Source organism: Hemitrygon akajei, chromosome 8 (genome assembly GCF_048418815.1).
Source record: "Hemitrygon akajei chromosome 8, sHemAka1.3, whole genome shotgun sequence".
NCBI lineage: Eukaryota > Metazoa > Chordata > Chondrichthyes > Myliobatiformes > Dasyatidae > Hemitrygon > Hemitrygon akajei.
This window is the reverse complement of record NC_133131.1, coordinates 37,459,337-37,531,425: the sequence shown is the minus strand read 5'-3', so window position 1 is coordinate 37,531,425 and position 72,089 is coordinate 37,459,337. Positions and strand designations below refer to the sequence as shown.

The 72,089-nt window shown below is 40.6% G+C and overlaps 1 long non-coding RNA gene across 1 annotated transcript; it reads left to right on the top strand.

The window, feature by feature from the left end:
* The first annotated feature begins 67,263 nt into the window (after positions 1 to 67,263).
* Positions 67,264 to 71,187, top strand: LOC140731410 (uncharacterized). The gene is made up of 2 exons (XR_012099809.1): positions 67,264 to 67,337; positions 70,984 to 71,187. It is a non-coding gene; the product is annotated as an uncharacterized lncRNA (long non-coding RNA).
* The last annotated feature ends 902 nt before the right edge of the window (positions 71,188 to 72,089 follow it).

The window sequence follows — 72,089 nt, the reverse complement described above, 5'->3', positions numbered from 1 at the left end:
AACATTGCATTTGCTTTCCTCGCCACTGATTCAACCTACAAGTTTACATTTGGGGAATTCTGCACAAGGACTCCCAAATCGCTTCACAACTCGGATTTTTAAATTTGCTTTTGTTCCTTCTACCAAAGTGCATAACCATACACTTCCCGACTCTGTATTCCACTTGCCACATCTTTTCCATCCTCTTAATTTGTATATGTCCTTCTGCAGCCTCTCTGCTTCCTCAATTCTACATGACCCTCCACCTATCTTTGTATTGTCTGCAAAATTAGCCACTAAGCCATCAACTTTTTCATCCAAGTTGTTGACATACAACATAAAAAGAAGCAGTCCCAACCCAGACAACTAGTCACCAGCAGCCAGTCTGAAAAGGATCCTTTTATTCCCACTCTTTACCTCCAGCCAATCAGCCAATACTCTATCTATGATAATATCTTTTTTGTAATACCTTGGCCTCTTACCTTGTTTAGCAGTCTCGTATATGGCACCTGTCAAAGGCCTTCAGAAGATCCAAGTACACAACACACACCAATTCATCTTTGTCTATCCTACCTGTTGCTTCTTCAAAGATTCCGACAGATTTGTCAGGCAAGATTTTCCCTTAAAGAAAGCATGCTGACTTTGGCCTATTTTGTGATGTGCCTCCAAGTACACTGAAACCACATCCTGAACAATCAACTCCAACATCTTCCCAACCATTGCGGTCAGTCTTATTGGCCTATAATTTCCCTTCTTGAAGAGTGGAGTGACATTTGAAATTTTCCAGTCCCCTGGAACCACGCCAGAGTCTATTGATTCTTGAAAAGTCATAACTAATGCCTCCTCAATCTCTTCAGCTACCTCTTTCAGAACCCTGGGGTGTAGTCCATCTGGTCCAGGTGCCGTATCTAACTTTAGACCTTTCAGTTTCCCAAGCACCATCTCCCTTGTAATAGCAAGTGAACTCACTTTTGCCCCCTGACACTTTCAAACTTCTGACATACTATTAAGATCTTCCACAGAATGCCATTTCCTTGCTCCCCTTTAAAATATCTCCTCATCATTTTCCAACAGTCCTATATATACTTTTGCCTCTCTTTTACTATTTATATTTCTGAAAAACTTCTGTTACCATTTTTGATATGAATGGCTGGCTTACTTTCATATTTCATCTTTTCCCCCTAATAGTTATTTTAGTTGCCTTCTGTTGGTTTTTAAAAAATGCCCAATCCCTTAATTTCCCACTAATTTTGGCTCTATTATAGACTCTCTCTTTTGCTTTACTGTTAAGTTTGACTTTCCTTGTCAGCAACAGTTACTTCATCCTGCCTTTAGAATAATTCCTCTTCTTTGGAAGGTATCTATCCTGTGCCTTCCGAATTGCTTCCAGAAGCTCCAGCCACTGCTGCTCTGCCATCATCGCTACTAGTGTCCCCTTCCAACCAGCTTTGGCCAGCTCCTCTCTCATGCCACTGTAACTTCCTTTACTCCACTGTAATACTGATATTGATGACTTTAGCTTCTCCCTCTCAAACAACAGGGTGAATTCTATGATATTATGATCACTGTTACCTGAAGGTTCCTTTGCCTTAAGCTCCATAATCATATCTAGTCCATTACACAACACCCAATCAAGAATTGTTGATCCCCTAGTGGGCTCAACCGTAAGCTGCTCCAAAAATCCATTTTGGAGGCATTCCACAAATTCTCTCTCTTGGGATTCAGCATATTGAAATACCCCATGACCAATGTAATATCGCCTTTTTGTCATGCTTCTTATATGTACTGCTGTAATTTGTAGACCAGTTCCTTGCTACCATTTGGAGGCATGTAAATAACTTCCATCAGAGTTAAAGTACCCTTTAAGTGGCCAAGAACTCACAATAGCTCCAATAATGACGCCTAAGTAGCAAGACATTGAAGAAGACATAAAGGCAAGAGATTCAGCAGGTGCTGGAAATCCATAGCGACATATTCAGAATACATCTCATCATTTTACCTGAAAAGAATGCTTAGATAGATGCCAGAGAGATTGCAGAGAATGTCAGATTTAGAGAAGGTCCAGGTCTAATATTATGCAAGGTAAAGAGGCATGAATGCATCTTTTATATCATGCAATGCCTGAAGTCTCAATTTCCTTTTAAACACAGCACAAAGGTGTTCTGTCAGCCAACAACTATGTAGCACTTGAGAAGAGACTAGCAAAGATTCACCACCCTCTTGTGAAGAAATTCCTCCTTATCTCAATTTTGAATGGTCAACCCCCTTATTTTCGATATTCTTTTCCTTAGTTCTAGACAACACTGACAAGGGAAACATTAAATCTGTATCCATCTGTCAAGTCCATTAAGAATTTGTGTGTTTCAATGAGATCATCTCTCATTCATCTAAACTCCAGCAGATTTTGGCCCCGTTTACTAATCCCTCCTCAAACAACAAGCTCGTCATCTCAGACATTAGGCCAAGAATTTATCCATCTACCAATTAAGTGTTTTGCATGTTTCTTCCTCAATCAACAATTTAGGCTCCAACCAATTGGTGAAAAAAATCTTTCCACAACATGCTTCAAATCATTTGGTCACTAAAACACTTGTCAAACATTTCCTCTAGTTTCCTCGCCAACTTGAGATCCAACTTGCCAACAACCCTTGAATCCCCAGGGCCTTCATTTATCTGCTCAACATTCCTTTCTTTCATAATGCTTGCACCAAGGGAACCTACAAAGTTTAATTTGACAAGTAGTTTAAGTTGTTCAATATGCAATTCAGATTCCCAATCAAAATTCAAAGGAAATTAACACCCATATCTGAAAAATTATTCCATTTTCTGAGCTGTCGTGCATCAATTATTCTGAACTTTGTTGTAGCAGTGCAGGAACTAGAAGATAGGGAAACGTCAACAGAAGAGGAATGCAAAGATGAAATGAGACGGGACTTGAGATTGCACTTATGAGCTGACAAAGTTTGCTCTGTTTTTGACACCTCATTGTAGAGGACACTGCATTGTAAGCAGTAGACAGAGAACGCTCAAATGCAAGAAGCACTGACAGAAGGCTTGTCCCTTTGAAAAGAGTTTGGAATTATGAATACTGGGAAGGTTGAGGTGTGTTGCAGCTTTTACATTTGTGTAGGAAATTGTCTGGGGAAGGAGACGAGTGGTGATTGAGGAGTGGACGAGGTTGCCACTGTGGAAACCAATTCGATGAAATGCTGAAAGGGCAGGGAACAAGAATCTGTGATTGTTGGAGGCATCACTTTGTAAGTGCTGTAAAAGACATGGTATTAGTGTATATATTATATTGGTTCAATGGAACAATTGTTACTTGAAGGCTATCATTATTTTAAGATCTGTGTCTCATGACTGCCTTCTGGGCTGCAACAATGTTTATGAGAAAATTCCCAAAACAATCTCTGATGAACACTTGAATAAACAACACATGCTTTCTTTGAATTCCTGATGTCTCATGTGTGTAGTTCTGAATATTCTACAATGGACATACTTTGAGATTAAGAACCCATTAGCCACAAATACTTTACACGGATAATCATTTGTGGAGGCTAAAGGGTTAGAAGGTGACACGAATAGAACCATGACATGCTTCTGGGAAGAACGAAAGGTGTGAAAAATAAAACAATATGCTCTCAGGCACTTTTGACTATAACCACTACTGGAGAAAAAACATTAGCATGGAAGGTGGCAAGCAGGCCAACTTTAAGTAGTGCTCACCATTTAAAATGTTGGGCCTGCATCAAGGCATGAAGCCACACACCAGCGCAGTTGGATGTCTTGCGCACTGTGCAAATGTTGCCTGCTCCAGCCCTTATACTTCTGAAAGATAATACGGACACACTCTTAACCATGAAGTAACAACAAATGATTTTCTTTCGGATATCTGGGATTGTTCCACTTGCTTGATGGATATCATTTAGTGATTTTCAGATTTGAAGATGTTAGCTATTATATCAAATGGGATCATTCAAGTTTGTCTGCAAATTCAAGGTTATCCATTTCACATTCACTGACAATGGATGTTTTGTGTACTTTGAAGAATGACAAGTTTCATGTGATGTTTTGCAAACCATATGATTTTGTGATCATGGATCCTATTCAAGTGGCTACATTCCATGTGGAGTTGCTTAGATGCCTATGTGGTTATCAAGTTTCACAAGATCTATGTCCCCAGGCTATAAAGGCATAGATCTGAATTTCATGTGTTTCTCTGCATAGCTTTCACGCTGTTTTTCTTGGCTTTGTCATACTTGCATAGTTGTTGATCAACTATCATGTGGGTATCTTTGGAAGATATGTATACATAGGCTGTGCAAATATTAGTATATCTGGCAGAATTCCCATGGTGAATGCAGTATTGTTTTGCTGTTTTATAAAAAGCCATGATTTGCCAGCAATGATCTTTTTTTCTGTTGGGACTGACACAAATCTCCGTATTTTACTATTGCTGCAAGGCCAGCAAGCAGCGATTTTTCAATTTGTATAAGTTGGCTGCGCGGTTCTGCAACCTTTACTTCCTGGCGACTGGGGTTGGGATAGACATATTTGGATGCAGGCATTGCATATGTGATCTTAACGAAGTGAGGAGCTAACAATGTGTCAATATCAGAAGGATATCGTTGGCGAATACATCAAAGTGCTACACCAATGCCAAGAACTTCAAATTGTTCTTCAGTTCTATAAAAGAAATCTACGGACCACATATACCAAGTACCATGCCTCTCCTGTCATCAGACGAAACAACACCAGGTGGAGGGAACACTTCGGCAGGCTGCTCAATGGGCCCTCAGATGTATACCAGGCTGCATTTGACCAGATCCCACAGTAAACCTTTTGTTGACACCCTCGAACTTCCTCCTATGTCAGATGAGGTCAGGAAATCCATTGATTGAACAGGCTATGGAAAATCCCCATGGTAGGATTGAATCCCCACCAGGATCTTCAAGTTGGCAGGTCCAGTTGTAACCAAAACCTTCCGCAGCATTCTTACGTGCAGTTGGAAAGAAGACATGCCTAAAGACTCGAAGGATACCATGATCACGCTGCCTTTCACAAAGAAGGAGAGCAAAGCTGACTGTGGTAATTACTGAGGCATGTCCCTCTTGTCTATTGCTGGGAAGGTTCTGGCCCATATAATTCTCATCTACCTAATCACCAGTATATCAAAAGAGAACCTCTCTGAGATATAGTGTCATTTTCCCTCCAGCCATAGTGCAGGGTAACATAATTGGGAGAAATGTACATAACTTACAACCACTGACTTTGAGATGGGGTTTCACTTTAAGAGGCTGCTCTGACGTGATGACATTATTACATAAAGAGTTATAGCACTCTTGTGTTTAGGTTTTGAAGTTCAATAAAATGTGTTACAAGTTTTTTAAGCATAAAATCCCTCACTTCTTTTTATTTGCAAAAACCTACATTGGTGATCCCAAAGCTCTAGGTTTGATTCCAGAGTTATTGATCATGTCACCAATGCAGTTGTTTTGAAACTGCAGGAGTTTTGGGAGCAAAATGCCATCACTTGGTTTGTACAAGCAGTGACACCAAATTCTCAGCAACTCCACAGCTGCAAGAGTGGTGAGTTTGCTTGAATATGATAAATACCAATCACTGAAAACTCACCTTTTGCAGACTTTTGGACCATTGGATTCTGTGTGGTCAAAATGTTGTTCTCCTTACACAGCCTCAACGATGCTAGGCCTTTGGAGCTAATGAACCACATGTTGTCTCTCCTTTTTTTATTTTTAAAGAATTCTTCATGCAGCAAATGTCTGATCAAGTTCACATAGCCCTCGCTAATGTATCCATGAAGGACTATAGGGAGCTTGCTAAAATGGCTGTTAGTCTACACTCATCTAGGCAGTGGTGCACCATTCTTCCTCCAACCTCTACCTCAATAAGCTCGGTCAGCAAGGACCCCAACATAAGGATGCCTACATCCAAGAAACAGACAACATCAGGTCTGTGCTTTTACCAGATTCACTTTGGTACGAACACTAGGAAGTGCTGACCACCATGCAGCTTCGACAATGTCAGGGCATCAGGTCATCAAGTGTCTGTGAACACCAAGGGTTCCAGCTGCTAAGGTTGTCTACTGTTCATTACAGACACCCTTTCAGGACATGCTTCCTGTGTGACACGGGTGCTCAAGTGAGGCCTATTGATGAGAAGGCAAAGAGCGATGAAACCTTGCTGGAGGCCGCCAACAACAGCAGGATCCAGACACGAGACACAATGAGTGTCTCTCTGCTTCGGTGGGTGATATTGCACATGGGACTTCCTGTGCAGATTTCCTGTCTACCCAAGGACTGTTAGTCGATCTTAAGAACTGCCAGCTTGTGGATGTCAAATACTTTGGGTCGTTACCCTGCTCCCCCAGTAAGTTCCTCACAACGACTCTGTCAAGTGCATGCAGAACTGCATGCAAGTTTACTTGACTGCTAGGAGAATTCCCAAACTTCACCAAGCCCACATTTTACACTACAGGCTCAAAACATGGGATCAAGCATCACATTCTCACAACTGGCCAATCAGTCCATGCCCGCGCGCATAGACTGGACCCAGAAAAGCAGGCAACCGCGAAGGCTGAGTTTGCCAACATGAAAGACTCGGAATTGTGCGCTGGTTGAATAGCCCCTGGGCTTCACCCCTCCATCTGGTCCCTAGATCTGATGGTGGTTGCCGCCATGTGGTGATTACCAGTGCCTTAATGAGACCTCCACTGCCGATTGTTACCTGGTCCCATACATTCAAGATTTTTTGTCACACTTAGCCAGAAAGTTAATTTTGATCTAGTTAGGGGCTACCATCAGGTATCTGTGTGCTCAGAGGACATTCCCAAAACAGCTGTGATAACCCCATTTGGCCTCTTTGAGTTTCTGGGCATGCCTTTTGGACTGAAAAATGCAGCACAGACTTTCCAACGGCTGATAGACTCTGTGCTAAAAGACTGAGATTTTCTCTTTATTTACCTAGATGATGTACTTGTTGCCAGTGTGTTCAAATCTGAACACATATCTCATCTGTGTGCTTAAGCCGTTAAAGGTTGATTATTAACCCTGCTAAATGCCATTGACTTCCTTGGCCGACGTATCTCCGCAGAAGGTGCTATACCCCTCCTATCAAAAGTAATTGTTATTATGGATTTCCCACCACCCCTCACTACAAAATAACTACAGGAGTTTTTAGGTATGATAAATTTCTATCACCTCTTCATTCCACAAGCTTATGTGGACATGACCAGGGCATTGTACGATACCAAACAGGCTCTTTCTAACGTGGCCCTACTGGCACACCCGCTCAACAACGCACCCATAGCCATTACTACTGATGCTTCAGACTTTGCTATGCGGGCTGTGCATGAAGAGTTGGTCGGAGGCGTGTGGCAGCCGCTTGCTTTCTTCAGTCGGCAGCTCCTTCTCCCCGAAAAGAAGTACAGCATGTTTGACTGTGAGCTTCTCAGTCTTTATCTGGCTGTCTGCCATTTTCATTTTCTTCTTGAGGGTCGCCATTTCACCGTGCTTGATGACCACAAACCCCTCGTGCACGCGTTGGCCGAAATATTAGACCCTTGGTCTGCTTGACAGCAATGCCACCTGGCCTACATATCCGAGTTCACAACTGATATATAACATATCAGGGAGAAAAATATCAGGGAGAGGCTCATTGCCTCTCACAGCCAGCCTTTAAGGCCGTACACATTAGAGTTGACTATGCCAGCATGACAGCCGACTAAATTACTCACCCAGAAGTGCAGGCTTACCGAATAAGCAGTCTCGGGCCTGCGATTAACATTAGGTTCTGAGAAGCTGGGGTTTTCTCCTGTGCAATGTACCAACCGGTTGCCCTAGCCCATCGTGCCCGCAAACTGGAGACATACTATTTTTGACTCCGTACATGGCCTCTCACATCTGGTCTGGAAGGCCTCACAGAAACTGGTTGCAGTAAAGTTTGTTTGGCACGTCCTTAGAAAGGATGTGCGTGATTGGACTGCAGCCTCTGTGGAGTGCCAGTGGGCAAAAATTAACCATCAGATTCAGGTGCCTTTGGCAGCTTTTGAGGTATCTGAGTGACAGCTTGACCATGTCAATGTGGACTTTGTCAGTCCTCTTCCACCCCCCGCCCCCCACAGTTTCATGCACCTTCTTACCACAGTGAGCTTTACCAGCAGGTGGCCAATGTCATCGCTCTAGCATCAACAATGGCCGCAGAAATGGCTCGGGCCTTCATCAGCAACTGGTTTACTCAGTTTGGCACCCTATCTGATATTTCCTCTGACCATGGTCCCGAATTCATTTCAGACCTCTGGGTTGTGAGGGCCCAGAACCTTGACGTTAGGCTACCTCACACCACAGCACATCACCTGCAGTCCAATGGCCTTTGCAAGTGGTTTCATTGCTCCTTAACAGCTCTGAGGGCTTCCCTGATGGACGAGTGTTGGTATGATCATCTCCTATAGGTCCTGCTGGGGCTCAGAACTGCTTCAAAAGAGGACCTGCAGTTGATCACGGCAGAGTTGGTATACAGGCAGCCATTACAAGTGCCAGGAGATTTCATTCCTGACGCCACAACCACCTGCTCAGCATCTCAACAGTGTTCCACCCTCCTCAGTGAATTCAATTCCTTTTCATCTATTCCTACCTCGCATCATGGCATTCTTCGGTTCCTGTTGACCAACCTTTCGTCTCTTTGTTTTTGTCCACCATGATGAACAGCAACATCCCCTCAGGCCCCCTTATGATGGTCCATTCTGCTTTTTGGAATGAAGAGAAAAGAATTTTGTCATAGGTAAGAGGGTAAACCTGAACATTTTCAGTAGATCGCCTTAACCAGGCCCACCATGATCTAGAGTATTCCGCTGCCCTGCCCCTGGCATCACACCCTGACCATGAGCGTGTCAATGCACCTCTGGACAAGTCAGAGACACCTGCTGTTCCTCCACCCATGGAACATAGGACCTGAGCCAGGCAGCTCATCTGAACCCCAGACAGGCTCAAAATGCCAGTTTTAGTGAATTCTGGGAGACCTCTGTAGGGTAACATAATTGGGAAAAAGGTACATAATTCACAATCACCAACAGTGAGTTGAGGTTTCACTTTAAGAGGCTAGTCTGATGTGATGACGTTATTATGCGAAGATTTTTAGCACTTTTTTGTTTACATTTTGGAGTTCAATAGAACGTGTTTCATTAAACATAAAACGCCTCACTTCGTTTTATTTGCGAAAACCTGCTGCAGCACTATCGACACAGATTTCACTGCTCGTTAGGATCAAGAAAAGTGCATAGTACAAAGGTTACAAGGAGAAGGCAGCAAAATGGAGTTGAGCGGGATCATAAATCATAAATCTTTCACTTTACCAGAAGAAGAAATCTCAGAATACCTGAGCGATGCAAAGATTTTAAGGTGGTCTTCCTTTAATCTTACAATTTACCACTGCACAAGGGGAAGCCAGAATCCATTGCTATTATAGACGGAGAGGTATAACTCTTTCAACACCTGGTGACAGAGTTCAATCTCGAATCTCATCCCCCCCCCCCCACCAATGCAACAATACTTACTCCAGAGAACCAGGTCACCAGTAAAGGAAAGTGTTACGTCTGTGTCCTCCTTGGTACATACTAAAATAAAATGGAAGTCTGTAAGACAAAATGGCGTTAGCTTGGAGTGGGATTGTTTTGGGAAAGTACAAGATAACCAGTCCACAGCAATGTTTTGACAAAGTTAAGGGAGTATAAGGCTACAGTCAAAATTGTGGATGACGGTTAAAAACATGTTTGCCTGGGAAGGTGAGATCATTGTGCAGGTGCAGGTACCAAATGCATGGGAATTTCCTGGGAAAATACTGGTGTCAGTGGTTTTGAAAGGTATAAAATGGGGCAATTCCTTTGTTCGAGAAGAGAGAAGGAGGCTGAGAGAGAATCCTCTCTTAGGATTAGTGTTCGTGCAAAGGGTTGGAGAAGATCGGGACAAGTCTGTTGAAAGAGACAGAGAGAGAAAGGGGAGATAGGTATTAGTTTGTTTTCTATACCGCTACTTTGTTAACCATTTGTTTCCCTTTTTGTATTGAATGTCTTATATTAATCTAATAAAGTGATTTCTTGTGGTTTAACATGTGTACAGTACCTCCTTTGCAAATGCCCATTGCTGAATCAGAAAAAAACACAGAATAAATTTTCAGAATAATTTTCATTACTGCCAGTGAGAAAATGATCGTAGTGAAATTCAGCTTTTATTCTTTTCAATATTAACATTTCTCCATTTCATTTCATCTGAAAACTTTGACATTATATTTTGATCTGTTTGCATAAAGTGAGATATACAGTACACTATATATTCAAATGAGCTTTCAGAACCCATGGAATGTCACTATATTTCCCCATAGTCTGTTAAACAGCTACTCACTACTTCTTTCTGCATATTATGACATTTTCTTCTTTGTTTTCACCCTTTGCTGTGAACTCCTCTGTGGTCTTGGACTGTCACTTTGACTCCTAAATAAGAAAGAAAATTTACCAAATTGTTCTTTCATGTAGATTGTTTTCACTTTTAACAGCTCCAGCAGTTATAATTCATTGATGAAAGCTCATCAATTAGAGGAATCTAAATGCGCCTCTGAAGAGTGTCTTTTGTAATTAAGCTCCCTATGCTTGTTGCCAGATTTTGGAGGTGCACTGTGAGGACTGATTTCCACTTACTGCCAGATGTTTGTTCAGATCCTGCTGCAAATCTTAATGGAGAAAGTGTTGGAATACTTGGAATCTTTGCAATCCCTTGTTGCAATAGATCAGTGAACCAGAAATGTAAAATCTGTTCTTGACATTAAAGCTAACAAAAGGTACAGAGTTAAGTACACTCCATTGAGAGGCTAAGTTTAATATTCTATCTTTATTGTACCAGTAGGGAGATACATCTTCATATTACACAGGCCAGCAAATGGAAGGAGCATGATCTCAAAAAATAACCCTCCCTCTAAAGTAGTATTAAAAGCAAACATTTTTAATTTATTGAATTTAGTATCCTTAGACACAAATACTGTTCCTTTGACTTCCAACAACATTGCAAATCAACAGAGATAATCTTACTTGTCGTGCAATGTACAGCAATTCAATCATTTCCGAAAGAGGATCCAATAAACGTTGTGATAAAACAAGCAAGGAGCAAGAAACTTGCTAAGTAACTTAAAAGTGAATTTATGAGCTGAAAGATTGAGCTGCTCTTTCCCAACATTAATTGGCCCCAATCAAATGGCTATAGAGGGCCTCAAGGAAATATTCCCACAGTCGGTATGTGCTCCAGAAATGTTGAAAGGATGGAATCTAATGCATTTATATTAATTTAATGGTATTGATACCGTACAAAGGCAGCATCTGTTTCCCATGTGTCATCAGTCAACAGACAGCACAAAAGAATGATATGCTGCATGACAGCCTCGGTGACTCAGGCACTTAATCAAAGATGCATTGTTCAAAAGATATAGTTCGCAAAATAATTTCATGTTTTGTTAAGTGCGGCAACTGACATTGTAGCATAGAGCATGGAATATTATACGTTATTATGTGACATTGGCTGCATTAAACAATTAGAAATATAAATTGATAATCTATTTTAATGTTGGATCATGTATGGTTGAGTGGTTACACTGTGTGCTAAATGCTACATCTTCTTCATTCTCTTCCTAGATTGTCCCTTGGAAATGGTACTCCTTTTCCAGTTCCTTGAGTTATAAGGTAGTTGATGAGCCAAGTTGATGAATGAACTTTGATTTCTTGATCTTCAACCTCCTTCTTATCCTTCAATTGCAACCTCCTTCTTATCCTTCACCATTCCTCATTCCTATTTCCCTCTCTCACCTTCTCCGTACTTTCCCATCAGCTCCCTATAGTTCTCCAGCCCTTTATCTCTTTCACCAATCATCTTCCCAGCTCTTTACTTCACCCCTCTGCCTCTCCCAGTTTCACCTGTCACCTACCATTTTGTACTTCTTCCTCCTCTCCCCTCACCTTCTTGCTCTGACTTCTCATCTCTCTTTTCCAGCCCTGATGAAGGGTCTGAGTTCAAAACATTGACTGCTGACTCTTTTCTATAGATGCTGCCTGCCCTGGTGAGTTCTTCAAGTATTTTGTATGTATTACTTTGATTTCCAGCACCTGCAAATTTTGTCTTGTTTGTAGTTGATGAGCCAATATGGGATCTTCACACTCTGCTGTGAGTGGAGCAAGAGATGTTTGACATGATGGGTGGGGTGAATGGCTTGGAAAGTTTGTCCTTTGCGATTTAGAATCAGGTTTAATATCACTGAGATACGTTGTGAAATTTGAGGCAACAGTTTCCAATGATATAGGAAAAAAACTGAATTACAGAAAGTATATAAATGTATCTTAAATAGTTAAAATAAGATAAGTAGTGGAAAAACAGAAATTTTTTAAAAAGTAGTGAGGAACTGTTCATGTGTTCAATGCCCATTCAGAAATCTGATGGCAGAGAGGAAGATGCTGTTTCTGAATTGCTGAGTGTATGCCGTCTGGCTTCTCTACCTCCTTCCAGATGGTAACAGTGAGAAGAGGGCATGTCCTGGGTTTGGGGTCCTTGATGGTGGAAGCTGCTTTTCTGAGGCACCTCTCCTTGAAGATGTCTTGGATACTATAGAGGCTAGAACCCATGATGGAACTGACTAATTTTACAACTTCTATTTTAATTTAAGCTGAGCTGTTGAGGAATTGGCTTGACATTCTCGATTACCATACTGAATTCTCGTGTCTCAGCAGTCACAGAGTCATAGAGTAAAATAGGATCTCCAGCCCAGCATGTCCATGCTGAACTTCTTGTCCATCTGCACTAATTCCTTTTCTCTGCTTTAGGATCACATCCTTTTATGCCTTGCCTACTTAAATACCTGTCCAAATGCCTCTTAAATGTCATAAATGGTATCTGATTCCAGCATCTTCTCCAACAACACTTCTCAGATATTTATCAGTCTCCCTGTAAAATACTTCCCCCTCACTCCCCCTTTAAAACTCCCACCTCTCACATTAAAACAACGCTACAGTGTCATACAGCTGTACAGAACAGAAACCACCTTTTGGCTCAAATTGTCTGTGCTGACTGTGACACATCGTATTTGTCTGCATTAGGCCCTTATCCCTCTAGTCTTTCCTCTCCAAGTACCTATCCAAATGCTTGTCAAATATTATAATCGTATTTGCCTCTGCCACCTCCTTTGGCAGCTTGTTCCATAAAATCACCATGCTCTCTACAAAGCATGAACCTTGCATCTCCCTCAAATTTATCTTTTCTCACCTCAAACCCATGTGCTCTAGTTTTAGATTGCCTGACACTGAGGAAAAGTCTCTGACTATTTACTCTATTACAGTCCCTCATAACCTCGTAAATCTCTTGTGTTAATCCTTTTTATGTATCCTTCCCTTTACAGATATGGGAGTCGATGCTGCAAATTTGTGCTTGAATTTCCTTTCAGCCAAGTTTTAGAACTTTGATAGGGATATCACTTGCTCACTTGATTCTGAGGATTTGTTTTTCTTCAGTAGACATATGTCCTCATCAACTTCTTGTTGGTCTGGGGTGACAGCTAGTCTTGATATATTATTGTGAGATGGTATGAAGGATAATCATGCTGAGGGCAGTGTCGAAGTTGTGGAGTTCTTCAAATGCGTGTTCCGGTGGACAGCAACTGCTTCTCTTTCCCTGATAAACTCTCCTTTGTTTTTAGTCTCAGTAAAGATACCTTGATGTGATTGGACATAGTGGTCTTGTCAGCAATAGAGAATCTAAAATAAAAACAGAAAAAAATGCTGGAAATATTCAGCAAGTTAGGTTGCATGTGTAGGAAAAGAAATAGTTAATGTTCAATCTGGAGGATTAACAATAGCCTACACTAACTAGAGAGTGTAGTCAGCGCAAATTATTGCACACTTTTTTCATTTGCTATTTCATGTTTATTAATAATAGTCTCATGCTCCCAAACACCCAGTGTCGAGACCACAGAACAAAATCATCTCTGCTGACCAGCTATTAGAAAGTGATTTGTTCCAAAAGCATATATAAATTATGGTGGGTGATCTATATACATAAACAACTTATCCCGGTTACCACCTAAATGAAATTGTCATATGCAGAATGTATTGTGAATATGCAAAGTGTTTGAACGTAATGCTTAGTAGGTGGAATTTCCTTGGTTAATTTACATTTATCACTCACATCTTTTTTTTTCATCACTATTTTTTATCGCAACAGCAACAAGTTACGTTGAATACAACCAGTGGCTGATTACATTTTGGCTGTTTAACCCAGCCACCCCCCAACCCTCATCCCCACCTCCCTCCCCACCCCACCCCTCTTATCACTCATATCTTCAAAACTGTAAAATGTAAAAAAACACACAGGATAATATTTGGAAACCTAAAAACACATGAGGTACATGAATTATTTTTATTTTATTTATTTTTATTTAGAGATACAGCATGGTAAAAAGTAATACTTCTTATTTCAACCCCCCTTCCCCCACCCACCTAGCTTCACCTTTGACCTTCTAGCTGGTACTCCTTCCCCTCCCCCCGCCTTCTTATTCTAGCAACTTCCCCTTCCTTTCCTGTCCTGATGAAGGTTCTCAGCCTGAAGCGTCGACTGTTTATTCATTTCCATATATTCTGCTCAATCTGCTGAGCTCCTTCAGCAGTCTGCGTTTCTTCTCTGGATTCCAGCATCCACAGAACCTCCTGTGGTCATGTTTGCTTTAAATAATGAAGCTGGCAATGCCTCATGAATGCTGTCGCCATAATAACATGTTTTTGGCCAAATGTGTCTAGATCTGAGGATCATATTTTAGGAAGAATGTGAGTACTTTAGATAACATATTGGGGTGATTTATCAGAATGGCATCACATGAAACAATAGAAAAGCTGGTGTTGATTTTGCTAAAGCAAAGATGATGGGGAATTATGGAGATGTTCATAATCATAACAGGTTTGGACAGAGTAAAGGAGAAACTCATTCCAGTAGAAGGAGAGTTGGCAGCCTAGGAGGACTATTTTAAGGTAATTGACTAAAGAGCCAGAGGCTAATGGAAGAAATTAAAGTAGTGAGTTGTTATGGCCTAAAATGTTTTGGTTGAAAGCAGCAAGACAAAGAAGTGGTATTGGGAAGGGCCAGGGGAATGGAGTGGTGGTATTGTCTGATTGGAAGTCGATTCAGGTGAAACTTTCAAAGTAATAAAGTGAATGAATACTTAATGGGGAAATCAGTTCTTAAAATTAACTATTAAATGGATTGATAGATGACTTTCTGTGTTCTCCCAGTCAGTGATTCTATTTTCTTCATAGAAAAGATAGAAACATAGAAAACCTACAGCACAATACAGGCCCTTCGGCCCACAAAGTTGTGCCGAACACGTCCCTACCTTAGAAATTACTAGGCTTACCTATAGCCCTCTATTTTACTAAGCTCCATGTACCTGTCTAAAAGCCTATTAGAAGACCCTATTGTATCCGCCTCCATCACCGTAGCCGGCAGCCCATTCCATGCACTCACCACTCTCTGAGTAAAAAACTTACCCCTGATATCTCTTCTGTACCTACTCCCCAGCACCTTAAACCAGTGTCCTCTTGTGGCAACCATTTCAGCCCTGGGAGAAAGCCTCTGACTATCCACAAGATCCACAACAACAATTTTGACCCACTTCCCTGATGGTTCAGTGGATAAATTTATAGGTGCTATTTAATTATATAAATCCAGACTTCACATTTGAATTCCTAGTTTCTGCTGAGTTATTTGATCTCAGCTGTGACAACAGCAAGGCATTGTGTAAATCCTCACTTTACATTTGGCTTCATTGTCTGTAGGTTATGAGCAGGAACATCTGCTCCTGCTCACCACGTTCATGTTCAAATACGCCTTCACTGTAGGAAATAACTTCTGTATGTTTTCAGGGCATTGACAATGGGGAATGAGGAAATGATGATGTTGTTGAATATCAAAAGGGAATAGTCAAATTCCTTCTTGTTGGATATTGTCATTTTCTAATAGGAGAGTTAATTGCCACTCATCAGCCCATGTTTCAATATTGCTCAGTTCTTGTCTCATTCACTCATTTGTGATAAAGTCTTTACTGGAAGTGATTAAATGATTAGTGATTAATCATTACCCAATAATGTCAAGTGAGGTCAAGTTTATTGTCATTTAACATAGGAGTGCATTATCCTTTATAGATTTTTTGACAAGATTATAAGACAAGAATTCTTTTTAAAACCAACAGAAGACAACTAAAAAAGTTATTAAGCAGGTAAAGATGGAACGTGAAAGTAAGCTAGCCAATAATATTAAAGAAGATACCAAAAGTTTCTTCAGATACAGAAAGTGTAAAAGAGAAGTGAGACTGGATATTGGACCACTGGAAAATTATGCTAGAGAGCTAGTGATGCGGGAACAATGAAATGCAATTTGAACTGAATAAGATTTTGCATTAGTTGTTACAGTGGAAGACACCAGCAGTATGGTGGAAGTTCTAGGTGTCAGAGGTCATGAAGAATATGAAGTTTCTTGGGAAACTGAAAGGTCTGAAGATAGATAAGTCACCTGGACCAGATAGAGTGCACCCCAGAGTTCTGAAAGAGGTGGCTGAAGGGATCGTGGAGGCATTGGTAATGATCTTTCAAGAATCACTAGATTTTGGAATGGTTTCAGAAGACTGGAAATTTGCAAATGTCACTCCACTCTTCAAGAAGAGAGAGAGGCAGAAGAAAGGAAACTATAAGCCAGTTAGTCTGACCTCAGGAATTGGGAAGATTTTGGAGTTGATTATTAAGGATGCGGTCTCAAGGTACTTGGAAGTACATGATAAAGTAGGCCATTGTCAATATGGTTTTCTCAAGGGAAAATCTTGTCTGACGAATCTGTTGGAATTCTTTGAAGAAATAACAAGCAGGATAGAAAAGGAAAATCGGTTGATGTTGTGTACTTGGATTTTCAGAACGGCTTTTGACAAGTTGCCACACATGAAGCTGCTTAACAAGCTATGAGCCCATGTATTATAGGAAAGATTCTGGCATGGATAAAACAGTGACTGATTGGCAGGAGACAAAGGGTGGGAATAAAGGGAGCCTTTTCTGATTGGATGCTGGTGACTAGTAGTGTTCCACAGGGTTCTGGGCTGGGACCGATTCTTTTACATTATATGTCAATGATTTGGATGATGGAATTGAGGGCTTTGTTGCAAAGTTTGCAGATGATATGAAGAAAGCTGGAGGGGTTGGTACTTTGAGAAGATAGAGAGGGACAGAAGGACTTAGACAGAATAGGAGAATGGACAAAAAAATGGCTGATAGAATATAGCATTGGCAAATGTATGGTCATGCACTTGGTAGAAGAAATGAAAGGGTTGAACTATTTTCTAAATGGAAAGGAAAAACAAAAATCTGAAGCACAAAGGGACTTGGGAGTTCTTGCGCAGGATTCTCTAAATAAGTTGAGTCTGTGATGAGAAAGTCAAATACAATGTTAGCATTCATTTCAAGAGGAATAGAATATAAAAGCAAAGAAGTTTTGTTGAGATTCTATAAAGCACTGGTGAGGCTTCACTTGGAGTATTGAGAGCAGTTTTGAGCCTCTCATCTTAGAAAGGATGTGCTGAAACTGGAGAGGGTTCAAAGGAGATTCATGGTTCCAGAATTGAATGGCGTGCCATATTGTGATGGCTCTGGGCCTGTATTTGCTGAATTCAGAAGAATGAGTGGTGACCTCCTTGAAAACTATTGAATGGTGGTAAGCCTTGATTGAGTAGATGTGGAGAGGATGTTTCTTATGGTGGGAGAGTCTAAGACCAGAGGACACAGCCTCAGAATAGAAGGTCTTTTAGAATGGAAATGACGAGGAATTTCTTTAGCCAGAGAATAGTGAATCAGTTGAATTCTTTGCCACAGGCAGCTGTGGAGACCAAGTCTTTATGTATATTTAAGGCAGAGGTTGAAAGATTCTTGATAATTTGAAAGTGACTCCCAAAGTTCCAATTCCCAAGCATGTTCAACCTTATCATTAGACATCATTCATAAATCCATGAGCCGTTTATATATAATCACTATCAATGCTTTTTGAAATGGTTTAAGCTGAAAAATAACATCTATCGTATTTGGTAAATGAGCAAATGGATAATTCGGCAACAAATCTCGTAGAAAATTCCTAACTTGTAAATATCTAAAAAATTGTGCATTAGATATATCATATTTATCCACTAGCTGTGAAAAAGACATAAACAATTCTCTAAAAACAAATTTAAAAGAGTTTTTATTCCCTTAGTTTTCCATGTTAAAAAGGCCTTATCCAGAATTGATGGTTTAAAAAAAAGTTAAAATGGATATTACTAGAGAGAACAAAGTTATTTAAGTCAAAAAATCTACGAAACTGAAACCAAATTTTTAATGTATGTCTAACAATGGGACTAATATCTTGTCTACCAATCCTAGAAAACAAAAAAGGAAGAGGAGCTCCCAGTAAAGAAGCCAAAGAAACCCCCCTTACCGAGCTCTCCTCCAAGCCCAACCGTGAAGGACAGTCCTGATTATCTATACTGTCACGTACCCCATGACCGGGTTAAAGAACCAGCAGAAATGGAAAACACATTGGAGTCTGGTATTGCTATAAACTAATAGTGTTTATTAGTAAACTATGCAATACAGTACTATAAATGCAAAAATATCAAACAGGTTAGCAATGATATATATATACATAAGTGTGGAATTAGGAAAAAAACTAGGCCCTTTCAAACCTAGGGGTGAATGAATAGAGTCTTACGATGATGAAGAGAGTTCATTTCAGTTCGAGGTAGTTCATTGATTAACGTTGGAGAGAGAGAGAGAGGTGAGAGGTGAGCTGATGCCGTCGATCTTCCCGTTGTCTTCCGAAATCCTGTTGTAGTCACCGACTATGACCATAACATGTACGACCGTTCTTCAGTGGTGGAATTATCACCCAGGCAAGGATGGACACACAAATTATCCCCCACCGGTAGCACCTTTTCACACTGTGAGCCACTGATCGATTTCCCTGTATCGATCCTCCAAAGCCCCACCTTCTTGTGGGTGCAACAAAGCTTGTTCAGTGCCCGAAACTGCATGTGTCTGGCTGTGTCCCAGCTTTTATCTCCGCATGTTGAACACCAACTGTCCATCAACCTGCTCCGCCCTCCTCTCTCTGCAGGAACTTTAGCAAGCAGGCAAGTGTCCTTGCAGAAAGGTAAACAACTTTCAGAGAGACCATAACGTCAATCTTTCGAACTCTCTCTCATTGCACTGGACTCTCTCTCTCTCTCTCTTAATAGCAGCACAAACAGTATCCAAAAGTCAGTCTCATTCTCCCGACATTTTAAAGTGATAGTGCACAGAAAATATGAATCCTAGGGGTACATAACAATACCGTAAATCCAAAAAGTAATATAACAATTATTTATTGCCCAATAATAAAATCTAAAATTTGGTAACGCCAATCCTCCATCTATTTTTAATTTTTGTAATAAAGGTTTACTCAGTCTAGAACTCTTATTATTCCAGATATATGACAGGATCATAGAATCTATTCTATCAAAGCACGTTTTCAAGACAAAGGATGGAACAGCTTGAAACATGTATAGAAATTTTGGTAAAATTACCATTTTTATAGCGTTTATTTGACCAATTAACAGCATCGTCATAAGCGACCATTTGGAAAGCGTTTGTTTTGTATATTCAATTAGAGGAAGAAAATTATACTTATGCAAATCTTTAAATTTTTTAGTAATTTTAATACCAAGATAGGTAAAATAATTTTTAGCAATATTAAAAGGTTCAGATTCAGTTCAAGGTAGTGCACTATATGTCAAAAGATAAACTAGCGCATATTTTTTCTAATATAAGTCCCTCCTGTGATAGATGTAATGCTGAGATGACTACGTTAACTCATATGTTTTGGTCTTGTATAAAGTTAAATAATTTTTGGAGAGATATTTTTAGGACATTATCAGAAGTCATAGGTTTGGACCTACAACCTAATTCACTTACAGCAATCTTTGGGGTCACTCCGAAGGAAACAGGAAATGTTCCTGCTTTCCGCTCAACGCATTATAGCTTTTTCAACTTTACTGGCTAGGAGAGCTATTTTGTTGTATTGGAAAGATTCTAATCCACCTACTGTTTTTTTTGGCTCTCCTCCATTATGTCATGTTTAAGCTTGGAGGAAATTAGAAGTCGGACATTTGATAAATCTTTTAAATTTGAGCAAACCTGGCAACCTTACATTCAATATTTTCATATGATTTAAATTTTCTTTTTTTTTTAACTTTTTTAGGTAATCTCTTTTCTTCTTCTGATGTTTCAGATTTGACCAGAAGGACTTTTCTCCTTTTTTTTTGTAATTATATCCTCAAATGGACTGCCCAGTCTTCCTTTTTTTTTGTTTTAGGTTAGTTTAGTGTTTTTTTTCTTCTCAAGAATAGAAATTTTGAGTCTTTTTTTATGAATTGCTAAGAGGAGTTGTGGTTCTTTTTTATATATTAGCTCAATATTGTACTATACATGATTTTGACAGTTTATATTCCTTTCTTTGTACTTTTATTGAAATATGTATTTGATATAACTTCTCCTCTGATTTGTATTTATTCTTATTTTTTAACTCAATAAAAAAAAGATTGAAAATGAAAGATTCTTGATTGGTCAGGGCATGTTGGGATATGGGGAGAAGACAGGAGATTGTGGCTGATTGGAAAATTGGATCAGCCATGATGAAATGGTGGAGCAGACTCGATGGACCAAATGGCCTAATTCTGCTCCTATGTCTTATGGGCTTATGGTCTAATTCAGGACTTAAGCTTCTATCCCAAGTAGCCACTCTCAAGATGGAATGACGATGGCTCAGTGAAATGACTTAGAATGAATAAACTGTGAACTCCATTGGTAAACAGTATTCACAACCCCATCATCTGATCATGTTAGAATATCAAGAGAGTGAAAGTATGGGTTAGGGCTTTGAAATGGAGCCCATAATGCAATGTCTTGTGAGCAATTCTCACAGCAGCATTGGAAATGCTAGATGCTTGCACACTCCGCATGAGGAGGAGATGAATTCTCTTCTCCTTGAGTGGATAGGCCCTGTCACCTTGCAGATGTAGAAGTTGGCTGCTAATTGAAAGAACTGGCTAATATGCAGGGGCACTCTTAAGGACTGCAGGCAAAGCTATCTACATCTTGTAGTTAAAACTCAGTTTACAGTAGGTGTCAGATTTTTGAAGAACATTGGATTCAGGGTACTTTGCTCCACTTGGGTGCCTATATGGTTGGTTCCCCCTGAAAACTTTGATAGACAGACAGACAGAGACAGACATACTTTATTGATCCCGAGGGAAATTGGGTAAATTGATAGTGTAAGCCCAGCTTATTCGCCTTGGCCATCTTGTCTTCCTCTTTGCTGCTTCTACTCAAGCATCCTTGATTTTCACCTTCTCTTCTCTCCTTGGCGTCTAGGTGATCAACAGCACAACATCAAAGAGTCCATTGTCTACATAGAAAGGGCTCTCTTGCACACCTTATTCTATAAAAACTCTCACTCTGCACAGATCTTATGAACAACATCACAACAAGCCTGCAAGTTGCTGTAGATCCCTTTTAAGTGGCAACTATTTGGTATTGTGGACAGTGAGATGGGGACAGCATCAAGTCAGTTTTCTACAAAGATTGATATCACTAACTGTCCAATCTCCATGCTTCCAATGTGTATGTATGTTACTGTCATCCCAAACACTGAGATATGTGAATGAAATTCTGAGCAAATTGACAGGTGGCATAATAAAAACCAAACTATGTAGCCCAACTTTGCAGCCATTGAACAACTGTAGAAGAATCAGAAACAAGAGAAATCTGCAGATGTTGGAAATGCAAGCCAAAGCACACAAAATGCTGGAGGAACTTAACAGGCCAGGCAGCATCTATGGAGAAGAGTAAATATTTGATGTTTTGGGCCGAGACCCGTCATCTGTCTTGGGATGAAGGATCTCAGCCTGAAATTTCGACTGTTGACAGAAAGACCCAGCTAACATAAAGTTGGGGTTGTTGTGGATAGTCTAGAGGGTTGTCGAAGGTTACAGTGTGACATCAATAGGATGCAGAACTGATGCACCATCAATAACTCTCGGAGACAGAAGTGAATGACAGGCTTTTATTAGCAGCAAAAAGGGACCGCGACATCTCGGAGACTGAGGGAGGAGCAGTGTCTCCAATGGCCTTTATACAGGGGTCTGTGGGAGGAGCCACAGGAGCAGTCAGCAGAGGGGCGTGTACAGACAGGTATACATAGTATACCACAAGAACTAGGCTGAGAAGTGGCAGATGGAGTTCAACCCAAATAAGTGTGAAGTGGTTCTTTTCAGTAGGTCAAATTTGAAAACAGAATGTAATATTAATGGTAAGACTCTTGGCGGTGTGGAGAATCAATGAGATCTTGGGGTCCATGTCCTTAGGACACACAAAGCTGCTGTGCAGGTTGACAGTGTTGTTAAGAAGGCATATGGTGTTTTTATTACAGGACTAGCATGGAACCAGTCACTAACAAATAAAAGGTTGTGAAAAATATAAGTTGGGTCTTTAAAAAAATGAAGGACATTTATTTATAATTGTTAAATTGAAATCTATCTATTCAGAGGTATGTGCAGTATTTTTAAAGGATATGAATTAAAAAGGCACAAAGTGTACCATTGACAAATTGAGTAACGCACTGTTGAGTAATGCGGTCTTGTTTGACAGAATTCATGTGTGGTTGAAAGACAATTAAGCTTGAATTGAATTCAATTGAAGTGAAATAGTTCTAATTGTCCAGTCATAATATCCAGTGACTCAGAACTGACACAATCCAGACTTTACTCAGGCTATTTGCGTACACCCACACTCAAATAGCACTGTGGAATATTGCTGTCTGCAGAAAGTGGAATAAACACAACGCAGCTAGTTTACACACCTGCAATCTATTCTAAATCATCTGCAAAGTGATGGATGTCATTAGTTGCACTATTCAACAACATTTACCATGAATCCACACGCTTTACTTTGCTCCAGGTCTCACTTTAGCTGTCGTCCAAAAGAGGGTAAAGAAGTTGACTTTCAGAAAAGATGCCCAAGAGGCAGTGCTCTGTCTAGGAGGTGTGATCTGAATGTAATGTACATGCATAGTGTGGCTAAATTTAAACTTCACAAAGCAGAAAGTAATTCAAACAGACGCTGGGAGAACAGATTGCAAGCATTCATCTGTATGTAGGCTTCAGGATGACTTAGCAGAGATGCATTCATTGTTTGGCACATGGGCTGTTGAAATGCTGTGATTAATGATTAAATATTACCTGAGGCAAAAACAGTTGTTTGGAGTGTGGTTGGGAATAATTTAAAGTAATAGTCGGATAATTATAGCACTAAATGATCTGCAGTTATTAACTTGTGTTAAACACTAGAGAGACAAGAAACTGCAGTTGACAGAATATAAACACAAAGCAAACTGCAGGAGGAACTGATAGGGTCAAACAGCAATCTTTGGAGATGCAGGAACATCTGAAACCTTGTATCAGGACTGAGAGTGTGGAGGGAAAATACCCTGTATAAAGAGGTGAGGGAAATGGGTGAGGCAGCAACTGGCAGGTTATAGAATATAGATAGAAGCAGGTGAAAGGTTTGGGTGGGGGTAGAGTTGGGGTGGGTGGATGATGGACAGATGCAGCCAGATGGACTGACTAGAGAGGAAGCTAGAGATCAGAGGTGGGAGGGATAGAGAGGCATGGACCTCCACCAACTTCTATAGTATCTGGTGCTTCCAATGTGGCCTCTATTACATCACCCAGAAAAAAATTTAGACTATGTGACCATTTTGTGGTGCACCTGCACTCTCCACAACATCCCTCTTAAGCTTCTAGATGCATGTCATTTAAACTCCCTTTCCCATTCCTCCACCTGTCTTTCTTGGCCCTCTAGATCAGCATAATGACACCAAACACAAACTACAAGAATGCCATCTCATATTACACTTAGCTAGCCAATAGACCAATGCAGAAACATTGAGTTTTCCAGCTTCAGGTAACCGACACTCACTGTGTTCCTTTCCTACTCTTCGCAGTCTCACCCTTTCTTCTCTCATCATTGTACTGGGCTAAAAGAAATAACGAGGTCTTGGACTTCCAATACCAACGACCTTGCTGGCAAACATCAGTCTCTGAAAATAAAATTGAACATCTCAGAGCATCAGAAGAACATTTTATTCACTAGAGGCTGTACGCTTGGATCTGTTGTTTCATGGAATCTTGGTTAACCCCTTTCATTTCGGACGGAGAGATTTGAATCAATGGGTTCACTATACACCACCAAGATAGGACTGCTGAGTCCTTTAAAGCCAAATGTGGTGGAGTATGCTTCATGATCAATTTCTCATGATTTACAAACGTGGTGGAGATGTCCTGGTCCAGTCCACCAGACCTGGAACACCATGCAATCAAGTGATGCTCGTCTTGCCTGCCACAGGAGATTTCAATGATCATTTTGGCAGCAATGTACATCTCACTTAATGCCAATATCAATAGGCTCTGGATGAACCGTGTGACATGATCTACAAGGATGAAACAGTACATCCTGGTGCCTTCACCATCATTATGGGGGATTTTAACCAGGCCAGCTTGGAAAAGTTTCTAAATAATTATTACCGACAAATTGGACCACTGTTACACCACCATCAAGAGTGCTTCCTGTGCTTGCCCATATCCATACTTTGTAAAGTCTGATCACCTGGTTGTACTTCTACTCCCTGAGCATAGGCAGAGACTGAAGACTGGAACACCTGTAGTGAGGACCAGGAAGGTTTGGACAAGGGACTGTATAAGCACTTACAGGTCTGCTTTGAATCAGTGGACTGGACTGTATTCAGGGATTCATCTGGAAGTCTGAATGAGTACACCATAGCTGCCACCGATTTCATTAAAACCTGTGTGGAGGAGTATGTGCCTACGTGAACTTACTGCTCATTCCCAAATCAAAAGCCATGGATGAACTAAGCAGTTCATAGTCTCCTGATGGCTAGATCTGCGACATTTTAGTCTGGTGACCCAGGTCTGTACAGGAAAAGCCAGGTATGATTTGTGGATGGCTATTTCAAGGCTACGAAACAATTCCAAGTGAGGTTGGAAGCAACACTGGACACACGCCAACTCTGACAAGGTTTGCAGACCATTAATTCCCTCAAAGCAAAACCTAACATCATGAATGGCAGTGATGCTTCACTCCCAGACGAGTTCAGCACCTTTTATGCTTGCTGTGAAAGGGATAATACAACTACAGCTATGAGGATCCCTGCAGCACTTGATGGCCCTGAGATCCCTGTCTCAGAGGCCGATGTCAGGTTGTCTTTCAGGAGGGTGAACCCTTGCAAGGTGGCAGGCCCCAGTGGCGTACCTGGTAAAGCTCTGAAAACTTGTGCCAACCAAATGGTGGGGGTGTTCAAAGACATTTTTAATCTCTCCCTGCTACAGTCGGAACTTCCCACTTGCTTCAAAAGGGCAACAATTGTACCAGTGCCCAAGAAAAACGATGTGAGCTGCCTTAATGACTATCATCCAGTAGCATTCACATCTATGGTGATGAAGGGCTTTGAGAGTTTGGTCAAGACTAGAATCAACTCCAGCCTCAGCAAGGACCTGGACCTGCTGCAATTTCCCTACCTCCACAACAGGTCGACAGTGGACATGATCTCAATGGCTCACCACATGGACTTGGACCACCTAGACAATACCTATGTCAGGATGCTGTTTATTGTCTATAGCTCAACATTTAACATCATCAATCCTAAACTCCTGATTGAAATGCCACAGAATCTTGGCCTCTGTACCTCCATCTGCAACTGGATCCTCAACATCCTAACCAGAAGGCCACAATCTGTACGGATTAGTAATAACATCTCCATCTCTCTGACAATCAACACTGGCTCACCTCAGGGGTGTGTGGTTAGCCCACTGCTCTATTCTCTCTACACCCATGACTGTGTGGCAAGGCACAGCTCAAATGCCATCTATAAATTTGTTGAAGATACGACCGTTGTTGGTAGAATCTTAGATGGAGAAAAGATATGCCAGTTAGCTGAGTGATGTCCCAGCAACAGCTTTGCACTCAACGTCAGTAAGACCAAAGAGCTGATTGTGGACTTCAGGAAGGGTATGACAAGGAAACACACAGCAATCCTCATAGAGGGATCAAGGGTGGAAAGAGTGAGCAATTTCAAGTACCTGGCTGCCAATATCTCTGATGACCTAACCTGGACCCAACATATCGATGCAGCTATAAAGAAGACAAGACAGTGGCTATATTTCACTAGGAGTTTGAGGAGATTTGGTATGTCACCTAAAGCACTTGAAAATTTCTACAGATTTCTGGAGAGCATTCTGACTGGCTGCATTACTGTCTGGTTTGCGGGGTGGGGGGCTACCACACCGGATCAAAGTAAGCTGCAGAGAGTTGTAAAATTAGTCAGTGCCATTTTGGGTACCAGCCTCCACAGTATCTAAGACATCTTTTGAGTGCCTCAAAAGGGCAGAGTCCATCATTAAGGATCCCCACGGCTAAGGACACGCCCTCTTCTCATTGTTACAGAAGCCTGAAGGCACACACTCGGTGATTCAGATTCCCCTCTGCCATCCAATTTCTGAATGGACAATGAACCCATGGATACCGCCTCACTACTTTTTTATTTCCGGTTTTGCACTATTTATTTAATTTAACTATTTAAAATATAAATATATATATTACTACACTTACTGCAATTCACAGTTTTTGTCTATATTTATCATGTATTGCATTGTACTCCTGCTGCGAAGTTAGCAAACTAACAAATTTTATGGCACGTGCTGGTGATATTAAACCCGATTCTGATTCTTCCTTCTTGGCCTACACTCCCTGTACTGGCTCCATCTGCCCATCATACCCTGTCTCACCTGATTTCACCAATCATGTACTTGTTCTTTTCTCACCTCTCCTTCTCATCTCTTTATAATGGATATACTCCACCTTTTGCCTCCACAGATGCCGCTTGACCTGTTGAGTTCCTTCAGCAATTTAATTTAAACACTGATTGATACAAACACAAATATATTCCAAAAAATGTCAGGGAAGTATAATAGGATAACTTTCTGATGGAAATGCTGTGCCCTTTCATCTGTTGGCATATATATTTTAAGAAAACTGCCTTTGATAACCAGTCCTAAGAAATCAAGAGATGATGAAGCCACGATCACCAAATTCTCAGTGATATTTTTTGTTAAATCTCATTGAAACAGAATGATGTTTATAATGTGTGACATGTGTAGTGAATGATGAAATACTAATATACATGCAAATCTATTTATTTATTTAGTTATGAGGTAACTAGCATGTGGAATGAAGATAATTAGAAAAAAGATTAGTTTGAATCATTATTGAAGGCAAGATGGAGACACAATGGCACAGCTGGTAGAGCTGCTACCTCATTTGGTCAGAAAGAACAAAATCTGCAAATCAGCAAACAAGAATGAGGCAAGGACAGCGGAATCACACCAAATAAATACTTTTTTTCCTGTTATGCGGTTGCAGGAATGGAGGCTGCCATTTTGTGATTCTGTTCTTGCAGCCGCCATTTTGTGAACTGTTCGGTGAATGGTTCTTCTTAATAGCTTAATCAGATAGCTTAATCAGAATAACTGAACATGGACACACTGAGTTTTCTGCTGCTGATCTGCTAAACTTGAGACCATTTTCAGATAAGAACCTGTTTATTATGTAAAAATCACAGGCCTGTAGAAAGAACAACCTGTGACTTGAAGGAGCCTGAGCCCAGTGTTTGGCTGACCTGGAAAGATCAACAGAAATCACCTGTTGTAAAATTTTGGGTGACATCTTGGGCAAGATCCCATAAGAAGCTGACACAGGTCAGTCAGATGAGCCAAAGTCAACAAAATTGAAAGATAACAGCTTGATCTTATAAGGGAATGGATAAGAATGGAGGATTTGGCAGCAATAATTCTGTGGAGACCTATCATCGCAGAAAGGATGAACAAACTTTGGAAGAGTGGAGATAACATTGGGATCAAGGTGAATGCTTGACCAGTGTGGACTCCTTTCCCTAGATATTAACTTTTCTTTAGAGGGTATCAGGGAGGATCAGGGAAACCTGATGAATGTGTGCACAGATATTTAATTTTGTAAATTCACGTGTTTGTTCTTCTTTTTCAATATTTTTATTAATTTCTACATAGAAGAATACAGAGTTCAAGAAAATACATATTATAAAACAAAAGAAAGATATAATAATACCAAATACATTTTATTTGAATCACATTGACAAACTCTTTACCCTATATTCATGTAGATTAGATTAATTCATATGTTGAGATATGAATAATTTTTTTATATAGGAAAAAAATCTATACCCCACTACCAAAGCTGAAGCTGTTTGGTAAAGAAAAAAAAGGGGGAAAAAACCTTATCAGGTAGTGAAATATGCTATTAACCAGCACCTGTACTTTAACGGGAAATCAAAGGCTTTGAAAATAATTCAAGAACGGTCCCCACAAATTTTGAAAATCTTGGTTAGATTCAGAAATTGAACAATGAATCTTTTCTAAACTTAAGCATACCATAACATCCCATAACCACTGAGCGTGATTAGACAGAGTGGCATCCTTCCATTTAAGCAAGAGCGCCCTCCTAGCCATAAGAGAGGTAAAAGCCAGAATGTGCAAGTCAGATGTCTTCAAAATGATATCTTTCTCTCCAACAATACCAAATAAGGCCGTCAAAGGATTCGGCTTAAAATTTGCTTTAAAAAGTACAGAAAAAGTTTGGAATACTTCCTTCCAATATGTGTTTGTTAATTAAATCAATAAAGGAATTTGTCAGTAAAGGCAGATTCTCTCTGGTCTAACCGATTGTTATTGGTGACGGTTTCTCCATTTTCCAGTCCCTGGAAATTTGCGGCACTCAGAAATACAGCAGCTTCTCCGGTTTCCAATAAAAGTGCTAGTTTTAAATTTTTAGTATTTCAAAATTTCTAGTCTGTGATTTCAGTCAACCAAACCTCTGTGAATACAGCACCACCAAACTCTTAGACAAAATTACTTTTGATCCACTAGCAGCAGAGTTAATAATGGTGCTCATCAGACTAGGGGTTCTCTGGACACGAGGCCTGGCGACAGTGACCTGGCCGAGGGAGCAGCAGATGTAGGCAGTGCGAGAGGAAGCAGAAACACAGCAAGACAGCTGGGACACTAACTAGTCTGAGGGCTAACCCGACCAGGCCAGTGGTATCATCACATTTCCTGCCCAATGTCTGCTCACTAGAGAATAAAGTGGATGAACTGAGACTGTGAATGAACACACAGAAGGAGATGAGAAACTGTTGCATTCTGGTTTTCTCCAAACTGTGGCTAAAAAACACAACATCCCCAACTCAGTGTTTCAACTTGACAGAAGGACTCTGTTCTGTACAGATAGAATAGGGAAATACAAAGGAAGTGGACTCTATGTTTACATTATCAAAGGCCGGTGCACAAACTCATCTGTAGTGAGCAGTCAGTGTTCTGGGACAATTGACCATCTTAAAATGAAATGACGGCCACATTACCTGCTCAGGGAGTTGACTGCTGTGTTCATCACCACTGTCTATGTCTCCCTGAGCATGAATGCAAAGGACACACTGGGAAAGCTTTACAGTATCATCAGGTTCCTACAAAAAAAGCATCTGGACGGTCTCTTCATAAGAGACTGCAATCGATCACGTTAACTTGCAGGGCATCTTTTGCGAATTCAGCCAACACATCACCATGGCCACTAGGGAAGCTAACAGACTGGACCATGTTTATACAATGAGATGCAGTACTTACAAGCCACCCCATGCCCTCATCTTGGCCTCCCTGGTAACATCTTCATAATGCTAATTCTCGCGTACCGACCACAGCTAAAAATGGAAAAAAACAGTCAAGAGGACCATCACTGTAATGAGTCACTCTCTATGCTTCAGGTCTGTTTTGAACGGACTAACTCACAGATGTTCAAGCAGGATGCCATAGACGGACAAGACACAAACCTCAAGAGATATGCCTCATCTGTCACCAACTACTTCTGTAAGTGTGTAGACGATGTTGGTACCTCAAGAACGGTTATCTCGCAGCCCAACCAGAAGCCCTGGCTGACTCAGAGGTGCATGAGCCCTGTGAGTCTGTGGGGCCAGCCAAACAGCATTGAACTCTGAGGTTTCTAGAGCACCTATATTTGTTAAATGGTTATATTGTGATAACAGTTACTAAAATTTGAAGAACAGTTGTAAATATTGGTCTGTAATATTCATATTTAGGGAAAGATTCACCTTGGAAACAGGTGATAACAAAAAATCAGCTAGACAAATTATCACAAAGGAATCATGAGTAAAATAGCTAAGTTTCATATTTCAAGTTGTTTGGAATTGCATTTCCCAATGTTAGTGATTAGCGCAATCATCTTACAGTTTCAGCCATCACCACTTGGGGGTCAATTCCCACTGATGTCTGTAAGGAGTTTGTACGTTTTCCCCGTGACCGCAAGAGTTTCCTCTGGGTGCTTCTGTTTCTTCCCATATTCCAAAGATGTACGGTTAGAGTGTGATTCGTGGGCATGCTATGATGGCGCTGGAAGCGTTTTAACACTTGTGGGCTCTCTCTAGCACAATCTTCAGACTGTGTTGGTCATTGATGCAAAACAATGCATTTCATTATTTCAACGTTTCAATGTATATATGACAAATAAAACTAATCTCAATCTTTATTTAATGAATTTTGCAGAAACTCTTGGTAATTCAATTATGATGTGTGAAGTCTTCCAGGTTAAGGATGGAGACAATATCCAGGTGGATTTTCAATTGGTGTAGTTTTAAAAATCCGTCTGTTATCCTGTGCTTGTATCTTCAAGTATGCCAAAACCTACCCTTGGAGATTCAAAGCTTACCAAGATTTCTGATTAGTTCAGTAATAACTGATTCAGCCAGCTTAATTCTGAAATGTAGTTTCCTTGACCTTGGCCAATAAAATTCAGAAGCAAAACACAGCAGAGCTCAAAGTATTTTGACAAGTCACTAAAAATTCCTAGATGTTGAATATGAACCTTCATTTCTGGAGACATAAACTGAACTCTGAATGTCTGCAACTTACTGAAGGGCAAGGATCATTATTGCAAAGAAATTCTGCAAAATTTTCGTAGTGGTTAAAACCCCAGATATTTTCAAAACATTCTAATAATACATGAAGTGACCCAGGCCAAAAAGACACCTATTTGAGTTATATTCCAGCTATATCTTTTAATTTACATGTAATTTGTTTTTAAATTCAAGCTTACAAGTTACAAGCTTATGGAATAATATTATTTGTAAAACGTAAAGTTTTAGGTCTTGGTAAACATTTCAGGGTTTTAAGTTTTCCATGGTCTTCTTTGATGGTTTAAAAGCCTTTCTACTGTTTTCATTTGGGCACTATTTCCGTTTGCATAAAGCTATCTGTTATATTTGTGTGCTGGGAAGTTAAATTTTATTTGAAGTGGCAAAAACTATCTACTTATTCCTTGCATATCATTTTAATGTAATTACCATCTGATACCAGCTATGAAGGTAAAAACAGCTTGATAAATTATAGTTCACTCTAGTTCCCGCTGGAGTGCTGTATTTTAGCATAACTGGTAATTGCTCTCTAAGCAATTGTTTGTAGTTGACATTTGTTGATTGTGTTACTTCCAGTGAAAAAGTGAACTTGCACATTTCAAAATAATCCTTTTTTTGTTGAAACCATAGCAGTTAAACAAGCAGATTATTAAATTACTAGACCAGCTTTGTTAATCAAAAAACTTCTCAAAGAATCCAAAATTATCTCCTAGTTTGCAAAACATAATTTTAATTAGCTGACACAGGGAAACAAAAATACTGGAATACTTAGAAAATGCTAGATATATCAATGGAAACATCAAAATTCCTGTGGTCAATACATGAGGAAGCTCAATCTTTTTTGCAAAGTTCTGTGCAATTGTGACTGACAGTACTTAGCAGAGGAAAAATCAGCTAGGACACTTATTTCATTGTTATCCATTTCCCCAGTAATTACTCAGAATTTAGCAGCTTGGAACTAAGGTAGGTTTGTTTCTTGCTTTTGTCTACTCATTCAATCCACTTACATCCAAATTTCCTCATCCAAGAATACAGCACTAACAAGATCTACCTGCACACTGTCAAGAATACTGATGTCAGTTAGCAATTCAAATGTCAACATATTCTTATATTGATTGGCATGGAACTTGGAATTATAGAAAATCTAGAATGTACAAGCCATCTGGAACAGTATTATTTGACATTTCTGTTCTGCTATCAACCTCAGAAGACTGAAGTAAGGTGTCTACACTCCAAAATAATCATATTAGATATTCATTGGACTGGGCCATAACTTTTTCCTTTTGACAAAATAGATTCATGTAATAAATGAATAGTTGATTATTCTACGCTGAGACGTTCTGTGTCGAACTTTACCTTTCTTTTCCAATTTTCTCCCAAGGTGTGGGCTCACTATACATTCAAAGTAAAATAGCCATGGGTGTTATCTTTGTTAATGGAAGGAAAATTCAGCTTCATTGGTATTGTAAAAGTAGTATAGAACGCACATAAACCCTCTATTCCCTGACTTGTGCCCCTGTTCCAGTTAAAACTATTCCCCATACTACTTACCTGTTCGAACTTCTTTTGGTCTGGATACCTGTATGAGTTTTAATAAATCCAATTACTTCACTGATATATAAATTAGAATCAAAATTTATTAATATTCACAGCTCAAAAACATGGCATTAATAATTTAAGGTTTGATTGTGGCTATGAAGACAAAAGGATTGGATATCCTGTGCCAAATTGGAGAAACTTACAACATGCTTTATTTTATCCAGCCCAGCTTATAATGTACTTTAGGACCCTCTAACCTGGTTGACTATTGACTATTCTTTGAGGTGTTGAGCAGTAAATGGTACCTTGCTCGTGATGTCACTCTTCTGATTTGACCCTTAACCATGAAACAAAAGGACTTGCCCCTACAAATTAATTATGCCTGTGGAACAATCACACAAGATCTTCAATAAAACAGGGATGATGGCATCTGTCTGTCTTGCCGGACAATAGAAATTTTCCTGTGGGTCAGTTCATTATTGAGCTGCAACACCTGCTATGGCTGTTCAACCCAATTTTGCAGTGGCACGTCTTGCTATAGTTTCTTCAAGGACAGCGCATGGCGGCTGTTACCTCCGTCAATCAGTGAGGGCTTATTACTTATAACTGATGCCTCCCATGTTGATTCTGTCACTGCGAACAGTGGCACTAGGGTGACCTCTCCAGGGCACAAGCCTGTGCGGAAGGTATGGAGATCTTGGGATGCCCAGTCGTTAAGATCCCCCTCACTGGTGTAGTCCAAAGGAACGTTAAGCAATATGGTTGACATCAGCTTGGCTGCAGGATCTACCGGAAGGATATTCAGTGACGTTCAGCCCCTTCAGGTGCTCCACTCTGAATTTTCAGTCTGGGATTACTCCCGGGACCTTGGTCTCTCCTGAAACTACCCATAAGGCAGTGGGGCCATAATACCAGAAAACATAGGAGCAGAATTAGGCCATTCAGCCCATCGAGTCCACTCTGCCACTTCATTGTGGCTGATTCCGGATCCCATTCAACCCCATTCACCTGCCCTCTCACCATATCCCTTGATGGCCTGACCAATCTGGAAACTATCAATTTCTGCTTTTAATTTACCCATGGGCCTTTTTACCCATTGCTGGGGATCTAGTTCGCAAGCACCAGGGATACTGATGGGACTAAGCTACTACAGAAATTGATAGATTTTTAGGTATTTAGTGAATCAAGTGATGTGGTGTTAGTGTAGGAAAGAATAGTCATATTCAGTGGTACAAGGACTGAATAATCTATTCTCCCTATTATTTATGTTTGAAGCTGCATATATCTAGGACAAATAACTGCTCCAGTAAACACAAAAGTAGTGCTCTCTAAAAGCATCATATATTGAAGGTGGGAAAAAAGTAACACAGTCTTCATACTGCTTATCTGACAATTAATTAATTAAGAGGTAGATCAAGTTCCATAAAGAAATAGATTTCCTACAATTTCTTATTCATACATTTAAATTACCTCTGTTTAGTACCAGAGAAATTGTAAAACAGTAATTATGACTTAGTATATCATTGAAAGCTCACATTTCATGAAGCAAGGTATAACACTCTTTTACATCATTATAATGATGTAGTTCAGAAATACTTGAATTTATTGTCAATTACTTGATCACGCTGGGGAGGGTTACAATACAGAGGCAGATGGGTCACTGACAGCATCTGCTGGATTTCCAATGATTACCCGGCACTTGCCAAATCCCACCGTTTATTGTCATCTCCATGATAGAATGACCACAGATGCAATTGATTCTGTCATCATCATGCCTGCAAACCTGGATCATTTTCGAGAGAACTAGAACAGAACTCGTAGAATGAAACTGGAGAGTATTGGCAAATGAGTAACCAAAGCAACATTTGAAATAGTATTAACAGACCACACCAGCAGTGTTGGAAAACAACTACAGTCGGCCCTCCTTATCTGTGAGAGATTGGTTCTGGGATCTCCCGTGGATACCAAAAAACATGGATGCTCAAGTCCCTTATATAAAATGGCGTGGTATTTTCATATAACCTATGCACATCCTCCCGTATACTTTAAATCATCTCTAGATTACTTATAATACCTAATACAACGTAAATGCTATATAAGTAGTTGTTATACTGTAATGTTTAGGGAACATTGACAAGAAAAAAACTGTACATGTTCCTCTCACTCACAACACAAGCAGCGAACGAACGAGACGTGAGGCGAACAATGATCAAACAATGAGTAAAACTTGTAATACTGTACAGTAGTTGTTACACTGTCTTGTTTAGGGAATACGGACGCTTTGGAGAAGGCTAGTAATACTGAAGTCAGGAACTGTGGAGTTTGAGGGCTGAGGATCTTCAAGTGTTGATTATCGAGACTTCAGAATTGCAGATGCTTTAGTTAGAAACATTGTTATTGGAAGTTGTCCCTTCTTTTTCTTTGCATCATCAAACACATCTTGCAGTGGTTGTAGGCATGTTGTTATCCCTCAGGTGACACCAAGGCTTCATTCCATCGAAGGATCGTAGTCGAGGATCATATGCTGTTGTAGGGGCAGCACTAACACTTGACAAATTTCAGCTTCTTTCTACTTTATTGTGCGAATGCTCGATTTGTTCTTACCAACCTTACGGCCCACTTCAGAAAGCGACATGCCACTTTTCAAAAGATCTATGCTCCCTCTTAGCCTTTGAGGAATTGCTTTGACCACCTAATTGCTTTTTAGGAGCCATTTTTTCACAGGAACAAAGTAGCGAACGAATGAGACGCGAGGCGAACAATGCTCGAACAACAAGTGCTGGAAGAGCATTTCCGGGTTTTCTCGATTCGCAGTTGGTTGAATTCGCGCATGTGGAACTCACGGATAAGGAGGGCCGACTGTATATACTAACATGGTGGCATGGATTAATAAAGACATCAGGGATAAGTTGAGAGTACGTATATAGACAACAGAAGAAAATATAAATGGGAATATAAAGCAGATACATAGAGAAGGTGATAATAAAATTAAATTATCAGGGAATAATACCACAGGTGGTAAATTTGTGGAATTTGTTGCCACGAGTGGCTGTGGAGGCCAAATCATTGGCTGTATTTAAGGCAGAGGTAGATAGTTTCTTGATTACCCAGGGCATCAAAGGGTATGGGTTGAAGGCAGGAGAGTTGGGATGACTGGAAGAACTGGATCAGCCCATGATTTAATGGTGGAGCAGACTCGATGGGCTGAATGGCCTACTTCTGCTCCTATATCTTATGGTCTTGTGCAGGGGTCACCAACCTTTTTAGTACCGCGGACCGGCCGACAGGGGGTGGGGTGTTAATCACGACCGGAATATAGGACCTATATTATAGGTGATAAGTCAACTATAACTCACTTATAAGTCAATAGCATCATAACATTTTAAGTAACATTTGGATATTAAACACACAGCACATATTTTCCTCATATGAACATATAAAATCATTGCAGCACACCAGTGAGAGGACAAGGTAAGGGCCGGAGATCCCCGTACCGGGGCCGCGGCAGTCGCAGTCCGGAGAGAGTGACCAACTGAGCGAGGAGTGCGACAGGGCGCGTGCCCACCCCCCTCGTAGGTAGGATCTATCAGCCGACAAAAGTTTGGCTCAAGGGATGACCTTCAGTAGATCGCAGCAAGGTAGCTGCTCTGCTACTTACGAAACCCTGAGCCTGACTTAGGTCGTCTGCAAATATGTTAGCACCGGGTTCCCCACGAACATTTGGTGTGTTAAACCGGTTTAGAGGCGACGTCCATATGTCCACGCTCCAGGCCAGCAGCAATGGCACTTCCCGCCGGCCACACGAGGTGGCCGGTTACCCGAGACCAACCAGGGATCCCTGGCACGAGGGTATCACTGCGTTTAGGCGACTGATAACCTCGCGTGCATTCAAGTTCAACAGTGGGCGTGACAGGGAATGAGGAAAGGTGCAGCTGAATCATATCATTTCATATCGCCAAATCATATTGTTTCCTCACGGCCCGGTGGTTGGGGACCACTGGTCTTGTTGACTTATGGAATCGGCAAAACATGGTACAGCATTGGCCTGGATTCCATAAAAGTGATTTTGATTATTCCAGGTCAAGGAGTTCTTCCTCACCAAATCAGAATCAGGTTTAATATCACTGGCATATGCCGTGAAATTAGTTAACTTTACGGCAGCCATACAATGCAATGCATGATAAATATCGAAGAAAAGAATTACAGTAATATATATATTAAATAGTTAAAATAAGTATTGCAAAAATAATAATAAAAGAGTAGGGAGGTAGTGCTCACAGATTCAATGTCCATTTAGAAATTAGATGGCAGAGGGGAAGAAGCTGTTCCTGAATCACTGAGTGTGTGTCTTCTGGCTTCTGTACCTCCTTCCTGACAGATTTCCATACTATTTTAAATTACACACCTGACTCTTAATTGACCGATTTGCACATGCTATTTATACAGCACTCATACTTTAAAACCTTTTCCTACACATTCGATCGTGCCAAAAATCATTTCTGGTCAATTTGTGACCATTAGAAAAGTGGATTGAGAACGCTCTTGTGTAATTAACCAAGAGGACCTGACATTTGTCCAGCCCCAGTCATTTAGCTAAATGATATAGGAGCTCATTTGAGCACATTTCCTTCACTGCTGGCATAAGTTGGACCTGTTAAAGGATCCCGTGTCCTTCATGATTACTCACCTAGCAACTTGGAGCACAAGAATGAAAAGTTTAAGACAAAAACTAAAGGGTCTTGCATTGTGATCTTGCAAACAGCTTCATTTCTCAATTGTTCGTATTATGTTAAATATTGCACTAGAACTCCCTTTGCAACTCTTTTAGAAATAAATCAATCCTGAGCCATATGGTGTGTTCACTGGCACATTTAACAGTTCCTGGCTTGAGGTGGTCGATCATTAAAATAAATTGTGAACAGCATCGCTCCCAGCATTGATGCTTGTGGGACTTCACTTCCAGCTTCTGCCATTGAATCTCTTAAAGTGAACAAAAAATAATAGTAAAATATTCTACAGAAAAAAAATGTTAAGAAATGAATATAAACACTTAACATTGATTTCTGTTGCTCATTCTCGTTTTTCTGACTTGCATCTTCATCCTTAATTGCACTTGCTTAGATATTATGTATTTGATGTTATTCAAGAGCACTTTGAAATTGATTTATAATGCATCTGTTGTATTACCTTTCTGGCTTTAGCTACCTCTTTTAAATAAAATCAGAGACGTTAGTCATGTGTGACTATCTCTTGAAATCCATGTTAGGTCTTCATTCTTGATTTTGGTTTTATTTTGTTTTCTACTTCAGTAGGAGTTGATTATTTTTTTCTACTACCAGGGTTAAGCAGAGAGTTTACTAAACATGTGCACAGTTCTTGAACGTTGGTATGATAACATCACTTCACCAGTCCTCTGACATAACACATTTCTCTAACAGATTATTAAAAACCATAATGCTGCCTCGAATGGTTCTTCTCTTGATTCTTTTACAAACGTTGTGATATTATTTGTTTGTTAATTTTGTTTAATATTTCTGCTCTATGATTGACTATACCGTTTCTAATCCCACTTCTGATGTCATACCTACCTGTTCCATCATCCTGGTAAATAACAAATCAAAATAATTGTTTGCTGTTTTTGCCAATTTGACAAAACTTACCACAATTCAAACCTGATCAGCTTTTAGTGGCTCCATTCCTTTCCCGACTTTCTTTTTTTAAAATTTATGTGGCTGTGGAATATTTTACAGTTTGAGTTTCATTCCAAGCTGGTTTAAAAATCAGACTCTGTGTACTTCCTCTTTGTTGCAGATGGCCCCATAATGGAAATCTTGGACTTCCCTCAATACAAGTGAGACTGGAAGGAGGCTCCTCGCCAACCTCAGTGGAAAATAGGCATAATAACCTTGAGCAGCTTTAGGTTGTGCTAGCCAATCACAAAGATGGGCCCCTTCTGATGTGATCAGCCAATAAATGGTGCAGTTAGTACAGCCTACATTGCAACAATGCAACAGAAAAATCTACTGGTAAAGATTAATTACACAGATGCAAAATTCACCAAAATCCAGAATATAACCCTCAATTCCATGGGGCATCCAGCTACTAGGATTTAGCAAACACTGCATGTTATTCTGAAAATGCTCTGCTCTTCAAATCTTCCAAATCTATTGTTTTAGAAGATTTATCAATTTAGCTCCCAGGATTTACCTTTGACTAGATTGGGCATATGCACTCAATCCTGCAAGTGTAAACCAGGCACCTTTGCTGTACGTACTGTGTAGCATGAAGACCCATCCATTTATTTCAAATAAAGAACAGAGAAGTACCTTGTGTAATGTTCGGGGACATCAAAAGCAGAGAAAAAGCTCTCTGCAAAAGTTTCAGCAAAATCAAAAGAAAAACTCCTAAATTCTTAAGAACATTCAGCAATTGCTAGATCATTGTAAGTTTTAAAGCAGAGTATCCTCAATTCCATTGAAATAAGATTAGAGAATAAGAATTTCAAGAAAGATGAAGGTCACGCTTCCAGTAAATACTGGAATACAATTTTAAACAAGGTGGGGCAGCAGAAACCTGATTGGTTGAAGACTAACCAATCAGGAGGGACTGACGATGGGAGTTGAGTTGAGATATGCCTAGGCATCATCCCTGATGAAGATGGCGGAGTCTGTCATCAAAACATTGGTTAAAATCGACACCTGGACCTGGCTGGAAGCCGGAGAAGAGTTTATATATCATATACACCAGGAACATATAGGATGCTTTTTTCAGAGTATCCTCATTAGTGTGATAATTGAACTGACATATTAGTTATCAATTGAACTGGCTTCAGGACGTAAGTGAAAAGAAATGATCATAGAAATGATTCACATTTAGTGAATAATAGCTATTTACTAGGGAGTCATGTAAATTCAAAATGTTTGTATCCTTCATTCAATTCTGTAAAGACTTACAGTTTTTCAAGAAGGTAGCTCACTTTTTTATAGACAGCTTGAGGACTTGACAATAAAATCAAGTCACTTTCCATCTGAGAATTAAACAAAAACGTTTAATTTTGTTAGCTATTTCAGAAAGCCAAAAACCAAAAAAAAACACATATATGTTAAAAATTATACTTATACTCTCAGAATAACAGAACATATTTAGGCACCATGTAAAACTTCTGAGTATATGAAAATTAAAAGGCAGCAGATAAAATCTGAAATATAGGTAGACAATGCTATAAATTTTCAGCAAATTAGGCAGCTTCTGTGGAAAGATAAAGAAAGTTAACATTAGGTTGAAACAATTTTGGTGGAAGATCCTTGACCTAAAGCATTAACTGTATTTATCTTTCTACCAGATAACTGTGTACTTGCTATGTTTTTCAGTATTTTATGTTTTCTTTATTTTATCACTAATTTTTATTGCAACCCCAACAAATTACATTCAATACAACCAGTTGCCGAATACATTTTGACTGTTTAACCCAGTCACCCCCCAACCCTCATCCCCACCTCGCACTCCACCCATCTCTCTGCCCCCCATCTCTCTCCCCTCCACCAACCAACTGAACAGTAGTGCATACATTAGACAGAGCATTCCTTTTTTAACAGAAGGTCTTTTAAGTCAGATATCAAATTTGTCCACATTAAGATTGTGTTTGGTTGTGCATCATTTACTCTTACTGATGATAATTCCAGGTAAGAAATGTCCAGAAAGCTCCGAAGCCAGTGAGTATATGAAATATCATGAGGAGGTTTCCAACGCTGGACTACAATCTTCTTAGATGCAGTCAGGCCTACCAGCCGGATATTGCATGTTTTTTCCATAAGGGAAAGGTGGGAGTCATCATTTAGAAGATGTAAAGTGAGGTCCATTGGTAATTGTACCCCCGTTAGTTCTGTAAGAGTACTGATAACCTTCCCCCACAAACCAAAAACCCCTGGACATTCCCATACAACATGTATAAAAGAGCCAATGGTTCCATGAAGGCAAATGTAATCTATCCGAGAGAAAGTTTTATGTCTTGTGGAGAAGAAGGTATAGTCTTTAGCAGATGGATTATGCGCCCTCCACACATCAGTTAAATTTAAATCCGTTAGAAAGAGGTTAAGTGCTTTGGAAGCAGATTCTTGAGAGCTTGATATAGTTGAGGAATATTTATTGAGGTTATTGTTTACCAAAGCATTCATGTCCGAACCAACATATAGTTGGTAGTCACTTAACTTCAGTAATTGTGAGGTAATTGAGGGAAAAAATTTCAGCCTCGAATATAGTTGGGGCATATAGGCTAATAAATGCAACTTTTTTACCCTGAATGGATGTACAGCAAAGAGCTAGATGTCCTTCATTGTCGGAGCCAGACCTTTCAATTGATACATTAATACTACGTCTCATTAATATCATCATTCCTTTCATATGAGTACCATCAGCTGATGCCACAATGGGTTTATAAAAGTGGTTTTGAACACTGGGAATGTCATTAGGTTTAAGATGTGTTTCCTGTAACAGCGTGATATCTGTTTTCTTTCTGCATAAGAAATCCAAAACCTACGATTATTCACTTGTAGGGAGAGTTTAATCCTCTAACATTAAATGATACAATAGTAAGATTTTCTAATTTATCTGTGTTGCTCATCTTCCCCTGGATCGGTTGTTGTAAGTTGGAGTTGGAGCCCTGAGTTACCCCATTCACCCCCCTTCCCATCACCCCTCCCATTCAACCTATTACTTTGTAACATCTGTGAGTGTCACTTAGCAACGACTGACACCGAACATTAACCCCCCCCCCCCCAGCACCAACACATTAGAAAGGCAAAGTGGTTCTCATAGACAATCATATCAAAGAGACAAAAACAAACCTGGTCAAACCCATTAACCTATATAATTAAAATCATTCCCATCTCAAATATAGTATAACACATAATCAAGACCCCCAACAGTCTCATGCAGGAGACTGTTGCTTTAATAGACCATTCCTTAGCGATGATGCCAGTGATGTCTTATCTTGCGCCCAGGAACGTAAACAAGTCTACTGGAGACATAATCCGAAATGAACATGTACAACTAAAGTTATTCAGAACAAACTGCTGGCTTTCAGCTTCATTCTTGATGAAGTATGACATTTGGGTATTTTGGATATCACCTTAGAAAGTAAAAGATAAAAAGTGTATTCCAGGCGGACTTACATCACATTGCCATGTTATCCTTGTACTAACAAGTTAACTGAGCCATTGCTTTAAAACACTGACCTGCAATACTCAGAAAGAAACTGGCCCCTTAATTAACTAAAACAAGAGTGCATTGAATGACTTTCTAATAAAAGAATAACCAGAGAATTTCACACCTAGGACGTTAACTTGCCCGTGCCTGTCAATTGCGCATACAGGCTGGTCCGAGCTCTTAATGCAGTTCCATCTCCTCCTGAGGGGCGTGTGGACTTTGCCCAGGGTCTTCTTCCATATCTCCCAGCACCGATGATTTCAGGACTTCTTTTGCTTCCTCTGTCGAGTTAACGACATCTTCATGCCCTTGATATTCACTCTCAAAATCACCGGGTATATGAGGAATGAGTCGATCTCCTTCTGTCGAAGCTTAGCCTGGATCTCCTTGTATCCCTGCCGTTCCTGCATCGTACCAGGGCTGTAGTTGGCGAAGAACTGCAGCTGGGTGCCATCAGTGAGAGTAGGTTTGGCTTTCCTCGCGCCCTCCAGGATAGCCTGCCGGCTGGTGTACCGTAGAAGCCTAAAAACCATGGTCTGTGGTCTTGAAGTGTTGTTGGAGAAGATCCTATGTGCTCTATCGATCTCCAATGGAGTGCTGTGGGAATTCTTGAGTGCTGGAATCCAATTAGGCAGCATCTCCTGGAGGCAGCCTCTCGAATCGTCGCCCTCAGCACCTGTCGGTAAGTTGACCAGCCGCACATTGTTTCTTCTGGATCTATCCTCGAGTTGTTTAACTTCTTCCGTATCTCAGTCACCTCCACGAGACAGGAGCTAGTATCTTTCTCATTCTTGTGTCAGCTAACCCGAATGTTGTCTATTTTGTTGAAGACCGTGCTAAATTTTTTAGCATGAATGTCCGCTTGCTCCTTTAATGACTGGAGAATGTTGCCATTCTCTGCCATATGCTTCTGTATGGGGTCGAGAGCCCTTTCCATCGACTTCTTTTGCACGTGGGTTACCGTTTCTTGCAGAGATTCCACCTCCGTTGCCATTGTTTGCTTAATTAGCATAGCTATTTCCTCACATGAATCGCTAGCTTGGTGTCGTCTGCTGGTATCTTGTTTCTTAGTTGAATTTGGATCTTTTTTTGAGGTCATGCCTTTAGTTAGGTCTTTCTCCAGCTCAAACTTGTATTAAGACTGTCTATGAGCCCTAGAGAACGTGAAAAAGGAGGGTTATATGTCAGCGCTCAGTACTGTGCTGCCATCTTGCCTCGTGCCTTACCGGAAGTCCAGTATTTTATCATTATCATATTGCTGCTGCAGCTTTGAGGATTCCAGGAATAATTATCCTCCTAATTCTCTTTAAACCCAGAGAATGAAGCGTAATAGTTGTTTCCTATTGCTCATATACTCCCTCAATAAAGATGAAATTCCCACCCATTCATTATATATAGTAGAGCTACTGCAGCAGAAGATGATGAACACACCACCTGTACCTATAATGTGTCCATTGAACGTAAGTGTGTGGTGTTTGTTTTCCCTTATTTTGCTTTCCAAAGTCACTGTGGCCTGCTGAGGTCCTATCATTTAGTCACCCACATAGATTAATTGATGCTTTCATTAATTGGATTCTCTTTCACATTTTAGTGACTAAACCTTGTGTGTGCCATCTCATTATTTAATCCTGTCAATGACATTGTTCATAATGATATCAAGGTTAGTAAACAGCTATATTAAAGTACGTCATTATTAAGTATAATTAAAATATTGCTGATCGCTGGGAATTAATAATGCCTCCCAGTCACAGAGATTACATTGTGTATTAAAAAATGATTTTTTGTTTTAAGTCTATATCCATCCCTTTCTGCTCCTCCTTGGATTCCATGGACTTATCTAGTCCTTGTCAATATACCAGGTGGGCCTTTGGGAGACCATGCTGAAGTTTATATTGACTATATCAAGGTCTCATCAAATTTACTGGTGGCCTCTTACAAAGATTTAAGGAACTCAACTGGTCATGAATCAGCCTTCCAAATTCCTCAGTTCCTATACTCCACAGATGCTGCTCAGCCTGCTGAGTTCGTTCAGCAGATTGTTCCTCCAGATGACAGCATCTGCATCTCATAGGGGGGATCTCATAAAAACATTTGGAATGTTAAAAGGCCTGAACAGATTAGATACGGCAAAGTTATTTCCCATGGTAGGGAAGTCTAGGACAAGAGGGCACGACTTCAAGAATGAAGGACGTCCATTTAGAACAGAGATGCGGAGAAATTACTTTAGTCAGAGGGTGATAAATCTATCGAATTTGTTGCCATAAGTGGCTGTGGAGGCTAAGTCATTGGGTGCATTTAAAGCAGAGATATTCCTTTTCTTTTCTTTCTCTTTTTTTTGTTTCAGTTTAGTTAGTGGGTTTTGTTTTTCTTTATCAATAAAATTTCCCATCTTTTTTTATGATTCCTATGAGGAATTGTAGTTTTTTTTTACCATTGTATATATAACAGCATAATATTTTACCTATTTGATTTTGACATTGTATACTTTCTGTTTTTATTATTGCTGTTTATATGTCTTTTATATTATCTATTTGCTAAATTCCTCCTCCGATTTGTATATTCTTTATTTGAAAATTAATAAAAAGATTGAAAAATGAAAAATGAAATGAAAGGCAGAGATAGATAGGTTCTTGATTAGCCAGGGCATCAAAGGGTATGGGAGAAGGCAGGGGAGGGGGGATGACTGGAAGAATTGGATCAGCCCATGACTGAATGGCAGAGCAGATTCAATGGGCCGAATGGCCTACTTCTGCTCCTATATCTTATCGTCTTATCCTTTTGTATCTCCTGAAATCCAGACTGACTATCCTTCCTAAAGGTGAATTGATGTTGTCTCTCAGAATTATCAATGGTCTTCGCTTTGGATATTAGACTATAGTAACTTTATCTATTACTCCTTTTTTTTGGAAAAAAATGAGTAGTCTTCCAGTGGTATTGCTTTAGAAGATTGAAGTGTTCTTGCTTTGCCTTTTGTTTTGGTTCCAGAGATACATTTTATGGCTGCCTGGTGTTTAGGAATTAAATATTATTGCCAGGAGCAAGAGGGTTGACAATTTACTCCCATCTGTGTGATGAGACCTTCAGTCCATATGGCTTCATTCACTTCTTAGCCCAATTCACCAAAGCATCTGCAATTCTCATTTTTATGGAAGAGTTTGTCTGATTTCATTATGAAATTGAAGGCGTGTATTTACCCCTTTGAGATGACACGATGCTCAGAGCGATCCCATTAATTCTTTTCTTTCATGCAATTTCCCAATAATTTACTTTTTTCCCACAAGTCCATTAACACCATCGGCTACACTCGGGGCAATTTACAGTAGCAATTCAAGCTAACAGGCTGCGTGTCTTTGGGATGAGGAAACTGTGAGCACCTGAGGGAGGCACATGTGTTAACAGATAGAGTATGCAAGCTCACACAGACGTCGCTGGAGATCAGGGCTGAATCCAATTCGCTGGAGTTGTGAGAGAATTGTACTCTCTACAGCAATTGTACTCTCACTTGTAAAAATCTGCGACACCACTCATTTGAAGTCCGCAGATTGCATCCTCAAAATGTTCTGGCCCTTTGTGGACTCACAAATATGCATTCCAGGATCACTAAGTCACATAAGACTCTTACCATTCATTACCTCAAGTTGTTTTCCCATCCCACATGGATTAGTTAATATTTCCATGGATGGAATTCCCTTTCACATCTTAGTGAGTAACCCCTTTCTTTGTGTGGGCGGTGTGAAAGAGAATGTGGAGAAGCGAAAGCTGGTGGCTGAGTGGTCACAGGATAGGTGCTAAATGTGCTTTATGTTAATAGCAAATGCTGAGTGTGGTGGACTTACTCTCTCTAACCTTGTAAAATCAAGGAATTTTTTTTGTCTCTAACGCTTCTCTGTGTTGCATTAAGAAATCCTGGCTATCAGCTTCTTTATCTCAAAGCTCAAAGTAATGTTATTATCAAAGTACATATATGTCATCACATACAGCCCAGAGATTCATTTTCTTATGGGCATACTCAGCAAATCCAATAACCGTAATAGAATCAATGGAACATCGTACTCAACAACCAATGTGCAAAAGGGAACAAACTGTGCAAATGCAAAAGAGAATAATAATAATAATAATAATAATAATAATAATAATAATAATAATAATAATAATAATAATAAATAAGCAATAAGAATCAAAAACATGAGATGAAGAGTCCTTGAAACTGAGTTCATAGGTTGTGGGAACTTCCTGCCAGCTGAGGCCTAATGTTGCCCTGGACTGTATCTGTATCTCCTGGCCTGTGTGTGATTGTCTCTACCGGTATTTCTCGCCCCTGTCCATGGAGATCATGTTTGATCCCCTGTGTTGACTAATTTCACAGCAGATCATTAGGTAAAGTTGCAGCAGTGGTATGCCTGGGTTGCATGAGTCTCTTAAATGGCAGGAGTCCAAGGTCACATCTGTATGGCCTAGTGCCAGCAGCTGTGTATCATTACTTTACATCTTTTTAGTAGTACACTATTTGCCATAAAAGACAGTGTTTGTAAAAATAAACATACTTGGCCTGTTGCACAAGGATCAAATACAAGACTGCAATTCTTTGAAGTCTTTCTAAAACTGTATGAGTGACACATGCTGTTTGAAAACTTGAATTTCAGAGCAAAAACAAATTCCTAACCCATACCTCTTAACATGCTGTAGTGCCTATCCTAAAACTAGATTTCAAAGATGAGGTTCACTGCTTTTTGTGATCGTGAAAGTTAAGATGTCCCGTAGTTCAACTGTGCTGCTACATTATCCATTGGCTAGTTATTAAAGATTTTTCACTTATCTACTGTCAAACTTTGAGTAATGAACCTTTCAACAACTTTCAAACTTACAAAAATTATCATACCAGAAAGTAAATCTGGAATTCAGTTCCTTCATTGATCTGTGCTGAATGACCCTGAACATTTTCTTATGAATTATATTCAGTTTTCTGAAATTGTTCTGCAAATATGTACTGTGAGTTACAAAATTTGCCTTTTCCTCATGAGACAACACACACAAAATGCTGGTGGAGCACAGCAGGCCAGGCAGCATCCATAAGGAGAAGCACTGTCGACGTTTCGGGCCGAGACCCTTCGTCAGGACTAACTGAAAGAAAAGATAGTAAGAGATTTGAAAGCAGGAGGGGGAGAGGGAAATCTGAAATGATAGGAAAAGACAGGAGGGGATGGGGTGAAGCTAAGAGCTGGAAAGGTGATTGGCAAAGGGATACAGAGCTGGAGAAGGGAAAGGATCATGGAACGGGAGACCTAGGGAGAAAGAAAGGGGGAGGGGAGCACCAGAGGGAGATGGAGAACAGGCAGAGTGATTGGCAGAGAAAGAAAAAAAAGGAGGGGAGAGAAAAACTAAATATATCAGGGATGAAGTAAGAAGGGGAGGAGGGGCATTAATGGAAGTTAGAGAAATCAATGTTCATACCATCAGGTTGGAGGCTACCCAGACGGAATATAAGGTGTTGTTCCTCCAACCTGAGTGTGACTTCATCTTGATAGTAGAGGAGGCCATGGATAGACATATCAGAATGGGAATGGGATGTGGAATTAAAATATGTGGCCACTGGGAGATCCTGCTTTCTCTGGCAGACAGAGCGTAGGTGTTCAGCGAAACGGTCTCCCAGTCTGTGTCGGGTCTCACCAATATATAAAAGGCCACACCGGGAGCACCGGACGCAGTATACCACACCAGCCGACTCACAGGTGAAGTGTCGCCTCACCTGGAAGGACTGTCTGGGGCCCTAAATGGTGGTGAAGGAGGAAGTGTAAGGGCAGGTGTAGCACTTGTTCCGTTTACAAGGATAAGTGCCAGGAGGGAGATCGGTGGGAAGGGATGGGGGGGACAAGTGGACAATGGAGTTGCGTAGGGAGCGATCCCTGTGGAAAGCAGAAAGGGGGGTGAAGGAAAGATGTGCTTGGTACAAATTTTATGGAAACTCAAAAGAACAGTAGGAGTGCATTGTGTCTGAACTGGATCAAGAACAGACTCAAGGAATGAAATAACAATTTTGACAAAGAAACAAAACTTTGAGTGGAGATCAGGAACCAATCAATCCAACATTTGATTCAACCCCAGTACCTGTGAGTAGACCAGGAAGATTCTGAAACCCCTGAGTCTAGATTTATGTTCGGTAAGTTTGCATAATGATTAACTGTTCAAAATTGGGAGCAGTATACTACATTTTGAAGCATGAATGTGTTGTTCTCTGTATTTCTTTCTGAGTGTTCATATTCTGATTGAATTAGGTAGGTGCGCCTGCTTTCAACAATGGAGCAAGCCATGAAGAGCTGGGTACAGTGTGCTAACTTGTGTTAATAGTTTAAGTATTATGGCCTGCAACCAGATCCCCAGCTACGGGTAAATAGTCCCACTGCCTCATGGGCAGCCTCGGGAGAGATGAGGGGTAAACCCAGACAGAGAATCCAGAGTGGAGGCCCTAAGGTGGCTGGACATCACTGAACATTCTTCTGGCGGTTCCTGTAGCCAAGCTGGTGCCAAACGTATTGCTTTGCGTTCCTTCGGGCTGCACCGGTGAGGCTGAGGGGAGGATCTTGACAACTGAGCATCCGGAGATCTCCAAACTTTCTACCCAGGCTTGTGCTCTGGACAGGTCACTCCAGTGCCACTGTTTGCAGTGACAGAACCAATGTGGGAGGCAGCAGTTATGAGTCATAAGACTGGCATAGGTCACAACATTCACATGCAGCAAAACCTGACGCTCCAAAATTGGACTGTACAGCATAGCAGGCGTTGCAGCCCTCCAACGGACTGACCCATAACGCACATTATATTTTTGTTGTCTTTCAAGAAAGACAGGTATCATCATCATAACTTGCAAGTAACTTGCCACTTCTTTGGAGGGAATTATGCTGTGTCTCAATGCGTTTGTGAACACAATACAGAAATATTTCAGTTTCAGCATGACTTACTACTGGAAAACATTTTTTCTCTTATGATATTAAGTCTTCAGTAATGATCGTTAGGATTAGGGAATTTGGTCAAGGGTGATCAGTGGAGAGGAGAGATGGGGAGAACTGGATAGGGATGGTGTGTAGAGAATAGGTAGAACCTGAGGACATTATATGTGGGCAAGAAGAGACATTAGGGGTGTGGATGGTAACTGAGAAGGAAGTCTTAAAGAAGTGGCACCCTGGAAGTAGTCAAATGTATCTTAGTTCTTGATAGTGGTACAGGCACATTTTAAATATTACCAAAATAGGATGCAGACTTCCAGATCAGACCTTTCAATGCATGGCCTCTGAGTACAGTACAATATTGTACAAATAATGCTAAATGACCATTGTACAATCTGTGATAACCTCTGTCCATGTATACATCATGCTCACAGAGACACACATCTCAATTATCGATATGTGCTACCTATATTGTTTGGATTTTCATAAAACTTTTATCACCTAGCACTCAAAAGCATTGAGTGTTATCATCTAGATGGTCTTGTTATTTTTGAGCTGCAATCATTAAAAGCTTTTTACAGCACTCATAACCTAAAGGGCAATTACCTTTTTATTTGTCTGTTTATTGAGATACAGTACAGAATTGGCTGTGCTGGCACTTTGAGCCAGGCCGCCCAGCAATCCCTTGGTTTAATCTGAACCTAATCCCAGGACAGTTTACCAATTAACCTACTAATCAGTACGTCTTTGGATTGTGAGAGGAAGCTGGAGCAGCCGGAGGAAGCAGTATCTTAGCTCCATGATGTTTGATAACAAATTTATTTAACGACAATTGATCACAGCCTTGAAAGTTCCAATTGATTTACACCCAAAGATATGGAGAACATTCTCCTTTATATGAAAAGTATTCTTGATTTACATCAAAATTGCCCCACTGAATTTTTTTTTGCTCATATTTTTGATTCCCCACCGGGGAATAGCTGTAATAGCTGAGTCTATCGAATTCTTTGGCATTTTAAAGATCTCAAGCAGGTGACCCTTTAATATTGTACACACTACACAACCAGTAGATAGCTTTCTTCCATCTGCCTGCTGGCCTGATTCCTGCTCCTAATCTGCACTCGTGGTACTCATGATTACCTCTCGGCAGTAATAGCAGAAGTCTAGAAACATTCAAACAACATAAATGAAAAGAGAACAATGTTAAAATTTCAAGTCAGAAGCAGCCAATTAATCTGGAAAACAGAGAGAAATAATTGCAGAGAGGTGGGTCAGTTAGAAAAGAAAACCTGTGATAGGGTAAGGCCAGAATTACTGCAGGGATACATTATACAGTGGTGCTAGAAAGTTTGTGAACCCTGCAGAATTATTTGTATTTCTGCATAAACTTGACTTAAAATGTGATCAGATCTTCACGCAAGTCCTAAAATTAGACAAAGAGAACCCTATTAAATAAATAACACAAAACATTAGTCTTGTTCATTTTTTATTGAGAAAAATGATCCAATATTACATGTATTTGTTGGAAAAAGTATGTGAACCTTTGTTTTCAGTAACTGGTATGTCCCTGTACAGCAATAACTTCAACTAAACATTTCCAGTAACTGTTGATCAGTCCTACACATTGGCTTGGAGGAACTTTAAGGCCAATCCTCCTTACAAAACTATTTTAACTCTGGGATTCTGATGGGCTTCCTCACATAAACTGCTTACTTCAGGTCCTTCCGCAATATTTCTGTAGGATTAAGGTCAGGACTTTGACTCGGCCATTCCAAAATACTAATTTTCTTGTTTTTTAACCATTCCATTGCTGATTTACTCCTGTCTTTCAGATCATTGCATTATCCAACTTCCATGAAGCTTCAGGTGATAGACCTTAACATTCTCCTGTAAAATGCCTTGATACAATTTTGTAATCATTGTATTCAACGACTGCAAACCGTCCAAGGCCTGAGGCAGCAAAGCAGCCCCAAGCCATGTTGCCGCTTCTACCATGCTTCACAGTCGGGATGAGGTTTTGGTGTAGGTGTGCAGTGTGCTTTTTCCTCCAAACATAGCAATGTGCATTTGCAACAAAAAGCTCAACTTCTGTCTCATTTATCCACAGAACATTGTCCCAGAAGCATTGTACAACATCCAGGTGGTCTTTTGCAAACTGGAGATGTGCAGCAATGTTTCTTTTTGGAGAGCAGTGGTGTCCTTCCATGAGCATTATTCCTGTTCAGTATTTTTCTTATAGCGGACTCATGAACAGAGACATTAGCAAGTTCTAGAGATTTCTGCAGGTCTTTTGCTGTTGCTGTTAGGTTCTTTATCACCTCCTTCAGCATTGCACATTGTGCTCTTGGTGTGATCTTTGTAGAATGCCCACTTCTAGGGAGAGTGGCAACAGTGCTGAGTTTCCTCCATTTGTAGACAATTTCTCTTACTGAGGACTGATGAATACTCAAGTCTTTAGAAATACTTTTGTAACCTTTTCCAGCTTGATGCAACTCTACAATTCTTCTTCTAAGGGCCTCTGAAAGTTGTTTTGATTGAGACATGTTGCACATAAACAGATCTTCCATGAAAAGAGCAGGCTCTGTCAGTAACCTGGCTTTGTGTCTTTTTTATAGGGTGGGGCACCTCTACAACCCACACCTCCAATCTCACATCATTGATTGGAACACCTGACTCCAAATAGCTTTTGTAGAAAGCATTACCCCAGAGGATCACATACTTTTTCCAACAAATCCATGTAATATTGGATCATTTTTTTCAATCAAAAAAGTATTGTGTTTTTGTGTTATTTATTTAATTGAGTTCTCTTTATCTTTTTTTATATCTTGTTTTAGGACCTACATGAGTATCTGATCACATTTTAGGTCATATTTATGCAGAAATAGAGAAAATTCTACAGGGTTCACAAACTTTCTAGCACCACTGTAGAGGTGATCTGTCAATGGGTTAAAAGGGGCAGTTAGACAGAGAGTGATACAATGAACAAAGTAGATAAAGACACTTCGAGGTTGAGAATGCAAACAATGGTAAGTTAAGAAATATGAAATACAGGGCTTCAAGGGATGCCAATTTCTCTGTACACCATGATAAATGACTCTTTTTTCTCTATTTAAGTAGATATGAGACACAATTGAAGCTTCCTTGTTTTTCTTATTAATGACTTCCTCCTAAAGTTCAGTTAGATTATTTATACACGAATTATCTTTAACAAAACTATGCGGACTCTCCCTGATCACCACATATTTGTTCTAGTGCCCACTTACACTATCCCTAATGAAAGAATTTAATAGCTTCCCAACGACTGATGTTATATCCAGATGTGGCAAAACAATTCATGGTAAATGGGTGCACATTGCTGCGAGAGAATATGAATCAGTCTATTACACTGACAGTGACATGTATGCTTGCTCCAAACAGACAAACCATGTTAATAGTTACTGTCTATTTCCTTCTGTTGCTCAGATAGCCTATTCTGCTCATTCAGATGGTCACATTACAAACAAAATACTAGCTAATAAATAACTCTGTACTTCTTCCCAGGATCAGCGATACAGTGGGATAGCAGTTGTAAATCTTGACAGGCAAAAACAATTGGCTATCAGCCTACTTAGAAAAGTACAGAATGCTTCTTTGAGAAGTATTATACAGTACATGATAGTCTTATTGCAGTTTTGACTTGGCTTTCTTCTGGAAAAGAAACCCCATGTTATTACTTCCTGTTGCTGAATTATATCATCAGTAATAACTTTTGTAAGTATTTTTTGGAAAAGCTTGTTTCATTTTTGTATCTTTTTAATAAACTGAGAGCGAACTTTAAAGAAACCTACATTTATTTGCATTAGTAAGGTAAAAGCACAGGTAAATCTACGTGCCACTTGCCGGCAGAACACTTGACTTACCCTTGCTTAACCTGTATTGTCATCTATGTTAAATGCTGCTCTTGCCCTTTCCAGCAGGTTAGGAGTGTGACCCAAATAAGAACAACCACATGGAATCTAAGGACCATTAAATGAAATGGAGGGAAAGTACAACTTGCACAGAAGGACGTGCTAAGTGCAACCGAGATAGTCATCAGGACAAGGAATCAAATACCGCAACTGAGAACACACTCAAAATGCTGGAGGAACTCAACAGGAAATGAGTAGAGAGTCAAAGTTTTGGGCCAAGGACTGTAAAGGAAGGGGGAAGATGCCTGCGTAAAAAATGTGGGGGGAGGTGGAGGAAGCTAGCCAGAAGATGATAGGTGAAGCCAGGTGGGTGAGAAAGGTAAAGGGCTGGAGAAGAAGGAATCAGCTAGGAGAGGAGAGTGGACCGATGTGACCCAAATTGAGAAGATGTAAAGGAAAGATGATGGGTTCAATGGATATTATGGAGAATAGATTTAGTAACCAAGGATCAAATCACTTCAGTGATAAAGAAGAAATAAGCATACAGCTATGTTCTCCCCGTCACTGCGTGGGCTTCCTCTGGGTGTTCTGGTTTCGTTCCACATTCAAAAGACATAAGGTTAATTGATCTCATGGGTGCAACTGGATGGTGCAGGCTTGTTGGGGCTGTTACTGTGCTGTATCTCTAAATAAACAAATAGTGAATTAGTTGACTGTGTTTCAGATAATTTTCTAAAGACATGCCTACATCCAACAATTTAGGGGGATGTTTTAGATTAGTAATGAATGCTTATCCAGAATGTCTAACAATCTACTGTAAGCGTATGAGTATTTACCAATCATAACATGACTGAGATCAATTAAGTTTTTCAAACAAAGGGCTTTTATTTACAATGTATGTTTTCCTTTTCTGGTAAAGTTCTTTACAATCAATTATGCAATTTTGTTGTCACAGTTATAATAATGCAGTGGTCCCAACCACCGGGCCGCGGACTGGTACTGGGCTGCAAAGCATGTGCTACCGGGCCACGAGGAAATGATGTGATTTGTCGATATGAAATGATATGAGTCAGCTGCACCTTTCCTCATTCCCTGTCACACCCACTGTTGAACTTGAACGCACGCGAGGTCATCAGTTGCCTAAACGTAGTGATACCCTCGCGCCAGGGATGACTGGTTGGCCTCGCGTAACCGTCCGCCTCGCGCAGCTGGCGAGAAGTGCCGATGCTACTGGCCTGGAACGCGGCCAGATGGGCGCCACCTCTAAACCCGTTTAGCACACCGAATGTTCGTGGGGAACCCGGTGCTAAAATATTCATAGACGACCTAATTTGGGCTCAGGGTTTTGTAAGTAGCAGAGCAGCTACCTCGCTGCGACCTACTGAAAGTCATCCCTCGAGCCAAACTTTTGTCAGCCGATAGATCCTACCTACCTACAAGGGGGATGGGCGCGCGCTCTGTCGCACTCCTCGCTCAGTCGGTCGCTCTCTCCGGACTGCGACCGCCGTGGCCCCGGTATGGGGACCTCCAGCCCTTACCTTGTCCTCTCACTGGTGTGTTGCAATGATTTTATATGTTCATACGAGGAAAGTATGTGCTGTGCGTTTAATATCCAAATGTTACTTAAAGTGTTATGATGCTATTGACTTATAAGTGAGTTATAGTTGACTTATCACTATGTTCACGCGAGGAAAATATGCGCTGTGCGTTTAATATTCAATTTGTTAGATAAACCCTTTTAGAAACAAAATTGAGGGTATTAGCCATTTATAAGTGACTTATAGTTGCCTTATCATCTATATTCCAGTCGATATTAACAACCCCGTGCCCCCACCCCCCTGGCCCGTCCAGAAGAATATTGTCAATATTAAACTGGTCTGCGGTGCAAAAAAGGTTGGTGATCCCTGTAATAATGGAACAGCAATAAATTTAACACAGCAAATTTGACAAGCAGGACTGTGGAAATTACAGCTAATCTAATCTAGGAAATGTTGATTGGAAGATAAATAATACAATACCCTCCCTGAATGAAGGGTGTATGATTCTTTATACCTACATAAAAGAGCAGTAAATTTACTCTGCATTCTCAGTGGTTTAACCACAGATGCTTTTCAATGTAGACAACTTTGGACCCAAATGGAAAGAAAATAATACATTCTAAAAAAACAAAAAGCTAAAAGCAGTGTAAGTCTCAAGACTCCTTTATACATTGATGCTCAAAGTGGCATGAACTAGTATTGAAACTATTCACAAAGGCCAAATAATGTGAGATGATGGAAGGCTGGCCAGTGCCAATGGAATATGTGAATGGCTGGAAAGCAGGGAGTATAACTTTCCAAATGCCTGGTTAGACCACACTTGGAGTAATCTCAGCAGTTCTGGGCATCACTCCTAAGGAAGAATATGTTGGACAAGTTGGGAATGCTGAGTATATTTATTACATAGAACATAGAACATACATCATAGGAACAGGCCATTTGACCCACGATGTTCTGCCAAGCCAGATAAATGTGAGACAGGGTAAATGCAAAGAAGCAGTACACTGTTATAGGCAAGATCCTTAACAGTGTCGCTCAACAGAGAGGCCTTGGGATCCAAGTTCATAGCTCCTTGAATGTGCCTACACAAGTTAAGAAAGTTTATGGAATGCTTGCTTTTATTAGTCGAGGAATTGAGTTCAATAGTCAGGAGGTTATGTTGCAACTTCATAAGACTCTGGTTAGGCTGTATCTGGAGTATTGCGTACTGTTCTGGTCGTCCCCACTATAGGAAGGATGTTGAGGCTTTGGAAGGAGTGCAGAAGAGGTTTACCAGATGCTGTCTGGTTTAGAGTGCATGTGCTATCACGAGAGGCTGAATAACCTTCAGCTGTTTTCTCTGGAGCAGTGGAGGCTGAGGGGAGATCTGATAGAGATTTACAAGATTATGAGAGCGGACAGAGTACTGTTTCCCATGGTTGAAGTGTCTAATACAGGAGGGCATGCATTGAAGGTGAGAGGGGCAAGTTTTTTACTCAGGCTGTTCTGAATGTCCAGAATGCACTCCCTGGTATGGTGGTAGAGGCAAGTCCATTAGAGACTTTTAGGAGATGTTTAGATAGGCACATGGATGTGAGGAAGATGGAGGGATATAGGCGTGATGGAGTTAGGAGGCATTAGTGTTTGGGTGTTTTTGATTTGCCTTTTTAGCTGGTTCAGCACAGCTTTGTGGGCTGAAATATCTGTTCCTGCGCTGTACTACGTTCTATTAATGTGATGTCTAATTCCCAAACTTATCAGGAGAAACTGCAGAAAGTAAGCATATGTTCTCTGGAACTAAAATAAAGTTACATTTAAAATGTAATATTTCAAAGTTAAGATTTTTGTTAACTAAAGCTAAAGGATATAATTCAGCGAATGGTCTATGAAGTTGGATCACAGATCAGCCACAATCCCATTTAATGGTAAAGTAGGTTAAATGAGTTAATTCTACTCAAGTTCCAAATGTAACAATAAAGGGGGAAAGTGTCCTGATATTGTCTAAGATAAAGGTAAGGAAGACTAAATTAAAAATATTATTACATCTTTAAATAGAAAACAATCACATGTCCAGAAAAGGTTGCAATGAAGTTTGAATTGCATCTCCTTTCCTCTTCTGTCAGGTTGTTCTGTTCTGCAGGCTCTCTCCTTCTCCTGTCTTTCAACTTGAAAGCATAGAGCAATATCCAATCATATCTAAAAAAATAAAAAACACGAAATGCTGGCAGAACTCAGCAGGCCAGACAGCATCTATGGGAGGAGGTAATAACGACGTTTCGGGCCAAAACCCTTCATCAGGAGTTTCGGCCCAAAACGTCATTATTACCTCCTCCCATAGATGCTGTCTGGCCTGCTGAGTTCTGCCAGCATTTCGTGTTTTTTATTTATTTCCAGCATCTGCAGATTCACTTGTGTTGCCTTCCAATCATATCTAATTGGTGAATTAATTCAAAATTCAATCCCTGAAGAATTTAAATTTTGATCATGTCTTTAGATAGTGAAAATGTTCTCCACCCAACTCTCCTCTCCAATGTTATCCATAAAATCTGCAAGTCATAGTCAATGCCTCTAAATAGCTTATGTTTTCTGGTGGGAAGATGCTATGTTAGTAGAGAGGCAGGGGATGGAACTGAATTCCTGTTGTTAATGCCAATTTCCCATGCATGCTTAACATGACCTTAGTTGGATCACTCTGACCTAATTTGGCAGCGATGTTTTCAAATCAGCGTCACTTGAAGACTGACATCGTTAACTTGCCCACTCTACATACCTCAGGCATGCGCTAGTGACTCATGTGTTGCCATGTTAACAATTTATCTAACGGTGTGATTTGATTAAAAATAATTGCCATTTACAAATATAATTGAAGTAATTTATTCTGATGGCACTGAAATATGGATATAAGGAAAGCAAATTCAGTGGTCCAAGTTTCAAGGAGACTTTCCACTCCTCACTGGAGACAGTATTATGACTTCATGTAAGTGTGGTCTGGCTGCAGCTTTACTTCAAAGTATCAGCATAATTCATGATCTAAGAAACTGATATTAGCAAATTTCAACTTCATGTCTCCTTTGCTGATAGAACTGCCACTAGGCAGGTAATGTTTTTACCCCGTCTCACCAAGTCCATAAAGATACAGTATTCTGGCTGAGACACCCCAATGGTACATGGGAATTCACCTCTTAGAAGTTTGATGAAAGAATGAAACCACCTTGATATTATTGCGCATTTCACTGTAGCATTTTACGGGCTTTTAAAAAGCGTAGCCTATGATGTTTTCAATTATGTTATGTGTGAACATTTGTTTTTGTTTAAATTTTGATTATTTAATATTTGTGTAGACACATTGAAATGTTGTTAAGATTGATTATCATTTGGAAAGCTACAAAGACCTGTTTACATCTTTGCCAGTTGTCAAAACCTTCCTGTGGTGTTCTGAAAGAGCTGCTGCAACTTATAAGACCTACTCTGTATTGGGCCTTGTTTCCTGAGACAAGAGTGCTGACGGCAGTAGAGTCAGTTTTTGCATCTAGCTGAGTAATGTATGTTGTGTGGGCAGATCGACCCTGTAAAGGTTGCATGCAGCAAGATCCAGCTCTTTCTTCATTTTGTTGAAACCCTTCCATCCAGGATCAGCAGAAAAATTGGTAAATTGGTGCCAGGGTCTGGGAAAACTCAGATCAAGTCCTCAGAATTCTTAAGTGGGAGGATGAGCACCCAGATGGTGTTGTCCATATAGGTACCAATGACATAAGTACCAAGAGGGACAGCGTTCTGCAAAATGGGTTCAGGAGTTAGGTGCTAAGTTAAAGAACAGGACCTCCAGTGTTGCTACCCATTCCATGTGTTAGAGAGGCCTAAAAGAAGCAGATCATGTGATTGAACACGTGGCTAAGGAGTTGGTATGGAAGGGATGGCTTCAGGGGTTTGGATCATTGGGCTCTCTTTCAGGGAACGTGGGACCTGTACAGAAGAAACAGTTTTCACCTGAACTGGAAGGGGACTAATATCCTAGTGGGAAGGTTTGGGGGTGGGGGGACTTAAACTAGAGTTGCAGGGGGATGGGAACCAGAGTGCCAGAACTGATAGTGGAATGGTTGTGGAGACAGATGTTGTTTAAGATATCAGACAAAGTCAGGGATCAAAAGGTTGAGTATGGTGCGACTAATGATCTGAGTTGCATATACTTCAATGAAAGAAATATTGCAGGAAAGGCAGATGAGTTAAAGGCATCGATTGAAACATGGAATTGTGATATTGTAGCTATTAGTAAGACTTGGTTACAGGAGAGGCAGGACTGGTAGCTCAATATTCCAGGAGTCCATTGTTTTAGACATGTCAGAGTGGGCAGGATTAAAGGAAGAGGGAGCAGTGTTACTAGTCAGGGAAAATAGCATGGCAGTGCTCAGTCAGGGCAGACTGGAAAACTAATCTATTAAGGATTTATGGGGGGGAATTGAGGAATAAGAAAGGTATAATCATGTTAATGGGGTTATACAATTGACCAGGGGTCACCAACCTTTTTTGCACCGCGGACCAGTTTAATATTGACAATATTCTTGCGGAACAGCCAACGGGGGAGGGGGGGGGTGGGGAGGAGGGGTGTGGGTGTTAATCATGACCGGAATATAGGTGATAAGTCAAATATAAGTCACTTGTAAATGGCTAATACACTCAATTTTGTTTCTAAAAGGGTTTATCTAACAAATTGAATATTAAACACACAGCACATATTTTCCTCGCATGAACATAGTGATAAGTCAATTATAACTTGAAACCCTGAGCCTGAATTAGGTCTGCGAATATTTTAGCACCAGGTTCCCCACAAACAGGTTTAGAGGCGGCACCCATCTGTCCGTGTTCCAGGCCAGTACCAACAGCACTTCTCACTGGCCGCATTAGGTGACTGATGACCTTACGTGGATAATGACCTTGAGTGCGTTCAAATTCAACAGTGGGCATGACAGGGAACAAGGAAAGGTGCAGCGACTCATATCGTTTCATATCGACAAATCATATTGTTTCCTTGTGGCCCGGTAGCACATGCTTTGAGGCCCGGTGGTTGGGGACCACTGCAGTAGACCACCCAACAGTCCACATGATTTAGAGGAACAAATTTGTAGGGAGTTCTCAGACTTTTTTAAGAAACCTAAGGTTGTGATAGTAGGTGATTTTAGCTTTCCACATATTGACTGGGTCTCACATACTGTAAAAGGACAAGATGGGACTGAGTTTGTCAAATGCATTCAGGGAAGTTTCCTTAATCAGTACATTGAAGAATTGAAGTCCCAATGAGCGAGTGTGCAACACTTGATCTGCTATTAGGGAATGAGACAGTATAGATGCCAGAAGTTTTTATAGGAGAACACTTTGCATCTAATAATCATTATGCCATTACTATCAAAGTAATTATGGAAAAAGATAGGTATGGTCTTTAGGTTGAGATTCTAAATTGGAGAAATTTTGATGGTATCGGAAAGAATCTGGCAAATGTGAATTGGGACAGGGTGTTTTCTGGCAAAGGTACAGTTGGTAAATTGCAAGGCCTTCAAAGGTGAAATTTTGTGAGTACAAAGCTTGTATATGCTTGTCAGAATAAAAGAAAAGGATAACAGGTTTAGGGAACCTTGGTTTTCAGGAGATATTGAGGCCCTGGTTTTGAAAAAGAAGGAGGTGCAAAGCAGGTATAGGCAAGGAAGAACAAATGAGGTACTTGAGGATTGTAAGAAATGCAAGAGAACATTTCAGAAAGAAATCAGGAGGGATAAAAGAAGGCATGTGGTTGCTCTAGCAGACAAGCTGAAGGAGAATCTGAAAATATGTTAAGAGCAAAAGGATTACAAGGAACAAAACTGGTCCTCTAGAAAATCAGACTGGTAATCTATGCTTGGAGCCAAAAGAGATGGGGGAGATCTTAAATGGAGTTTTTGCATCTGAGAAAAAGATTTTTCTCAATTCACATTGAGAAAAAGACTGTTTCGTGACACCATGCCACTAGAGCATTGGTAGTTATGCCTCTCTTTGTTAGTGAGATTTGTAATATTTGACCCATGTTCAAAAAATGGTGAAAATGGGCTATTTGTTCCTTCTTAAGCCTAGTGATGCATTAGAAAGCATGGCTGCATTAGGTAGTTTCAAGAAGAATAGCTCTGTCAGTCCAGTCATTTCCATCATGTTATAGTAATACTGGTTCAAAGTAAGTGTTATTATAAGCGTACATATCTGCCACCACATACAACCCCGAGATACTTTTTCCTGTAGGCATACTCAGCAAATCTATAGTATAGTAACTATAAGAAGATCAGTGAAAGATTAAGAAGAGCATAGAAAACAACAAACTGCACAAATACAAATATAAATAATGAGAGCATGAAATAACAAGATAAAGAGACCTTGCAATGAGATCATTGGCTATGGGAACATCTCAATAGATGAGTGTAGTTATGCCCTTTTGTTCAAGAGCCTGATGGCTGTGGGGTGGTAACTGTTTCTGAACCTAGAGGTGCGAGTCCTGAGGCTCTTGTACCTTCTACCTGATGGCAGCAATGAGAAAAGAGTATGGCCTGGGTGGTGAGGATCTTTGATGATGGATGCTGCTTTCCTACAACACCATTTGATGTAGATGTGCTCAATGGTGGGGAGGGCTTTACCTGTGATGTAATGGGCTGAATCCACTGTCCTTTGTAGGATTTTCTGTTCAAACGTATTGGTGTTTCTATACCAGGCTATGATGTAGCCACTCAATACACACTCCACTACACATCTATAGAAGTTTGTCAAAGTTTTTGGTGTCATGCCAAATCTCCGCAGATTCCTGAGGAAATAGAGGTGCTGTGATGCTTTTTTTTGAATTACATTTATATGGTGGGTCCAGGACAGGTCTTCTGAGATAGTGACACCCAGGAATTTAAAGTTACTGACCCTTCAATGAGGACTGTCTAATGGACCTCTGGTTTCCCTCTCCTGAAGTCTACAACCATTTCCTTGGTCTTACTGACATTCAGTGAGAGGTTGTCGTTGCGACACTACCCAGCCAAGTTTTCAATCCTCCCTCCTGTGTGCCGATTTGTCACCATCTTTGTTGTGGTCCACCATAGTGGTATCATCAGCAAACTCGAATACGGTGTCGAGGCTGTGCTGAGCCTCACAGTCACAGGTGTGAAGTGAGTAGAGAAGGAGTGATGCCCTCTTTCCAAATCCATGAAAACTGAGGACCCTCTTATCCATGACAATGAGGCCAGTATTATTCAAACTAAATAGAACCCAAATAAATAATTATTTTCCTCATTATCATCCAGGCAAATTTCTTTCATTCCCAGATCACTTAAGCAAATATCATTGACATCTCGTATCTGGTAATTTCTCAGCTTAAACAGAACCAATGATTCTCTGATTATACGAGGGGTGATTGATAAGTTCATGGCCTAAGGTGGAAGGAGTCAATTTTAGAAAACCTAACACATTTATTTTTCAACGTAGTCCCCTCCTACATTTACACACTTGGTCCAGCGGTTGTGGAGAATACGGATCTTGGACCTCCAGAAAGTGTCCACAGCAGGGGTGATTGATAAGTTTGTAGCCTAAGGTAGATGGAGATGAGTTATACAGCTCTCGTTACATGCACATGCAGTTCAACTCTTTGAGTGATCACGCAGAAAGTTTGAAGTTAATACTCATCGGTTAATAACTCATCAGGGGTGATTGATAAGTTTGTGGCCTAATGTAGAAGGAGATGAGTTATTAACTTCAAACTGTCTGCATAATCACACTAAGAGTTGACCTGCATGTGCATGTAAAGAGAGCTGTATAACTCACCTCCTTCTACCTTAGGCCATGAACATATCAATGACCCATCTGCGGACACTTTCTGGAGGTCCAAGATCCGTATGCTCCACGACCGCAGGACTAAGTGTGTAAATGTAGGAGGGGACTATGTTGAAAAATAAATGTGCTAGGTTTTCGAAAATTGACTCCTTCTACCTTAGGCCACGAACTTATCAATCACCCCTCGAATATTGTTGAGGAGAGTGGAGCATTGAAATTTCCTTTATTATACACTGCAGCAGTAGGTGTTCTTGGAGTTCATGAAAAATTATGAAGAAGCTGTCCTGAGTTCACTTTGAGAATTTAAATATGGTTCGATTGGGAGTTATTTGTATTAAGCAATGTGTATCTTTAAAAAGATTTTGAGGCCAAAAATGGAGCGTCTAGTGAGTGAGAGCAGAGGAATGCCGTATGGCATTCTGAGTCAGATTCTCTTGTCAAACAGCAGTATTCCATTTGGGATGGGGCCAGGAAAAAAAGCTGAAGAAAAGTGTTACAAGGACTATTGTGTTGGCAAACGAACGGAAAATATGGACTATGTAAACCATAAAAACTTCATTAAAAAAAGCAGAAGAGAGAAGGAAAGGTGTATTTGAGGCTTTGAGGATAGATTGTTCAGGATTGTAATGTACCGAGAACAGCTGGGAGTTGATGGAGGTCCTAACCTCAACCAATTCTTTCCACAGAGTTTCTGAATTTCCAAATAAAGAATTTATGTTTATTTTCATATCATTCAGATACTTTAAAAAATGCTCAATCATTGACCAATAGTGTCCAGAAGAATAGCTGTCCAGCATTGCCTGTTCGATTTCCACAATTTAAAAATGCTCTGGACAGTGTCCTAGACATTAACTGCCCTACTGCTGCAGGATTTTTGTAATTGTGAAGCAAAAATATATGTACAGTTGGTATTCAATACCCAAAATCTCTTTTTACATCTGATACCCAACTTCTTGGAACTTTTTTCATTTCTTTGTTTATGTGAAACTCTAACAAGTTCCATGGACCTTTCTGCGAGATTACACCCAGTCTAAAGATAGTTATAAAGAGCAAGTGGAAGAATGAATGACTTCAAATCTGCTGACAGTTGTGAGATGAATCAAGGGCTTTCACACCATGTGCCCTCCTTTAAAATCCCCACAATATTGTTGAAGTGTTTTGCGATGTGTGAATTAAGTGGAGTAGCAGCTTCTGAATAAACAATACCAGCTGTGACAATGAAGCATGATAAATTCTAGCACCTATATAAGCTATAAACTACTCAGGCAATTTGATTAAAGCAGTTTATTCAACAGGCATAATTTACAATTATTCTGAGGCATTCTAATGGAAAGTAATTGTACTTTTTTGGACAAAAGCCTGCAAAGGCTATCTGACTGACTGCACTCACCATTTGAGATATGCCCCCTTCTCATTACCACTGTTGGGAAGGAGGCAACAAAATCCGAAAAACCACACTCAACATTTTAGGAACAGTTTCCCCGCCACCACCCTCCACTGCCATCAGATTTCCATGAATCAATTAACATTCCACCAATAAAAAACACAAAATGCTGGCAGAACTCAACAGGCCAGACAGCATCTATGGGAGGAGGTAATAATGACGTTTTGGGCTGAAACCCTTCATCAGGAGTGAAGTAACATGGGATGGTCGAGGGGGGATAAGAAGTGGGGGGAGGGATGAAGTAGAGAGCTGGGAAGTGATAGGCTGGAGGGAAATGGGCTAGGGGGAAGGTGGAGAATTATGGGAAATGAAAGAGAAAGAAAGGTAGGGCTGGGGGGAGAGATTATAGTGAGGGGGAAAAAAGAAAGAGAAAAAGAACCAGACTAAAATAATAGATAGGGATGGGGTTAAGGGTGGGGGGCAGGGGTATCAACGGAGGTTTGTGAGTTGAATGTTCATGCCGGCAGGAAGGAGGCTACCTAGGCGGGAGATAAGGTATTGCTCCATCGACCTGCATGTGGCCTCATCTTGATGGTAGAGGAGGCCATGGACAGACATGTCGGAGTGGGAGTGGTCTGTGGAATTGACGTGTGCGGACACAGGGAGATCCCGCCTCTGCTGGAGGACCGAGCGCCGGTATTCGGCGAAACAGTCTCCCAGTCTGCGGCGGGTCTCCCCAACGTATAAATGGCCACATCGGGAGCACCGGATACAATATATCACCCCAGTTGACTCGCAGGTGAAGTGCTGCCTTGCGATGGAGGGCAATACGCGTCTCCCGTATTTCACGCACCTCTGCCCTCACCCCATCCCCCCGCCAGCCCACCAGGGATAGAGTCCCCCTGGTCCTCACCTATCACCCTACCAGCCTACAGATCCAACGTATAATCCTCCGTAACTTCCGCCACCTCCTACGTGATCCCACCACCAACCACATCTTCCCCTCCCCCCCACTCTCGGCTTTCCGCAGGGATCGCTCCCTACGCGACTCCCTTGTCCATTCATCCCCCCCCCCACATCCCTCCCCACTGACCTCCCTCTGGGCACTCATCTCTGCAAACAGAAGAAGTGCTACACCTGCCCCCACACTTCTTCCCTCACCACCATCCCAGGCCCCAGACAGTCCTTTCAGGTGAGGCACCACTTCACCTGCGAGTCAACTGGGGTGATATACTGTATCCGGTGCTCCCGATGTGGCCATTTATACATTGGGGAGACCCGCCGCAGACTGGGAGACCGTTTCGCCGAACACCGGCGCTGGGTTCTGCAGCAGTGGCGGGATCTCCCTGTGGCCACACACTTCAATTCCACAGACCACTCCCACTCCGACATGTCTGTCCATGGCCTCCTCTACCGTCAAGATGAGGCCACACGCAGGTCAATGGAGCAATACCTTATCTCCCGCCTAGGTAGCCTCCTTCCTGCCGGCATGAACATCCAACTCACTGACCTCCGTTGATACCTCTGCCCCCCACCCTTAACCCCATCCCTATCTATTATTTTAGTCTGGTTCTCTTTCTCTTTCTTTTTCCCCCCCTCACTATAATCTCTCCCCCCAGCCCTACCTTTCTTTCTCTTTCATTTCCCATAATTCTCCACCTTCCCCCTAGCCCAGTTCCCTCCAGCCTATCACTTCTCAGCTCTCTACTTCATCCCTCCCCCCACTTCTTATCCCCCCTCGACCACTCCTGAAGAAGTGTTTCAGCCCGAAACGTCGTTATTACCTCCTCCCATAGATGCTGTCTGGCCTGCTGAGTTCTGCCAGCATTTTGTGTTTTTTATTTATTTCCAGCATCTGCAGATTCACTCGTGTTGCCTTTGAACACTCCACCAATATCCTCTTTTGTATTTATTCAGAAAGTCAGAAGGTATGGGATCCAGGGAAGTTTGGCCAGGTGGATTCAGAATTGGCTTGCCTGCAGAAAGCAGAGGGTTGTGGTGGAGGGAGTACATTTGGATTGGAGGGTTGTGACTAGTGGTGTCCCACAAGAATTGGTTCTGGGATCTCTACTTTTCGTGATTTTTATTAACGACCTGGATGTAGGGGTAGAAGGGTGGGTTGGCAAGTTTGCAGATGACACAAAGGTTGATTGTGTTGTGGATAGTGTAGGGGATTGTCGAAGATTGCAGAGAGACATTAATAGGATGCAGAAGTGGGCTGAGAAGTGGCAGATGGAGTTCAATCCGGAGAAGTGTGAGGTGGTACACTTTGGAAGGACAAACTCCAAGGAAGAGTACAAAGTAAATGGCAGGATACTTGGTAGTGTGGAGGAGCAGAGGGATCTGGGGGTACATGTCCACAGATCCCTGAAAGTTGCCTCACAGGTAGATAGGGTAGTTAAGAAAGCTTATGGGGTGTTAGTTTTCATAATTCGAGGGATAGAGTTTAAGAGACGCGATGTAATGATGCAGCTCTATAAAACGCTAGTTAGGCCACACTTGGAGTACTGTGTCCAGTTCTGGTCACCTCACTATAGGAAGGATGGGGAAGCATTGGAAAGGGTACAGAGGAGATTTACCAGGATGCTGCCTGGTTTAGAGTGTATGGATTATGATCAGAGATTAAGGGAGCTAGGGCTTTACTCTTTGGAGAGAAGGATGATGAGAGGAGACATGATAGAGGTGTACAAGATGTTAAGAGGAATAGACAGAGTGGACAGCCAGTGCCTCTTCCCCAGGGCACCACTGCTCAGTACAAGAGGACATGGCTTTAAGGTAAGGAGAGGGAAATTCAAGGGGGATATTAGAGGAAGGTTTTTTACTCAGAGAGTGGTTGGTGCGTGGAATGCACTGCCTGAGTCAGTGGCGGAGGCAGATACACTAGTGAAATTTAAGAGACTACTAGACAGGTATATGGAGGAATTTAAGGTGCGGGGATATATGGGAGGCAGGGTTTAAGGGTCAGCACAGCATTGTAGGCTGAAGGGCCTGTACTGTGCTGTACTATTCTATGTTCTATGTACTATTTATTTACTTTTTGTAACTTTTGGTAATTTTTGGTAATTTACTGCTGCCACGAAACAACAAATGTCACAGCATGGCAGTAACAGTAGATATGATTCTGACTCTTGACTCGGCTTGTTTATGAAATTAGATGAATATTCATCAAACTAACCAAAAAAAAAGGTCCAAGTAGGTAGAGTTGAACTGATGCCCTTGATACTTTTCATTTGGTATGTGCACAAGCTGGGTTAATATGTGTTATAAAAATGTTATCCTTAAATGTACATGGAATTTTAGACTGCAGCAGCACCATATGTGTTTAAACCAGATCTTTGATACCTTTGTAGGGAATCTATAAAATGTTATAGTTGTACATCAATGTTCAATGTTGATAAAGCCAGAAATGATTATCAAAAGTAAAATATATTCTGAAGATGTTTCTTAATGTTTTCTCTGGGTACAGTGCCCTGCAGATGTAAGATTTAATATTTTAATTGTAATTTCCTGGAGCAGGTAGCTGCAAATGGCAAAGTTTTCTTTTCTGTGCTGTCAGCAATTAAGGGAAATTGTTCTTGTTGGAGTGTCTCTGACTGAATCCTCATTTGAAGCCAGCTGATAATTTTAATCTTAATTATAGTATTGATAATTTTAACAACATGTTAAAATAGAGTGGCAAATTGTAGGTTCTTTACACTCATCAGTTTTCTCTTCTGTTCACTTTCGTATGTTCATTTCCTCATCCTTGTGGGGTAGGAGAGTCAACAAGTGCAAGAGGTTGCTTCCTGGCCATGTTTTCCTGTGCTTGGACCTCTGACCCACACTTTCAACTGGGATGTCTGGTAAGCCATATCTTTTCTAACAGAACAAGACAATGCAGATGCTGGAATCTGGAGCTACACAGAAAACATTGAAAAGTTCAGCAAGTCAGGCATATCTGTGGAGAATTATGGCAGTATCTATGGAGAGACATAGATAGCCAACATTACAGGTTGGGGCCCTTTTACTGAACTGATAAATGGCACATAACATTCAATCCAAAACTGTATTAGGCACAGGCCATCTCTAACTGTTAATATCCAATCACTTTGTTATTCTCTCGCTATCCCGCAATTTATTAGATCATCATTCACATAAAAATTAACTGGACAATCATGTATTAAGTACTTTGACTAGAAAACCATTACAGAATCTAGGTATCCTGTGGTGAGTGGCTCACATGACATTCCTAAGCATTTTTAAGGTACAAGTCATGAGTGTGATGGATTGTTGAATGCAATTCCAGACATTATTGACTTATTTAACATAACTCCATGGAAGCTGAGCACAATCATAAGACAATAAGACCATAGGACATAGGATCCAAATTAGGCCATTCGGCATATTGAGTTTGCTCCACAATTTCATCATAGCTGTTTTTTATCCCTCAAAGCCCCATTCTCCTGCCTTTTGACACCTTTACTAATGAAGAAACCATCAATCACCCTTCTCATCTCTGTTCTAAAGAAGCACCCTTCTATTCTAAGGCTATGCCATCTGCTCCTGGACTCCCCCACTATAGGAAACATTCTCTCCACATCCACACGATCTAGGACTTGCAATATTCGGTAGGTTTCAATTAGATCCCCACTCATTCTTTTAAAATCAGTGAGTACAGGCCCAGAGCTATCGAACACTCCTCACACATTAACGCTACCATTACTGGGATTACTCTTGTGAATGTCGTCTGGGCCTTCTCCAATATCAGCACATCCTTTCTTAAAATAAGGGCCCAAAACTGCTCACAATACACCAGATGCAGTCTGACCAATCTTTTATAAAGCCTCATCATTCCATCTTTGTTTTTATTTTCTAATCCACTCGAAATGAATGCTAACATTTGCTTTTGACTTCTTTACCACCGACTTAACCTGCAAGTTAACTATCAGAGAATCCTGGACGAGGACTCTCAAGTCTTCTTGCATCTATGATTTCTCCACATTCAGAAAATAGTCTACAACTTTATTCCTTCTACCAAATTCATGTCCATTCACTTCCCTACACTATATTTCATCTGTCATTTTTTGCCCATTCTCCTAATCTGCCTACATCCTTCTGTAGACTCTCTGCTTCCTAAGTACTACCTGCCTCTCCACCTATCTTTGTATCATCCACAAACCTGGCCACAAAACCATCAGTTCCAATGAAATTACATCCTTGTGTCTGAGTCTGAAGGCTCTGGGCTTCACTCCAGTAGGTGAGTGCTGTGGTAGTGAGGAAGAGCTACACTTCAATGCTGCCTCGTGAATAAGATGTTAACCTGAATCCTTGTCTATTCTCTTAAATAGATGTGAAGATCCATGGAATTATTTTGATGAAGAGTGAAAGAATTATTTCTCTTGCCTAGCCAACATTTTATCTCTCAGCCAATATTTCTGGAAAAAAAAAAGATTAATGTAGAATGTAACCTGTTCTGGAAAAGGCTGATGAAAAGACATCAATATTTCTTTCCAAAGGTCCCAAATAATTGCATACTTCTATCCCACTAATTATGCAGAGGCATAGCTAAGTGTTTTTTTTCACAAATGTTGGCTTATCAACAACTTGCACTCCTGCAGAAAATATTCTAAACAATTTTGGGCAGCTGCCATCAGGAGACAAGCACATTAAGGTCTTTCAGGGCAACATCTAAACAATGTTGTTGGCATGAAATCTGAAAGACAGGAGTAACATTCCATGTAACTGGGGTTGTGTGTGAAGAGCTACCAGCTCATGCAAGCCTTGGTACTTTAAAGTGCTCTTTTTGCTCCAACACTGCGATCACTCACCCACCAGCTTGATCTCCTTCACTGAGTGGGTACCTCATACTAACATTAATTTCCTGCAATCTTCCCTCTCTGGCAATTACTCACATTGAACACCTCCACACACACACACACACACACACACACACACACACACATGCACACACAGTGGTCAGCTGAGGTATCTGTCTTATGGTTCAATCTTATTGTTTCGACTTTTTGCTTTTTAGATCAGAGTGGCAAACCAGTCCCAGTAGAGAGGAGGGCGGCCCCCTCACAGAGGACAGTAAGGCTAGCATTGGTATAGATAATGCAAGGGTAAAATTAGATAAATAAAGTCTGAAGCAAAAGAATGTGCTTAAGAAAATATTAACAAATGCCATTAATGTTAGCATGAAGAGCTGTTATCGATACATAAGAGGTAAAATTAGAACCAAGAATAGACTTGACTGAATGTCTACAGCAACTTGCGTATAGGCAGAATATATGTAGCAGCCTATAAGCAATCACATTAGTTCAAATTTCACTGTAAAGAACCATGTTGCACATACTTAAACTGAGAAAAAGTGAAGTTTTGAAAAGTGAAGTGTGGAGGACTTCGCATTATACACATTGCAAGTATTGTCAGACAGCATTATCACATGTTCTGAGCTCAAACAAAAATGCATAGGCTTGGTGCGTTCAGATTGAAGATAACTAATGTGATGAGCCATGTTTTCAAAAGAGGAATAATTGAACAAACAATTTCAGTCCTTTCATCCTTCCACACTGAGATGGTAGTGGGAGCTAGCAATAGGGGTGCAGGAAAAATAGGTTAATGCAGATATATGGGGAACAGTATAAATCACAATAGCTGAGCAATTGAAGAATTCTAAACCACAAGGTAATGGAGCTGGTGCAGTGAAGTTGAAGAACAGATACTTAGTCCGCCTGCCTCTCCGTTCATCCATTATATGAAATAAATTTGGCAAATGATGTATAATGTGAAAAGTTATTAGGCTGTTGGGAGGAAACAGTGACAAATATCAGAATACTATTTGAATGGAGAGATTATTCAGAGAACAGCTGAATAGCAGAACCCAGTGTCCTTACACTTGAAGCACAGGAAGTTGGCATCTAGATACTGGAATTAATTAAGGTGACAATCAAAATGTTGGCCTTGATTATTAAGAGTGGAGAAGTATTGCTGTGGTCGTACAGGGCATTGGTGTGAGCATACCTGGAATGCTGAATACAGTTTTAGTCTCCTTATTTTGGACTCGCATTGAAGTCAGTTTACTGATACCCATTCCCTGGAATGAAGAGTTTGGCTCCTCAGAGCTGATTTTATTGAAATATATAACCCTTCCATTACTCATTTTCCTTCCTGCTACCCACATTCCCTCTGATGTCTAATAACCCCTCACAATCCTGTCTTCCCCTCTCCCATTTCCCGATCTCTGCTCATTACTCCTGATCTCCAGTTCCTCCCCAGTGACTCAAACCCTCAAGCTTTTCTCACTGCTACTGATCTCCTGTCTTTTCCCTGCTCCTATGGTCTCCAATCGCTATATAAACATCTTACTCCCCACTTCCTTTCCTAACACCAGTTCCCTCTCAATCCCAAGTCTTTTGAAACGTATTCACACCCCAACCTTCCCAATCTCCAATCAATTTCCAATCCACCCACTATTGCCACCCCATCCAATCTCCAGTCTCTCTACAGATCTCTCCTCTGGGTTGAAGACCTGGCTCTACAGATACCAAACCCCAGGAGTGAAAAATATTGGATGTTCTTGGATGAACCAGACTTCTATATCTGGAAGCGGAGAATGCCACCTCAGCAAATAAGCAGGAGAGCTAGAACATGGAGATAAAGAAAGTTGCAAACAAGGAAGAACGTGGCTATAATAAAATAAATACTAATAAGTAAGAATCCTGCTTTGTCCATCTGATCCACAGCCACGGCATCAATCTTTGTGTGTAATCCTGGGAAGAACTTCCAAGGTAGCTCTGTGCAGTATGGATATGTCAATAGATGGTCCTTCTATGACGTTTGAGCTGGCAGGTAGTTACTGACAAAGTGTTTTACCAAGTATATACTGATAGTGTTTCTTCACATGGGAAAACCTAGAGTTTGAAGTATAGTTTCATGATAAAGAATCATCCATTTAGATGGGGCTGGGGATGAATTCCTTCTCAGATTGTCCTATATCTTTGGAGATCTCTAGTTCGGAAAGCTAGGGAAGAAAATCCAATTAGTGATGTTCAAATATAAAGTATCAGTTTAAGTCCTTTCAATAGGAAGAGTGATAAAAACTCAAAACAGTACAGCTGCTCTGTTATTTTCTTCCTTCATATAGAAGGTCGGTTTGATCTTTCCAACTGTATCATGGTCAAAGTCTGCAAGTACATCATTGCTGGGAGATGACACTCTGTAGTTGACACTATTTGACAACACACACTATTCTCTCCCATTGCATAAGAGTTTCTAGGAAATACAATATGTACATAGTTTTCTTGATCGTTGACACCACAAATATATATGATCAAGTGTTTCATTGAGAATGATCTCTTTACCTGGAGCAATTATATCTTGGGCATTCTGTGGTTCGAACAACCTCAAACATCTTTACTAAAGAAGCATTTGTTGGTTCTTGTTACCACTGTTATCAAATGATTAGCAAATGTTTTTTATTCAATGGACTGTGATTCACCACATGGCTTCACTTGCAACGTATATCATTTTTTACTGCAAGAGTCAGGCGCTCAGATGTTACTAGGCAGGCCCCTCACAACAGAGAATCTATTGATTGATCACCTTTAAATATA